The following is a 72,089-nucleotide window of genomic DNA, read 5'->3' as shown; positions in this document are numbered from 1 at the left end:
TCGCTACTTTCTGTGATTGCTTTGCCCTTTTCTTTGGACAACGCAAGGCGGGCTGCTTGCCTTTGTCTCTTCTCCCGCTCTTTGCGTTGTTTCTTCTTCTCGCATTTCGTGAGTTTTTTACCCTTCTTCTTTGCCAAGCGTTTCGTGTTTTCTTCGTGCTTCCTCTTATTCTCTTCTCTAATTTTCCTCTCTTCTTCAACCTTCTTCTTTTTCTCTTCTTCCTCCTCTTCTCCTAATTCTCTTTCGAACTCTTCTACAAACTGCTTGGAGGCCAACAAAAAGCATTGTTCCTCTTCTAGCCTCCTTTCTTCTTTAATCCTTGCGAGCTCATTATTACTGTGCATCTTTTCATCTTGCAGTCTTTTTCTTCTATTCCCTTCTGCCATGACGAGTTTTGCGCGCTCCATTTTCTCCATTTTCTCCTCCTCTTCTTTTCTCCTTCTTTATTTTTCTTCTAATGCGGTAATCAATCTTTGAGGGTCAATAGTAGACCCTTGTGGCGCATTCTCCTTGCGACGCCGCATCAGGGGGGTACCTTCTCCTTCTTCATCCTCATCGGTCACAACCACTTGCGTTGTTTCAGGTTGCGTCGGGTCCATTAATTGCGTTATTTCCCCCTTGTTCTCCCTTATGGAGGTTGATTCTGGGCTCGCAGCCCTCTTCTTCTTTTCTTCTTCTTTTCTCAGGCGCCTTTCCTCACGTCGGTACTCTCTTCTTTCTTCCTTCTCTTTCCTCTTCCTTTCCTTCTTGGCTTCCTCATCTTCATCATCATCATTTTCTTTCTTCTTTTTCTCCTTGTGATGATGAGAAGACTCACCCTCTCCAGCCTTTCTCCCCTTTCTTTTCTTCTTCTTTTTCTCCTCAACTACCTCTGGTTACGTCTCCACTCAAACCTCATCCATCGTAACTTCAGCCACCGTAATCTCCTCTTCTGCAACTCTGGAGGGTCCGTCATAGGTTTTTCATTGGTAGTCACCTCAGGAGTCTCTAAGGTCAGAGTGCCTCTTCCTGCCTCCTCTTCATTCACTACTTCCTCCGCCACTAACACTACTTCAGTCACTGCCACCGTCACCTCCTCCATAGATAGTGGTTGGTTCACAACCCTTGCCTCGGGTAATCCTCTTCCTTGCTCTAGATTGCTCATAATGTTACCAAACACCTCTATGTCATCACGTCTCTTCTTCTCACTTTCTGTTGAGACGGCTGGAGTTGGGAGTGGGGTGCTTTTAGTGCTTTGCCCCCTCTTGAACTGAGGAGGCCGGATGGCTAAGGGGTTTCTCCGGGGTCTACTGGCGATTCTGGGGACAGTATGTGGTCGGGTGGTAAATTGGCGACAGGCAGCGAGGAATGCTGCCTCTCGCATGGCGATTTGGTCAGAGGAAGGGGTTGAAGGTGAAGCAGAGTGTTGGAAAGCTTGGTCGGCCATAGGTGATAAGGTGAAAAGAACTGGAAAAGTCGCTAGGGTTGCTGGGAAGAAGAAAGCTCTGTATGTAGTGGGCGCTAGGGTTTTCAGTTTTCAAATGAGGTAAAGAGTTCACAAACGGTGAAGGTCCTATTTATAGGTTGGGCCTTAGTGGGCCCAACGCGATTTTCGCAGTGACAGGTCTCGAGACACTCAAAAGACCCATCGCTCGAACTTCCTTCATTTATGAAATTTCAGAAAAACATCCTTTCGTCTGCAGATTCATCATTTCTTTGGGATACGAAATGATTGGACTTCTCAGTTTTGCAAAAAGAATTTTCTTTAATGTTTTATTCGAATGGACGCAAGGTAAAGATTAACGCAATGGGTCTACCAATGCCAATGCATCTTCGTAGAAGAAGGGCAACAACGCATGCATCCCCACATCACACCCCTTAACTAAACACATTTCTGGAGGATCGGGTGCATGGTATTGCTACCAGCGCAACACTACCTCGACACGCATTTTGCTAAGGATGGGCAAAGGACACACACGCGTGCAACACACCCTTCAGCTCAACGCAATTGAGTTGGATGAACGCAAAGCGTATCTTGTTGGTTCAAGATGCGTCCATTATCACCTTGCATACTAGATGTTGATTGTTTTATTTATTAAATATTTTATTTATTTTTTTTTTCACCAACGCAAGTGCTATTACTTACGGTAATCAATTTCTTCTCATTTCTCAATCATTCACCAATTAAGGAATAACGCATTAAATATAGAAAAGTAAAAGGAATTAAAAATAGTACAGAAATCAATGCAAGAAAATTTAATGAGTCTTAAATTCATAAAATCATGGAACAAATTAATCGAAGCAATAAATGACAGAAATCAGAAATTCATAAAGACAGGAATTAAAGAAAGCATTTAAATATAGATGTGAGATATGGACCAGAAGATGCGTTTCCTTAAATGAGTGCAATCCACACCTCTGCAGGCGGTCCAGCTTGCTTACCCGATGTCCTAAGGACATTGCTCCATTCCATTAGATCCTGGGGCTTCAGAGTTGCCGGGCAACGTTCCTAGGGTTCTATTTCTCAGCTCAGATGCCAGCTGGCCCACTTGGATCTCCAAGTTTTGAATTGAAGACCCCTGCATCTGCATCACTGCGTCATTTTTATCCATATATTGTTTGAGCTGGGCCTCCAATGAGCTTCCAGAGGTGTTTGAAGATGATGGTTGCTGATTATGCGATTGACTTGGTTGCCCCTGATTTGAGTTACTGTCATTCTGATGGTTGCTTGGCCCCCCTTGGTTAGGATTCCCTCCCCAATCGAAGTTGGGATGGCTTCTCCAACCCGGATTGTAGGTGTTGCTAAAGGGGTTGTTTTGGATGGCGCCTACTTGTTGGATGTTCGATGGGCACATTTCTGCTACATGAGCCCCTCCACAATTAACGTAACTTATTGCGATCACTTGAGCCGGTGTAGCGGGTTGCGCTGATTGTTGGGGGATGGCTCCTTGATTGATTGCCATCGATTGGAGGATTGAGGTCACTGCGGCCATCTGTGCAGCCAAAGTCATCATTATCTCCGCAGGGACAATGGCAGTGTCATTCTTTCTTCTTTCAGCGCCTCTGCCTCCATAACCATCATCTCCAGTCATCCATGTTTCGCGGTATGTGGTCAAGGATAACTTTGGCATCTGTATAGCTCTTGTCCATAAAACCTCATGCTGCGAAGGCATCAACAACAGCCTGTGTCGATCTGTTTAGGCCGTTATAAAAGGTCTCCATCAAAACGCAATCGGGTATCCCGATATGCGGGCAGTTTTTCACCAATCTTCTAAATCACACCCAAGCGGTGCTCAGGGTCACATTATTCATTTGCTCGAAGTTCAGCACGTCCTTTCGTCGCCTTGCGTGGACGGCCGATGGGAAGAACTTCTTCATGAATCGCTCAACCAGCTGATCCCATGATCTAATCTCGTTTGGCTCCATTGAGTGAGCCCAACTCTTGGCTTCGTCCCTCAAGGTGTAAGGGAACAAATAAAGTCTAATACCCTCAGAGGTGACGCCAGGTAGCGAGAAATTACCGCACATTTTGACAAAACTGGTCAAGTGGGCATGCAGGTCTTCACCTTGCAGACCCCCAAATTGCCCTGCATTTTAGATCATTTGTAGCATGACCGGCTTTATTTCGAACCTTGCGTTCTCCTCAACTGTTGGCCTCGAAATCCCAGGCAAAAAATTATACAGGTTGGGTGCCGCGTAGTTCCTCAGGGAAATATTACGATCAGCGGCAAGGAAGAATGGGTCTTGCGCTGGCCGCACCGTTTGATTTCCTGCGGCAGCCACATTATCATTGTTATCTGCCATATTCGTTGCTTAATTTCGCTTTGCTCTATTATGACGTGCTCATGCGCGAAAGGTACGCTTGATCTCAGGGTCAGCTTCAAATTCTAGTTCGGTACCAGTACTCATAAACTATCAAGCTGCTATCCGTGTTAACAACCAGTACAATGAGATTTGTCCTGCAAAATACCACAAACATACTCAAACAATAAACCGTTAACCAGTCCCCAGCAACGACGCCATAAACTTGTTGGCATAAAATATACAATGATTCAAGCAAGGTTCAAGTCCATGCCCCCATTACCAGTTCCCCGGCAACGGCGCCATAAACTTGTTGGGGCATAAGGTATACAATACAATGATGCTATACAACACATAGATGAATGATGGTTTATGTGATACTACTTCTAGATATGCGTTAATAATAAATGTTCTTGTAGTATGTTGTGCGTTGTCACAAGTTTCCTTGCGTTAGAACCAAGTATAATTCCATCTCGGTGTGATCCGAGGTCGAACAGACAGACTGTTTGAAGTTATTGCGTTATATTTGTGATATATGCGACCAGGGGTTTTTCAATTTATATAAGTTGTGTGTACATGTATTTGAAAGTGCGAGAAAATAAAGGTAAGCGGTAAAAATGCGATAATAAATTAAATTGCGGTAAAAGTAAAGTGCGATAAAATAAACCTAAGCTATGATGATACAAGATACAGGTTTCATGATACAAGATACTGAGGTTGAGATTGATTGTGAAGATTATACAAAGATCGTGTTATGCGGTGGCAAGTCTTATGTGTGAAGCAGAAAGAGAAAAGGTAATTAGTACAAACATCGCAAGTTCCTTAATTGCGTTAAAGGCATAAATACGGTTTCGCTTTTCCTTTAGCTTACACCGCTCGTTGATCAACTGTGTTCCCACATCTCTGTGGTGAAACAGAGACAAACGTAATGAACGCAAGGTTGCTTCCATCTCTGGAAGTACTACTCGCTTTAGTTAATGCATTCTTCTAACCTTCTCTCGACAGATCAGAATGACATCTTCACTTCTGCTCTCACAGGTGAAGATGTCGTCTAGCATGTCTAGCATGCCCTTTAGCATCTGATACATGATTGTGAATGAAGAGATTAAGACAATGAAATACAATTGATGAAATAGAGTTAGAAACAAATACAAATAAGTGCCAACGTCTTGGCACAGATCTGAATGGAAAATTGCTTGCCAACATCGATGGAGTGAATGGATGGATGAGCTTCCCTCTCAGGCTTGCTCAATCGGTAGATGGGATCTAATCACCGAGCTTCTCGACGGGGATTTGGCAGAATTGCACTAAGACTCACCTCTCGGCTTTGTCTCTTCTCTTCCCGTATCTTCTTCGATTACCTCTCTCTCAATAGCCTCGTATCAATTACCCCGTATCAAGTATATCTGCTCAGTGAATTCTGTGAGGGTATTTATAGGCGAAAAGCTTTGACTCTCTGACTTGTGGTCCCCACTGTATTGTTATGGAAATTCCGAGAATGATGGAATAATTATTCCTTCTATTATACAATTAGACCGTCAAATATGCACAACGGTTAGTTGTAAACGTGTCGCAATCCTCTGCCTTTGTGTTGCTCATTTGCATCTTTCGATCATGTACCCGCATGCGGTGTTGTTTTTATTACTGCATGCGGTTGAAGTTCAGCTCTGGATCGACCGTCACATTGTGCCGTCATTGCGTTGATCATCTATTCAGTATTGATTTGACGGATGCAATGCGACAAAGATGCGTTGTTCAGTTTTTCTCTAAGCCTTGATCGCAAACGGTGACTTGGTTTCTTGCAAAACAGACTTAAAATATCTTTTTCTACCATCTTAATGAACTTAGTGGGTGTAATTGCGATAATTTATAATTATTGTATTTCTTAGCTAATTTTCATACAATCAAAGCATATTTTCTCTCTTTTGGCTGCAATATCCGAATAAGGCAGCAGAAATAACTTGTATTTCTACAAGTTATCAAACACACATCACTGCAAACTCATACCATAATACATAATAATTTTATGCATCACCGACCCTAAACACATAAGGGCTAGAGATCCCAACCTCATCCTAACGTGTCTAGGATGTTATGTGAGCCCTAATTGTCCAAGGTTGAGTTTGAGGACACGACCTAGACCGACCCTTGCCAAATGTCTAAGGGGCAAGTTCTATGTATACCCTGACCCAAGAGATCATTTTAGACTCAAAATATAGCAAAAGGATGACATTCTTCCTCGGTTAAGGCCGAGGCCATACCAAATGTGTTAGGTTATCCAATTATCTTGAAGCAGCTTGATGACCATTCTATTTAAGCAATGATTTTTTACTAGCAACCTATTTCATTTTGCGATAACTCCAAATTAGCATTTGGAAAACATACACAAACTCGCTCAAGGTATTTGATGAAAAACTCACACATTGATGATATTGTTTATGGCAAAAAATGAATCGGTCAACAAGTCACATACACACGTATCCAAGACACCACCATTAATTAATAAGGTTCGATGCCTGAGTACTTTACTAACTGTTTTGCATGAACAGAAGTTTTACAACAAAGTTATATATAGTAATGAATGGATGTTTCATGAATCATGCCACATAGATTAAATTTATATGAGTTATAAATACTTAGTTGTGCATAGCAATGTGAATGGGTTTTGGTTGTTTCTTTTATAAGTGTTATAAGGGAAATTAGAACTAAAATCAATAAGAAAGACATGCATGCAAACTTAGGCTTGAATCATGGTTTTAAAAATGTTTTAAAACTTGGTGGAGATAAACCTAAGATCACGGTTCTAATGAGATTAACAACCTAATATTTAATCTTTTAATCAGTTTAATAGAAGTTTAATGGGACTAATTGAACTTGTTTAATTTCAAAGACAATAGTTGTTTTTTAGCAAACTTAAACTGACTTAGATAAAATTAGTAGCCAGATGGTCTAAGTTAATGAACCCCTAGGTAGAATGTTCAGTGGGAAGTACTTGGGGTATATGATACTTCATTTAAACCTCTTCACGTTTCTCCCTTTATGTTCACACCGTGAGATCTATCCTCGGCCTCGTGGCACCTTAGGAGTGTCCCCCTAAAGGATGGTATTTGGGTAGGTCAATACCAAAGTGAATGGAGAGAATGTTCATAGTAATTGGGAGCGGGACGTGCGACAGCATATTCCACAGTTTCTCTCATTAGGTTGGATAACGTTTCTGTGCATCACCTCGAGGCACCTTGGGAGTGTCCCCCTATAGAATGGCAGTTTTGCATGACTCTTTATCTGATCTCCTGTATAGAATGGGCGGGACTCTGGGGCCGAAAATGAAGGGTTACACTTATGCGGAATTGTTAAAGGTTAACAGTTCTGGAATGAAAAATGGTGACTGTTAAGGTTAGCTACAAGAGTTGCTTCTGCCTAGTGGTTGAGAGTGTCTCATCCTAGTGAAGAGGCATTTGATCACCCCAACGGTGACATTTTTCCTACCTCGTTGGGGCATCATTGCGAAATAGATGTCGTTTCATTTAGGGTACATGGAAATTATTTTGCTAAAACTAAAATTGGTGTTAAAAGTAGTATTGTATAGACTCATTAAGTTTGTTTATTTTTCAGCAACATAAATATGGCTACAACCACATTAGCTCTTTTAAGTGCTGACAAATTGACTGGTGAGAACTACGCTAGTTGGGAACACACGATCATAACAATTTTAATCATCGATGACCTGAGGTTCATCCTTACGGAGAAGTGTTCTCCTATTCAACTTCAGAACGCCACTTGAAATGTTCGAGAGGCCTATAAGATTAGACACGGGCGAACGAGAAGGCTCGAGCTTCCATCTTGGCCAGTCTTAATGATGTTTTGGCCAAGAAGCATGAGCCTATGGTCTCAGCGCATGAGATCATGGAGTCCCTCTGGGGAATGTTTGAACAACCGTTTGGACAGCTCAAGCACGAAGCTCTCAAATGCCTCTTCAACTCAAAAATGGAGGAAAGCACCTCTGTTCGTGAACAGTTGCTGAATATAATGGTCCACTTCAATGTGGCAGAGATGAATGGGTCACGCATTGATGAGGGCAACCAGGTTAGCATTATTCTACACTCATTGCCAGATAGCTTCCTACACTTTGCCAGTAATGCGATACTAAACAAAGTAGACTATACCCTTACAACTCTCCTCAATGAGTTGTAGACATTCCAATCCTTGCTGAAAAGTAAGGAGAAAAAGGTCGGTGAGGCAAATGTTGCCTCGTCATCAAAGAAGTACAATAAGAGTTCGACCTCTGGAACTAAGTCTGCACCTTCTACTTCTAAAACTTTCAAGCGGAAGAAGAAGAAGGGTGGTACGGGGAAGAAGAAGGCACCTGCTAATCCACAGCCTGTCGCCCAGTGGGGTAGGCGACCAACACTAGATGACAAGGGAAAGTGTTTCCATTGTAACCAGGATGGGCACTGGAAGCGAAACTATCCTTACTGGATCAAGGAGAAGAATAAGGCTAAGGCCAAGGCAAAACAAGGTAAATATCATTTACTAGTTTTGGAAACCTGTTTAGTGGAGAATGATGATTCTTCCTGGATTATTGACTTTAGGGTCACTAATCATGTTTGTTCTTCTTTTCAGGGGATTAGATTTTAGCAGCAGCTTGAGGCTGGAGAGATGACAATGCGAGTAGGCACCGGGCATGTTGTCTCTGTTGTGGCAGTGGGCAGGCTCCAGTTGACTTTATAGAAGAAGTTTATTATTTTGAATGATGTTTATGTAGTTCCCGAGTTAAAGTGGAACTTGATTTCTGTAAGGTGTCTGATTCAGTGTAAATATACTCTAAATTTTGATTTGAATAAAGTGTTTATCATAAAGATGGAGTTGAAACTTATTCATCAAAACTGGAAAACAACTTGTATGTGCTAAGGTCATTAGCAACGAGTTCCCTCCATAACATAGAGATGTTTAAAACTGTCGTAACTCAAAATAAACGATAAAAGGTTTCTCCTAAGGAAAATGCCCAACTTTGGCACCTTCGATTAGGGCACATCAATCTCAATAGGATTGAGAGGTTGATGAAGAATGGACTTCTAAATGAGTTAGAGGAAAATTCTTTACCAATGTGCGAATCTTGCCGTAAAGGCAGTATGACTAAAAGACCTTTTACTTGAAAAGGTTATCGAGCCAAAGAGCCTCTAGAGTTAGTGCATTCTGACCTTTGTGGTTCGATGAATGTGCGAGTGAAGGGAGGCTATGAGTATTTCATCACTTTTACTAATGATTACTCTCGATATGGGTATGATTATTTGATGCAATAGAAGTCTAAATCCTTTGAAAATTTCAGACAGTTCAAGGCTGAAGTTGAAAATGCATTGGATAGATGGATTAAAACACTTTGATCGGATTGATGTGGAGAGTTTTTAGATTCGGAGTTCCAGAACTATATGATAGAACATGGAATCATTTCCCAACTCTCAGCATCAGGTACACATCAGCAGAATGGTGTAGCGGAGAGGAGAAACAAAACCTTATTGAACATGGTTTGGTCAATGATGAGTTATGCTTCCTTACCAAACTTGTTTTGAGATTTGCAATGGAGACTGCAGTGTATATCCTCAACTGTGTTTCTTTCAAGAGTGTTGCAAGAACACCTTTAGAATTGTGGAACGGGAGTAAAGTTAGTTTGCGTCACTTTCGCATATAGGGTTGCCCAGCACATGTGCTTGAGGCTAATCCAAAGAAATTGGAATCACGTTCGAGGTTATGCCTCTTTGTAGGCTAGCCCAAAGGTACACAAGGGGGTTACTTTTATGATCTTATGGAAAATAGAGTGTTTGTGTCAACAAACGCTACCTTCTTGGAGGAGGATCATATGAGGGAGCACAGTCCACGTAGTAAGATCGTGTTACATGAACTTTCCAACGAAACTACTGAAACTTCAACAAGATTTGTTGAAGAGCCTGCTCTATCAGTAAGAGTTGTTGATGGTAGTTCATCTGGTAGATCAGTTCCACCTCAAGAGTTGAGGGAACTCGACGTAGTGGGAGGGTTGCGAACCCACCTATTCGCTATATGGGTTTCACAGAAATCCTAGTTATGGTAGCCGATGGCGAGGTTGAGGATTCTTGTCTTATTAGAAGTCAATGGAGGATGTTGACTAGGATGAATGGGTTAAAGCCATGGATCTCAAGATGGAGTCAATGTACTTCAACTCAGTATGGGATCTTGTCAATCAACCTGATGGGGTAAAACCTATAGGTTGCAAATGGATTCAATGTGCTAATGGGAAAGTGCAAATCTTCAAGGATAGACTTGTGGCAAAGGGTTATACCCAGGTGGAGGGAGTTGATTATGAGGAGACTTTCTCACCTATTGCCATGTTAAAGTCTACCTGCATCCTCCTGTTCACTACTGCATATTATGACTATGAGATATGGCAAATGAACATCAAGACTGCCTTTCTGAATGGTAATCTTGAGGATACCATTTATATGGTGCAGCCCGAGGGATTCATTGCCCAAGGTCAAGAGGAAAAGGTTTGCAAATTGAATCAGTCCATTTATGGGCTGAAACAGGCATCTCGATCTAACCTGTATCCTTTTACTCCAGGTGTAAAACCTAGAAACATACACTTGACTAGAAACATACACTTGACAGCCCTAGGTTTCAGCTTGCCTTGGCTTTGATGCACATGCCCTACACTCCCAAATATCTTTAAGTGTTCCAACTTGGGAGGCTTTCATGTCCACCTTTCTTCTAGTGTTTTTAGCTCAATAGACTGATGTGGATATCTATTTAGGGTATAGACTGTATAGGACACTTCCTCTTCCCAGTATTTCTTAGGCAAGAGTGCATTTGAAGTTGGCACCTCACTCTTTCAAGCACTGTTCTATTGAGTCTCTTAGCAACTCCATTTTTTTTAGGTGTATACCTCATATTTTATGCCTCACAATTCCATTTTCCCTACAAAACAAGTTAAACTATTCTTCACAAAACTCTAACCATTATCAGTTCTTAAGTGTTTAATCTTTTTTGAGGTTTGTTTTTCAATCAAGATTTTCCACTCTTTGAATTTCCTAAACACTTCATCTTTAGTTTTTAGAAAATAAACCCAACTTCTCCTTGAAAATTCATCAGCAAAAGAGAGGAAATACCTTACTCCACTAAATGAAGGAGAGTCTGCTGGACCCTATTGACATAGAAATTGATGCTTCTATTTTAAGCACACGCACTACGATATATAATGCATGATACAAGTCCATGTCCCCATTACCAGTTCCCCGGCAACGATGCCATAAACTTGTTGACATAATTTTTTTTAGTCTTTAAGCATGTGGACAAATATGAATATGAATGAATAAAATTTATCTTCTTATGTCATACAATGCTTAAGATACGGTGATTCTAAATAGGCATATGGATGGTGATAAATGATGTGTCATACAAGCTCATGTTACCATAAACTCAATGACTTGGAATGGAAATGGAATGTGCATTTGGGATATGCTTATTCAGACACACTTTATTTATGCGATACTACTTCTAGATATGCGTTATTTATGAGAATCTTGTAGTATACTATGCGTTGTCACAAGTTTCCTTGCGTTGGAACCAAGTATAATTCCACCGCAAGTTTCTCAATGTGATCCGAGGTCAAACACAAGGATTGTTTTACGTTAATTACGTTATATTCGTGATATATGCGACCGGGGGTTTTTCAATTTAATAAAAGTTGTGGTTTGTACATGCGATAAAGTAAATTGTGCAATAAAGTAAAGATAAGAGATAAAAATGCGATAATAAAGTAAATTGTGATAAAGGTAAAGTGCGATAAAATAAACCTAAGCTATGATGATACAAGATACAGGTTACATGATACAAGATACTGAGGTTGAGACTGACTGTGAAGAATATACAAAGAATCATGTTATGCAGTGGCAAGGCTTATGTGCGAAGCAAAAATAGAAAGGATAATGAATATAAACATCTCAAGTTCCTTAATTGCGTTAAAGATATAAGTATGGTTTCGATTTCCCTTGGCATATACCTCTCGGTGATCGGCCGCGTTTCCCACATCTCTGTGGTGAAATAGGGACGAACATAGTGAACGCAAGGTTGCTTCCATCTCTGGAAGTACTTCTTGCTTTAGTTAACGTATTCTTCTAACTTTCTCTTGACAGATCAGAATGGCATTTTCACTTCTGCTCTCACAGGTGAAGATGCCTTCTAGCATGCTTTAGCTAAACATCTTTATTTCTTTAGCACAGATTAAGTTACTTGTTTAATTCATATTAATCACCAAGAGATTAAGAAAACATCATGGAGAATGGGATTAATGGAGTAACGGGAATAGACAGAAATGTAGAAATGAGAATGATCATGACAATTAATTATAAAATCAAGCGTCTGATACATGGTTGTGAATGATTTAGACTAAGAAGATGAAGTGCAATTGATGAATAAGAGTTAGAAACAGCCAATGTCTTGACACCGATCTGGATGAAGAGATTGCTTGCCAGCGTAGATGGAGTAAACGGAAGGATGAGCTTCCCTCTCAGGCTTGCTCAACTGGTAGAGTTGATCTAAGTACAGAGCTTCACGGTGGGGATTTGGAATGATTCTGCCCTGATACTCACCTTTCGGCCTTGTCTCTTTTCTTCCCGGATCTTCTCTGATCAGCACTCAGATCAGCCTCGTATCAATTATCCCCCGTGTTAAGTATATTTTCCATGAATTCTTTGAGGGTATTTATAGATGAAAGCTTTGACTCTCTGTTGTGTGGTCCCCACTTTATTGTTATGAAAATTCCGAAAATGGTGGAATAAATATTCCTTCTATTATGCAATAAGTCCGTTGAAAATGCACAATGGTTAGTTGTACATGTGTCAAAATCCTCCGCGATTGCATTACTCATTTTCATCTTTTGACCATGTGCCCACATGCGGTGTTGTTTTTATTACTGCATGCGGTTAAAGTTCAGCTTTGAATCGATTGTCGTATGCTCTGTCATTGCGTTGATCGTTATTCATTCTTGAATGATGGGCGCAATGCGACGTAGATGCGTTAATCTTTTTCTCTTGAGCCATGTACGCATATGGTGACTAGATTTCCTGCAAAACAGACTTGAAATATTCTTTTCTATCATCACAATGGTGTTAGTGGGTGTATTGACGATAATTTATAATCATTGTATTTCTTAGCAGATTTCCATACAATTGACGCAACTTTCCTCTCTTTTAACCGCAATATCTAAATAAAGCAGTATAAATAACTTGTATTTCTACAAGTTATCAGACCCTAAAGGTCAGAGTGCACGTATTCAAGTATCTTCTTAGTAGTGTGCTGCCCCTTTTGAAAACTTTGTCTGGTTGCCTTTCCAAGGATACAGTGTTCACAATATTCTAGATTATTTCCAACCTATTTAGGAAGTATTCCTTGCTTTGAGAGAATTTTCAACCCCTTTACACTGATGTAGGATAATCTCTTATGCCAGAGTTCATCTTCTATACGTTCTCCATCTGAAGCCAATCGGGCTGATTGTGTCATCTGAACATCTTTGATGACATACAAGCCATTTACCTTATTAGCAGCCACTAGGACTACCTTTGAGTCTTCAATTATCTCAATCGTGCCTCCAACTCCTCTATATTCACATCCAATAGAGTCAAACATCCCCAAGAATAGGAGATTTCTCTTCAAGGTAGGAACATGCCTCACATTCATGATTAACTTCACTGTACCATCTTGCAACTTTAAGGAGACAGAGCCAATGCCAACAGCCTTACAGGTATTATTATTCCCCATGTAAATCCGTCCTCCATCCCACTCCTTATAGGTACAAAATCACCCTTTAGATGGTGTCATATGGACTGAACACCCATAATCTATAACCCAATCTTGGGTTTCCATAGAGTTCTGCTTACCATACTCATTAGTTGCTGCCAAAGCATTTGAATACACAAAGGAATTCTCCCCTACTGTTGCCTCTGTCTGTTTCCCTTCTTTGTTCTGTTGATTTAGTTTTCTCTTCAAAGAATAGCAGGCCTTCTTCATGTGTTCCAATTTATGGCAAAAATGACACCTGATTTTGGATTTATCACCCCCATTATGCTTGCCCTTCCCATCATTCTTTGTTTTCCCTTTTGAAAACAATCCTTCTCATCCTTGTTGATCTTTCTTACTCATTTGTAGTTCAAGCTCTCTAACTCTAACTGTTGAAATAATAGCTTCTGTAGTAATTCTTTCTCTACCATACTTCATTGTTGTTTTAACATCCTTAAATGAATCTGGTAGTGAATTTAATAGGATAAAAGCCTCATTCTCTTTTCCAATATTGTCTCCCATATACATGAATTCAGATGACGGCCTCTTGAATTCATTCAAATTTTCTGTGAGGGATTTTGCAGCATACATTCTGTATGTAAAGAATCTTTCCCTCAAGAAAGAATTATTAGGAAGATCTTTATTGAGATAGATTTCATTTAATTTATTCCAAATATCAAAAGCAGTTTGCTGATCAACAATTTACCTCAAAACACTATCAGTAATGTTTAAAACAATAGTTCCATAGACATTTGCCTCCATTGTTTCTTTTCCTACATTTGTAAGTGTTTCTGGAACCTTTGTTGGGTCTGTGATGGCCAAAAGTGGCTTTTACTGTCCCAATAGTGCGTTGATCTTAGCTTTCCACAATTCAAAATATGTTTTTCGATCAAATTTTCCAATTTAGCTGCAGCCATTCTTGAATTTCAAGATTGGCTTTGTCTAAATCTTTCTTTACAAGAATTCAAATATTGGACTAGAATTTGGTTGTTTCTTGGCTCTGATACCACTTGTTGGACCAAGATGAATTAATTCAATCTAATTTTGCAAGCCCAATATGATCTATTATGACAGCCCAACACCAAACTTGAAGAACCAACCCAAGACGGATGAGATGGTGGGTTTAGGAAAGATCTGATATTGCTTGATGAAGTTAGCTATCAATGCCACATATGAGCTAAAACTGATATCTCTTCTCAGTTTTGTCAATCAGTCTGAGTGAAAGCAGAGTGATCAGATGAGGGTTTCGAGGGGGGTCTTTCTTCCTCTCTAGAGCTTCTGTTTCTTCAGGATTTCGATCAAGAGATGTGGAGTCTGAGCCTGCATGAGGCCAAGAACTAATAGAGGATGCAAAGAAGAACACACAGAGAGGTAAAGAAGAAGAAAGAACACAGAGGATTAAAGTGGTTCGGTCAGAAGCCTACATCCACTGTCAAAGGGAGGGTATCACTTTCTTATTAATTTCTTTGAAGTTTTTACAGACCTGAACTCTCTCCCGCTTACACTGATTGTTTCTCTCTTTTTCTATGCAGAGATTCTTTTACAAGGAGATGAGCTCATGATGAGCTAGTGGTTACAACATCTAACCACAAAACTAACAGATAAGTACTCAGTGTTACTTTTATTTTCTTATTTTTCTATTCATATATATACACTAAAATAAAACAAACTTTTGGATCAAAATTGGTATTTTAACTAAAAGTTAATAACCAATGTGTCGTTTTTGTGCAGTTCTCTTGCCTTTAGGTGAAAATCTCATGAATGAAAACCTGAATGAACAAACACAAGCCAGTGGCTTTTTTTTTTTTTTTTTTCAAAACACAGTCAGTAACTTTCTAGAAGCTCACAGTAATTCAACATTGGAAATTTTACTTCTCTTCAAAAGAAAAAAAATAATTGAAAATTTTACAAACTTAGCAGAACAACTTTTAAACGTTAACTTTTTATATATATTTTTTCTTCAAATGTTTTTCTCGAGAAGTATTAGAAAAAAAAAAAAAAAAAAAAAAAAAAAAAATCTTTCACATATATTTTTCTTTCACAATAATTCAACGTTGAAAATTTACAAACTTACGTAGCAAAGAACACGTTAACTTTTTTTCACATATTTTTTTTCTTCAAACATATATATATATATATATATATATATATTTTTTTTTTCTTTCAGAGTAAACTTTTTTTTCTCAAATTATTTTATATCAATGGTTTAAAAAATCCAGCCAAATTCTGAAAACTAAAAAAAATAGCTTTCAAAAAATTGATTTTGCTTTTAAAATTTGGCTAAAAATTCAACAATTATACATGATAAAGATGCAGATCACTATAAGAAAGGTAAACGTTATATACTTAATTTTAAAAAATGAAAATAAAAAAACCAAATGGTTACGAAATTGAGCCTTAATTTTTAGCCAAATTTTAAAAAGAGAAACATGTCTTTAAAATAAAGATAAAATTAGATAGAAAGTAATTGTAAAAATAGTTAAATTTCATTTTTATAAAAAAATATATAAAACTAAAATAAAGTCATCAAACTTATTTTGATATTTTTAAAAAAATCATGATTATCAAACATAATTTTTCTTTCCAATTTTAGAAAAAGAAAATAAAAAAACAATTAACCACATGTATTTTATTTTTTAAAGAGAGACAAAAACTAATAACGGTAACCAAACATTTATGATTTTTCTTTTGTAAAAACTGAAAACAAAAAATCGATTTTTAAAAATTAAAAACCAAATTATGAAAATTCAAATTTTGTAAAGATGAATAAGCGGGCTTATAAAAAAAAGACGCTATAAATATTATCTGACTGAGCCAAAATAGTTAATAAACAGGACCTTAGTTTTATAATTTTTATTTTCGAAAATTAAATTTATAAACATCACTTCTATTTATTTATTTCTATGTTTTTTTTTTCTTTATGTATACATTATATTTTAGAAGTGTTTGCTTAATGTTTATTTCTTTATTTGCCTAATGTTTATTTCTTTATTTAGTACAATAGATAAAGTTGGGGATTTGAACGTCTTTCTTAGAAGAAGATGGTATATGTTGCATAATGTTTTTTTCTTTATTTGCCTAATGTTTATTTCTTTATCTAGTACAAAAGATAAAGTTCGAGATTTGATTGTCCTTTCTAGAAGAAAATGGTATGTGTTAATTATTGTGGAACTATACTCTCTTTGACATGTAGTTAATATACACTTGAATTATTTTTTTAAAAAAAATTATAATTTCTCATTAAATTTTCAATTTTTATCAAAATAATACTTGGTTGTATCCCATGATATGTTAATCTTTATGCATCTAACTATCATCACACACCGAAAAAAGCAAACTAAAATACTTAAAAAGAAGATAGAAGAATCAAATTAGGATTAAACAATTTGATGAAATATATAAAGATAAATTCTATCACATATGCACAAAATTGTTTTCCTTTCATCTATTAACTTAGGTTTTTCAAAAGTGAAAATAAGCAAACACCGTTTATTTTTCACAGGCAATATCTTAAGATTATCTTCAGTTTAGCTTAGACACCTTCAATTTTTCTTCTGCTTTATACGGAAGAATATTTTTAACCACACTATGGTTGGTGTGGAGGCGTTTTCAGAATGCTTCCAATAGAATATGCCAAAGAAAAGGGAGAAAATCGAGACCGAATAGAGAACAAGATAAATGAGAGGTGTGAAAAAGTTGAGAGAGGGCAAAAACAAAAATATAAATTTTCTTCAAAGTCATATTGTCACATTATCTCCTTAGTCAATTTTATATTTAGATTTTATAGATTTATTAATTGAGTTAATAGGTTAAATAACATATAATACATACTCCCTTAAAGCACCAGCTAACATAAGAAGTCTATATATAGACTTTGCCAACTTCATTCAACATTGTGTCTTGTCAACTTGCTTCAACACTGTGCCCTCTGATCTCTCCCTATTATTCAGATGATGAATATCATTTTTATTTGGGTTCCTCTCCTTTTTCTCTTAACTTCACTACTTCTCAAAACAAAAAATCTTCTTCACAACAACAATAACAAGGTTAATGGTCCTTCTCCAAGCCCTCCAAAGCTTCCTTTGTTGGGTCATTTACACCTCATTGGCTCTCACCCTCATCACTCTTTATGGAACCTTTCAAGAACTCACGGCCCCATCATGCTCCTCAAACTCGGCTCTGTCCCAACCGTCGTCATCTCTTCCGCAGCAGCCGCAAGAGAGCTGTTCAAACACCACGATCTTGCTTCTTGCAGCCGCCCTCGCTTAACAGGCAGTGGAAGATTTTCGTACAACTTCCAAGATCTGAATTTATCCCCATATGGTGAGCGTTGGAGGGAGCTTCGAAAGATTTTCATGCTCGAGCTCTTCAGCACAAAACGAGTGCAATCATTTCAACATATTAGAGAAGAGGAGGTGGGTTTCTTCATAAACTCAATCTCTCAACAATCCTCAAATTCTTCAAATTATCCAATTGATTTGAGTGAGAGAAGTTATTCTCTTACTGCAAATATAACCTTCAGAATTTCTTTCGGTAAAAGCTTTAGTGGGGGAGAATTGGATAATGAGAATTTTCAACATATCATCCGCAGAGCAATGGTAGCAATAGGAACCTTCGCGGCTACTGATTTTTTTCCTGGTGTGGGATGGATTATTGATCGGTTTAATGGTGTTCATGGGACGTTGGAGAAGAGCTTTGCTGAAATGGATGCCATTTTTCAACAGGTAGTCGATGATCGCATCAACTTCAAGGCGACTTCTGGAAATGATGAAAATATTGTTGATGTTTTGTTGAGAATGGAGAGAGACAGCTCCGAACTTGATGGAGTCAAATTTACCCTAGATTGTGTAAAGGCACTTATCATGGTATAATCTAAACTCCTTTACTATTATTATTTGCAAAGAAAAAAGTTTAGGTGCTACCTCTCTATACTTATCTTTGTTGAGCTTAGGCAGTGGTCCAATAAAACATTGTCGTATGGGAAATATTTTTTAGGGTAAAGGAGAAGAAAGTATGGGATTAAGTACAACATCCAAACCCATGGAAAGTGGAATTTTTTCTTAAAAATTAGAGGGAAAAAAAAAAAAAAAAAAGACTAAGACCCTTTTTTAAAATTTTTTATTTCTTAAGATTATGTTTGAAACACTCTTTCCACATTTAAATTCATTGCTTTGTTTTCTATTTTCTATAGTTATTTTAAAAATCAAGCCAATTTATAAAAGTAAAAAAATAGTTTTTGTTTTTAAAATTTATTTTTGTTTTTAGAATTTAATTAAGCATTCAACTATTTCACTTTCACTTAAGACAAATGAAAATCATTGTAAAAAAAATATAGACTCAATTTTTAAAAATTAAAAATAAAAAGAATTAAATGACTACCAAACCGAGTAAACTTTTCTGTTTTGTGTCTAGAAAATTAGAAATAATAACTTAGTAAGCAACCCATTGATTCCAATTTAATGAGATCTTAAGTTGATTGGAATGGTTACCTAGGCACATGTAGTTTCTAAAAAATTAGAAAATAAGAAAAATAAAAGCATCAAACAAGGACATTTACTAAATTGATTTCTGGGAGCAATACTTGGCTATACATATCTCTATGCATTCTACAGTCATTATAAACCCAAAAAAAAATTAAAATATTTAAAGAAATAAATAAAAATTTCTACCTGACAAACTATATGATAGATGGGACAATTTTGTAGGATACATAAAAATGGGCTAGTCTGATTTCCATCTTTTATTTTGCATGAGCTTAAGTTTTCTTTTTCCTCTATTTGGGGTGTGTACTTGCTTTTAAGGATATATTTCTAGCTGGAGTGGAAACAGGAGAAACCACCATAGTTTGGGCGATGACAGAGCTTATTAGAAATCCAAAAGTGATGAAGAAGCTACAAGATGAGATCAGAAGCAACATCAAAGAAGATCAAGTGAAGGAGAGCGACCTTGAAAAGCTAAAATATCTAAGAATAGTGATGAAAGAAGTTCTAAGGCTTCATCCGCCTGTCCCACTTCTCCTACCAAGAGAAAGCATGTCTCATTTTCAGCTCAATGGTTATGATATTCATCCCAAAACCCATATTCATGTGAATGTATGGGCAATTGGACGAGACCCAGAATCTTGGACAAACCCACTAGAGTTTTTTCCAGAGAGATTTATGGAAAGCAATATTGATTATAAAGGACAAAATTTTGAGTTAATACCGTTTGGAGCTGGTCGAAGGATTTGTCCAGGAATGAATATGGCGATTATTACTATGGAGCTCGTGTTAGCAAATATGATATTGTGCTTTAATTGGAAATTGCCAAACGGAATGAAGGAAGAAGATGTGGACATGGATGAAGGTATTGGTCTTTCAGCTTCCAAGAAATTGCCTCTTCGACTTGTTCCAATCCCTTACTTCAGCTAGGATTATTGGTTTAGAAGGTAAAATACTACTTTGATACTTTTATTTTTGGTTTATTTTAGTCTGTGTACTTTTAAATCATTTAGTTTGATCATTGTACTTTTAATTTTTGTTCATTTTGGTTGTTATATACTTTTTTAAAAAAAAAATTCAAATATAGGAACATGACCAACTTATTTATAAATATAGCAAAATATGACTGTCAATCAGTGATAAAACATTTATCAATATCAATCACTGATACTGATAGATCGATCAGTGTCTATCATTGGTAGAAAATGATATTTTGCTATATTTAAAAATATTTTCACCAGTTTTGTCATCTAAAACAATTATTGATTCAATACGCACTGATCAAGTTATAGTAATTCAAACGATACTGATCAAATTAACTTCTTTGCCTAGCTATCTTAGGATTGTGTCAAATTTAGCTAGGGATTGGAAATCAAGTTTTACTTTATAAATGTTAATAAACAAAGCAATAAAAGAGTTTTGAAAAATGGTTCTAGGGTGTTAAATCCATTAATTACTTCATTAAGTCTAGTTTAGCTAATTCATGGAATTATGTATAAACAATATGTTTAAGTCTATAAACTTAAATCAAGATTATTTTCAATCAAAAATAACCAATTCTCATTCAACTTAAATGATAACTAATTTCTTGATATCAAATTAAGAAATAGGGCATTAAGCAAATGTCATAATCAACTTTCATTATTAATCTAACTATTTTCACGAGAGATTAATAATGATTCAATGATACAGTTCCAGTTAAACATTCAATCCATCAAATTAAACATTCAACTTAATATTTATGGAAGACCGATCAATAAAAATAAAGCACAATACTAGTGAAAATCATAAAATTCAACCATATCCATAAAATCACTAAATACTTAACCTAAATTCATGAGTAATTTCATAAGTACCCTAAAACTAAACAATTTAGCTAGTCATAACTCTCATCAACATATTTTCATACAAGATTGCAAGCATAACCAGTAAAGAAAGAAGGGGAACAAAAAAAAAACTACTATTAAAGCCTCCTGTCGTCTCTTAATTATTTCTCCAAGCTCGCCTCGATCTTCCTCTTGAAAACTCGAACAACCTCCAAAATCAATCCCTCATGCACTCTATTCTTTTGGCCGAAAAAATTCACTTTAGGACTTTGAAATTTTGTGATGAAGACCACTAAATAATCATAGAATATATAGATAATTTTTTTCCCAAATTTTTCTACTCAAATAAGGAAATCTGGCGCTGCGGCACTCTCTCTTTTTGTCGTATAACCATTTTAGAATAATCCTGAATTTATGTTTTACCAAAATTTCTCATGGTGTGTTTGGTATTTGATAAAAGTAGAGAGTTGAGTTGAGTTGGTAATTATTATTTAAATTATCTGGGGAGTTAAATTGTCTGTGTTTGTTTGCAGAGTTAAGTTGAGTTGGTAATTATTGTCTGTGTTTGTTGTGCAGAATTGAGTTGAGTTGAGTTGGAGGATCTGATGCAGTTTTTTTGTAAATGAGATTAGTTCTATTTTTTTCTGTTTATTTTTGTATTTCATTATTTTATTTTTTATTTTTATGTTTTGCTATTGTTGATTAATTTTCAAATATACACGCATTTTCTCAAATCATTTATGACATAAACTGGACAATCTCATTTTTTTTCTCAATTTGTAGAACATAATATATTATTTTTCGAATATTCTTTTCAAAAACTGTAATAATTCTAATTCTCTTCAATCGATAAAACATACCAACAAAATATATTTCATATTGCTACTCAATTAATTGGTATATTGTATATTGTATGTATATATATTGAAGGTAATTATCCCAATTACTAATTGGTATATTATATGTATATATATTGAATCTTGCTAACTTAACTTTATTATTTCACATATCATACAGTTTATTTTTATATAATATGGATAGTATATTTGGCGGATCCAAACGGCAAAGATGAGGGAAGAGAGAAAGAAATGAAAATATAATCCAAGGGTTTTGACGATAAAAAAAAAAAAAAAAAAAAAAAAAAAAAAAAAAAAAAAAAAAATCTGGATCCAAATGGCAAAGATGAGGTAAGAGAGAAAGAAATGAAAATATATTGACTTTTAAGGTTAGTTATGAGGGATAAAAAATGAGAGTTTTGAGTGGGTAAAAAATGGGTTTTAATAACCCATAGGTTTGACGATAAAAAAAAAAAAGAAAATATGGATCCAAACGACAAAGATGAGGGAAGAGAGAAAGAAAGGAAAATATATTAATTTTTAGGATTAGTTTTGAGGGGATAAAAAAGGGGAGTTTTGAGGGACCTTTAATATTAATATTGTTGTTTTCAAAACTTATTAGATAAATATTGTTGTTTTGAAACTTATTAGAGAAATATTGTTGTTTTGGGAGTTCAAGGCTAGAAGTCGAGGGTTGAGGATTCGACTAATGTAGAGGTCGAACGTTGAGAACTCGACAGACAAAGAAAAACTTGGAAACAAGGGTTGTCGAGGGTTGAAGTTTCGACATACATAAGTCAAAACTTCAACCCTTGATTAGGAAAAGGAAATCTTGCTAGTTTTACATAAGTCGAAACTTCAACCCTCGACAAGGAAGATAAGTGGGTGAAGCAGATTGTAAGAGAGAGCAAGATTGTAAGAAAGAGCGAGATTGTGAGATTGAAAGCGAGAATGTATGAGAGAGCGAGATTACAAGCCATATTGTAGGAGAGAGCGAGATTGAGAGAGTGAGATTGTAGGATGGGACAATCTCCAACGTCTATGGAATGTATGAGTCTCGCTCTCTCCTACAATCTCGCTCTCTCTCACAATCTCGCTCTCTCTGAACATCTCGCTCTCAATCTCGCTCTCTCTTACAATCTCGTTCTCAATCTATCTCACTCAATCTCGCTCTCCCTTACAATTCAAAATTTTGTTATTGTTGTTATTTTTTCATTATGATTACTAGTTTTTTTTCTCATTGATCATGTATATATATATACATATATATATTTCTATGGAAAGTAAATAAATTTATTGTATATTCAATTTTTTTTATTATAAAGTTGTACATTATTCTTTTAATTAAGTTGTACATTGTTCTTCTAATTAAGTTGTACATTGTTCTTTTAATTAAGTTGTACATTATTCTTCTAATTAAGTTGTACATTATTCTTCTAATTAAGTTGTACATTATTCTTCTAATTGAGAAACAAATATTTTTTAGTTGAGAAATAAATATTTTTTTTTTTCAGATCATGGCTTTAAACCCAAGACTTGTTGATCCCGATATTTTGTACGACCAGTCTATTCATCGATCATCTATTATATGGCGAGATCGTACTGCTAGAGAAATATCTTGCATGCGTCGAGAGGCAGTTCTCCAGCGCACTATCCCACTCCACCCTCGAATACTACCGCTATTGTGCACATCTGGATTCTATGGGGTTGCCAGATTAGGATTTATTCAGTTGGACTGGCATCTGATCACAACCTTGGTCGATAGATGGAGGCCCGAGACACATACATTCCATATGTCTGTTGGAGAGTGCACTATCATTCTATAAGACATAGAAGTGTTGTTGGGTTTACCTGTTGACGGTAAGTCGGTCACCGGAGTGATGTACGATGACTGGTTATAAGTTTGTCAACTGTACCTCGGTGTGACCCCACTTGCCGACAAGATTAAAGGATCGAGGTTAAGTTTAATATGGTTAGAAACACAATTTCGTAAGCTCACAGATTGTGGAAGTCTGTTTTCAGATAAATCAAGTCATTTTGTTCACTTGATGTTCCTGCCACTGTTAGCTAACCTCCATAATGCGGGGCGGTATTCGTGGGGTGGAGCATGCTTGGCATGGTTGTATAGACAACTATACAAAGCAACAAGACCTGATGTTCGAGAGATAGCTGGGCATCTCATACTTTTGCAACTATGGGCTCGGGAGCGATTTCCAACAATGGCTCCACAGCTACAACATGTTAATGACGCTCAGTTAGTTGAACGAGCCTACGGTTCTCGGTATGTTGTTTTAATTCAATTTAATTTTTATATCACTGATCTAGTTAATTTAAATTCTAAATTATCAATTTAAAAATTTAGGTGGAGAGAAAAAATTTTTGTGACTAGGACAGGCACACATGTAGTCAGCTAGTATAGATACATGTTTGATCTGCTTCAACCTAAACAGGTACATTACACTAAACCTAATTGATTATTTTATACACATTTTTATTGTATTTGTCTTTAATATTCTCTAATATAATATTTTTTGTTTCAGGTTATTTGGGAGCCGTACAAAATTATTGTGCATACTTTGCCTAATTTTTGTACGAATGGTCGAAACATATGCCGAACGATGAGTCCTTTCATATGTTTTCACATTGGTGAGTGGCATCTTCCTGACAGGGTGATGAGACAATTCGGTTTTCAGCATAATGTCTCATCGCCTTGTAATATTGAACCCATACTGCATGATATTGACCTAAGGACTGGAGATTGGTCCGAAAAAGTTGCACATTTGGTAGTGGGATGGCACTATCGTGCAAGGTTTATTGCAGTAGCAGTTTCTCTTGAATAGTTTGACACAGATGTCACTCCAAAATATATTCATTGGTATAATAATATCACAAGGCACTACGTCACTCGTCCGGGAGCAGTTGTGGGTCATCTGGTAAATGAATATTATCTAATTATTTTTAATTTAAATATTGTCTAATTTTTTTATATTTACAGAGATCGAACAACCATAGACTACGTGAGGTTGCGAATGATCCAAACCAGGTTCTTGCTATATGTAGTGACAACCAAAGCTATATGGAGGAAATTCATTATACGGTATACCTATTATTCCTCCACCAGCTCCTAGACGTAGAGGACCTGTTCGGGAAGAGGATGAGTTTGATGAGGTTGCAAATAATGTGGAAGAGTTTTCCCCTATGATGCAGACACAGAGTCAAACTGATTAGTTCGATGATGATGATGCCAGCATTTGGTTCAGGACATTATGACTCAGAGGCTGGTCATTCGTCTTCATACGTGCATGGACATGGTCGGGGTCGTGGAGAGCATAATAAATATTTATATTATGAAGCGCCTGCAGAGGTACCAAAGCAACATCAAGAAGAACCCGAGCAACCTCAAGTTCGAAGTCGACGACGACAACCAGCTCGAAATCGACGACGTCTGCCTTGTGGGACATATTGATTTTTGTAATTATTTTTATATATATGAGATATTTAATTTACATTTTATTTTTATGAGATATTATTTTTTTAATTTATTCTTTTTATATATTATGAATAGCAATTATTTTGATATATAAGCTTTTAAATGTCACTGACATAAATAATAATATCAGATAGTCTAAATCTAAAAAGTTCGATAAAAAAAACTTCAATATTCAAATTTAAATATTTTAGATAATAATTTTGGGACATAATAAATCAAAACAACACTCAAAGCCTTAATAATTTATATCAATAATACAGTCTATAAATAAGACTGTATTATTGATATAAAGAACAGAAATTTTAATCACAGTAGCGAGGTCAATAGTTTAAAAGATTTTATAATAATGATCTTGGATTCCTTTTGTACATTTGGTACCAAGATTTTGATGGAGTTTTTTTCTTTTTTTTTTTAAATTATAAATAATAATAAAATATTTTTAGAATTTTTTTTTATAAAACGGAAAATTTAAAAAAAAAAAAAGGAAGAAAGAAAGAAGGTGGAATGTGTAATAATTAAAAAAAGAAAAAAAGGGAAATTTGTACGGATATCTCGCTCTCGCTCTCAAAATCTCGCTCTCTCTCAAACTCTCGCTCTCTCAAATCTCGTTCTCTCTCAAAATCTTGCTCTCTCAAATCTCGCTCTCTCTCTTACTCTTTATGTAGGAACTTCTTTGAAATCCAATACTCTTTATGTAGTCATTAAACCTTCTATACCAGCATCTAGGGGATTGTTTTAGACCATATATTGACTTATTTAGGAGACAGTATAGGTCTTCCTTTCCTTTTTCCTCAAACCCTTTGGGTTAAACCATATAGATAACCTCATCTATGTTTTCATGTAGGAAGGCAGTTTTAACATCTAGTTGATCTAGTTCTAGATTGTACTGAGCAACTAGAGATAAAAGTAGTCTAACAGAGGTTTGTTTCACTACTGGTGAAAAAAATTCAGTATAGTCTATTCCTTTCTTCTAAGTAAACCCTTTAGCCACTAACCTTGCCTTGTACCTAGGCTTTTCTTCTTTGGTAAAACCCTCTTTTAGTTTATATATCCATTTAGAGGCTATAGGTTTATACCCTTTAGGAAGAGGAGCTAGGGTCCAGGTATTATTGACAATGAGTGACTCCATCTCTTCACACATAGCTTGAATCCAAGACCTAGCATTAGGACAGTTCACTGCCTCTTCAAAAGTGGCTGGTTCTTGGTCATTAGGAGCTATTGTGGCATTTAAAACTAGGTTCATATAGTTAGTTTCAATATATCTAGCTGGAGAAACTATCACTCTTCTTTATCTATCCCTAGCCAAGGAATACTGACTTAAATCAGATACAACTTCAGTATTCCATATATTCTCATTTGAGACATCCTCTTCTTCTTCTTCTAATTCTATAGGAGGGTTTTGGTTAGTGGAAGAAACTTTAGGTGACTCCACCTCAATCCTAGTAGTATTAGGACTATTAAGAACTTCATAAGATGTCTTTTCTTTTTGCATAAACATTTCTTTTTCTCTGAAAGTGACATCTCTGCTTATAACAAACTTTTTCTCAATAGGATTCCACATCTTAAATCCTTTTACTCCCTCCGAAAACTCTACAAACATACACTTTACTGCCCTAGATTTTAATTTCCCCTGATTTTGATGAATATAACCAACACATCTAAATACCCTTAGGTTTTCTAGGTTAGGTGGATTTGGGGTCCATTTTTCTTCAAGAGTCAAAAAGTTTGAGGAATGTGGACACCTATTTAAGGTGTACACTGTGTAGCTTGCAGCCTCAGTGCAATATTTTTCACTCAGAATTGCATCTGATAGGAGACATCTAACTCTTTCCATGATTGTTCTATTTAGTCTTTCAGCTATTCCATTTTGTTGAGGAGTGAATCTAACAGTCCTATGCCTAGTAATTCCTGTTTTTTTACAGAATTTGTTAAACTCTTCACTATGAAATTCTAGTCCATTGTCAGTTCTTAGGTATTTAATTTGTTTAGAAGTTTGTTTCTTTATCATGAGTTTCCATTCCTTAAGCCTATCAAACACTTGGTCTTTAGTTTTAAGGAAGTAAACCCAAATTTTTCTAGAGAAGTCATCAATAAAAGAAAGTAAATACTCTGAGCCACTTAGGCTAGGTGTAGAAGCTGGACCCCATAGGTCAGAGTGTATATAGTCTAGAATAGCTTTTGTGGTATGTTATGCTTTAGTGAAACTTTGCCTTGTGGCTTTCCCTAAAACACAGTGTTCACAAAAGGTTAGATTTTCTAAGAGACCTTTAGGGAGAATCCCTTGATTGGATAGGACTTCTAAGCCCTTAGCACTAATGTGAGATAGCCTTTTGTGCCATACATCAGCCTCTATGATCTTATTTGTGGTGGCAACATATGCCCTTGTCATCATTTCAACTCCTTTGACCACAAATAAGTCATTTATCTTTTCCTCAACTAATATCACTTTAGAATCCTTTAGCACCTCAAGAGTTCCTCCTTTACCCCTGTACTTACACCCAATAGCATCTAGCATACCTAAGGATATTAGATTTCTCTTAAGTAATGGAACATATCTCACATTCCTAAGAAGTTTGATGGTTTCATCCTTAAGTTTCATGGAAATAGAGCCAATGCCTTCTATTTTACAGCCTTGGTTGTTTCCCATATACACCATTTCTCTTTCTATTTTTTTAAAGGTGTTAAACCAAGGCTTCATTGAGGTCATGTGAAAGGTGCACCCGGAATCTATAACCCAATCATATTTTCCTAGAGGGTTTACATGATTGGATTTGTCTAAAGTTGAGGCTAAAGCATCTGAGTAGATGAAGGATCCTTCTACAACAGATGCTTCGGGCTATTTGCCTTTAGAATCCTTTTCTTTCTCTTGATTCTTTCTCTTTAAGATAAAATAGTCCTTAATTAGATGTCCCTTTTTCTTACAGTACTTGCATTTTATTTTCTGTTTTAATTTATTTTCTTCTGAGTTGTAAGGTTTTCTGTCTTTTAAATGGTTTTGTTTGAAGTTTCCTTTTATAAATAGACCTTCACCACTAGGTTTATTCTTTCTATCAATTTGTAACTCAAGCTCTCTAGTTCTTAGGGCTAAGATTATAGTGTCTGTGCTTATACTATCCCTTCCATACTTTAGAGCATTTTTTATTTCTTTATACGGTTCAGGCAAGGAGTTTAGAAGCACACAGGCCTCATTTTCATCACCGAGTTTTTTTCCTAGAGTTTTAAATTCAGCAACTATTTTCTTGAACTCATCTAAGTTATCAGTTAATGTTTTAGATGAATCCATTTTAAATGTGAAGAATTTCTCCCTAAGATACATTTTGCTAGGAAGATCTTTAGTAGCATATAACTCTTCTAGCTTAGTCCATATCCTATATGCAGTTTCTTGATCTAAAACTTGCTAAGAACACTGTCACTAAGATTTAGAACGAACGTACCATAGGCTACTAGCTCCCAGTCTTCCTTTTCTTGAGCTATCACAGTGGTAGGGAGTGTTGATGGGTCAATGAGGGCTCTGTGGGCTTTCTGCTGGCCGAGAATCACCTTGATATTGGCCTTCCACAATCCGAAGTCTCCTTTTCCATCGAATTTCTCCACCTCAAACCTTGTTACTAACATTTTGGATGGAAAAATATGTGTTTTGATTCTTCAAGAATTGAGATCTTGTAAGTCTTTTGCTCTGATACCACTTTCTTGGGCCTGCTTCTGTATATTTGATGAATTCAGCCCAGATGATGAAATACTTGTGAGGCATTTCTTTGTTGATCCAAACATGAGCCCAGTTCTTTTGCCCCAAAATTACTTTGGTTTGGTAGAAAACTTGGCTATTAAACGCCCACAATTTTCCAGCTAATGCTTTACACGTGGTTTGAACCACTACTCTTTGTCTGGTGGAAAAATGAAAGAAAAACTTTTTTCTGATGGGTGATTAATGTAGAATTAATTTTCTTTCTCTCTCTTTTGCTCTCTTGTTCTCTCGTTCTCTGCCTTTTGAATACTTTACACTTTCTTCTAACCCTAATGTCTTCTTGTTTGATCTGTGTGAATACTTTGAGTAAACGATGGAAGAATCATGCAATCGTGTAGACGATGGAAGAAGAAAATGGAGAACAACCATGCAATAGTGTAGACGATGGAAGAAGAAAATGGTGAACGACCATTCAATTGTGTAGACGATGAGAAGAAAGGGAAGAAGATGCACAACAATATACGTGGTTCAGCTTATTGAAGCCTACGTCCACTGGAAGGGGAGAGTTTTATTAAGAGCTAAGTTACAGATTCTTTCTTTTACAAATTTTCAAGTTCTTCTTGAAGCTATGTATGTTGTATCTACAAAATTTGTAAATGATGAGTATTTATACTAATTTCTGATATAAGTAGCTACAATAACTAACTGTAAAAGTTAAAGAAATGTGAAATAGTTCTTGAATGTTGAATGTTGAGCTTATATTCTTCACCTATGTACCTAAAGCACAATTCCCTAGTAGATTAGCAAGGCCTAAAGGAGAAGATACTGACGTAGAGCTTGTTGAGATGTTAAAAAAGGTACAAAATAGCATTCCTTTGCTTAATGTTATTAAGCAAATACCTAGGTATGCTGAATTTTTTAAAGACTTATGTACTAAGAAAAGAAAAGAGAAGGAAGAGGAGAGAGTAACCGTTAGCAAGAATGTCTTTGCTTCGTTAAAGAAAGATATGCCTAAAAAATGTAGAGATCCGGGAATGTTTACCTTGCCATGTAAAATAGGAGAAAGAATCATTGTTATGCCTTACTATGTTTATGAACACCTAAAATTGAATGACCTACAAAAAACTCATGTTTACATACAATTAGCCGATAGGTCATACATACAACCTTTAGGCATAGTTGAGGATGTCTTGTTAAGAGTAGGTGAGTTGATTTTTCCCGTTGTTTTTTATATCTTGAAAATGGATGAACCTTACACACGTCTTCTTCAACTATCTTACTAGGAAGACCCTTCATGAAAATCACAAAAACTATAATTGATGTAGATAAAGAGTCTTTGTCGGTAGAATTTGATGGAGAAGTAAAATCATTCAACATTCATGATGCCATGAAATTTTCAATGGAGTACTTGTCACTTTGCTCTATTAATTTGCATGATGAGATAGATGATGTTGTTGATTCCATGTTGTATGAAAATTTTAATTGTTTGACAATTCCTTCTATAGATTATGACTTTGATTGGACTTCTCAAAATTCTTCTCATGTTTCTCTGAACTTCAATGAAAAAGTTAATTCTTCTCTTGAAATTTTAAAAAATAATCAATATTCTTTAAAAGATATTGATTTCAAGGATTCAAATAAGTTTCGCATGAATAAAGATTCTTCTAAAGAGACAATTGATGATTCTTTGAATATTGTTTGTTTGAAAGAAAAACCTTCAACTCATAATTCTAATTCTAAATTTGTTTGTAATAACAAAAACAAAAATAAGGCTTCTAACTTTCACTCTGCTTTTAAAGTGCGGTAAAAAGGAATTGAGTCCAAATTCTTGAGTAGTTGTTTCAAGAATCCCAAGAAGAAAGGCCCTAAAAAGACCGAGAATTTTGATGTTCCTTAAAATAGGAAAAATTTTCAAGGTGAACGGGCATAGGCTTAAAATCTACAACGAAGGGCATGTAAACCAAGATCAATTGGACTTGTGTTTGACTAATCCCTCATATATATGATCCCCCTCTTCACCAACGTCGAGCAAGCGACACTAAAAATGTGCAAAACAGGATGAATTTTCTCTTCTTTTTTTTTCATTTTCAATTTTTTTTCTTTTCTTTTTCTTTTCCTTTATTATTGTTGCATTTCTTAACATACTTATGATAGTATAATTGATTTTTCTTTTTCTTTGTAGGTAAACTCAAGAAGAAGGAAAACTCAAAGAAAAATAAAAACAAAGAATTTTCTCAAGAAAAATAATAAGCAACCATAAAAACCAAGGAAGTTTCTCTCTACATCCCTTACTTTTTGTTCTTAAACTTATATGCATAATTGAAACATTGAGAATAATGTTCAATTTTTAAGTTGGGGTGGGAAACATTGCATATTTTTTACATTTTTTATTAATTTTTTAATAGAAAAATGACCCTTTCTAATGATGATATAAATGCATGTCTGGAACCCTTGAGCATCTAAGCTCGGGTTAGAGTTAGATTTTGTCATTTTGATATTTTGATATCTTGATATCTTGACTATATGTTTGTGGCTCTATGATGATGGCTTTGTTGAGATTGTGAATAATGATTTCTTGTTAATGCTCCAAAATAATATTTTGTTATAAATGAATAAATACATGATTAAATGAATGCATGAAAATACAAAATAAAAGAATCACATTCAATTTATTTATATTCTCATTTAATTTTTACACAATCATTTCTGTCTTATCAATGAAATTTTGATGACACATCCTTTTTAGTAAAAATACAAGAAAAATTTTGGACATTTTAAAACTTTCTAACAAAATTTTGAAACCATTTTTCAAAAGAAAAATTCTTTTCCTTTTAATTTCATAAAAAAATGGAATGTTTTGTTCTTATATTTGTTTAGAACCTTGGGTTTTTAAAAATGTCATTTCTACTTGATTTTCTTTGTCACCTCGATAGGACAACTTTTAGTCTTAAGAACAACCAACTTGTTTTAGAAGCAAGTCTAGACAAAGAGGAATAAAAATGGCCTAAAGTTAACAAAAATAAAAAAGTTACTAGTATAATAAAAAAATTAAGCAAGCTTGCAAAATAATATAACTTTCACTTACACGTGTGTGTACATGGATAGAGGTGAAAAGAGCTACCTTCATTATGGCTAGTTAGGGCCCAGGAGAAAAGAGTGATAGGTTCCCGACAGTGTGAGTATGAAAGCTATCCTTCTAGGTAAAAGACATGCCAATTAAAATTTGTGTGCATGAATTTATAAAGGCACCTTTGTCTTAGAATTGCTTCTCTTTTTTGCAAGTTAGGTATATCTTAGACCGATAACCAAGCTAGTGTATGGCGAAGAAGAATTGAGAGTTAGATATCACTTTTCCACTAGCCTTCACTACAACAAACATACATTTAATAACTTTTTATAAAGTGCCATTTGATAAAATAGCTATGAAAAGTGGAAGAAAAGTAGGAATAGAAAATGAAAAAAAAAGGCGCATTCGAAATCTGTACGGAAAATGTGTTGGAAATCCCTTTTGCCCTTTTGATCGACTTTGTCTTTTTGCCCTCGTTCGAAATCTTATATTCGACTTCGACTTCTCCTCGCATAGACTCTCTCCTCGATCGACTTCGACTTCTCCTTGCTCAGACTCTTCTCGATCAATTTCAAGTTCTCCTCGCTTAGACTCTCCTTGATCAACTTCAATCAAGTTCTCCTCGCTCAGTCTCTCCTCGATCGAGTTCTCCTCGCTTAGACATCGAGTTTCCTTTCTCAGACTCTCCTCGATTGAGTTCTCCTCGCTCAGACTCTTCTCGATCGACTTCGATCAAGTTCTCCTCACTTAGACTCTCCTCGATCAACTTCCATCGAGTTCTTCTCGCTCAAACTCTCTTTGATCGACATCCAGTTCTCCTCGCTCAGACTCTCCTCGATCGACTTCTTGACTTTTTGCACTCGACTTCGACTACTCCTCGCAAACTCTCCTTAACATCGAAATCTCCATCTTATTCAACTTCTCCTCTTCAATTTCTCCTTCTTTGGAGCTCTCCAAACAAAAGAATGTGAGCTCTCATTTCTTATCGGCATTATCAAAGGTGAACTTTAATTACTTCTTCTTTTTTGGGGTATTTTGTGTTCTTTCTTTTCTTTTGAATGTTGTGAGATAGTTCTTGAGGATTCTATATATGTGAGATAACTCTTTAGAATTTCCTACTATTAACACCTTTTTGAGTGAGAGTTTTGATTTTAGTTTTGTTCTTGATCATATGACTTTAACTCTTTCATGATTTAAACATTAATTAATGGTATGTTGGAATCTTCATTAATTTATCGATTACATGTATTTTTGTTAATTTGAGTTTTGTGTCACCTAAGATGATGTTAAGTGTGTTTGTAACTCGGATTTGTAAATGTAAAATAAAGTCATTTCTTGCTTGTTAGTGACTTCCCAGACTTACTTGTATGTTGTATTGCGTGGGTTTTATTAATGTCATTTATGAATCTCGTTGTCCATAATTATGTTCATATACATATTTTCTTTTTTGACTTTTCCCATCTCATATACTATGTTTAGCATATTGTATTTCTTTTTAATGAAAGTTAAATGTTTTTGTAGTCTCAAATTTCTAAAATATTCCACATTTGTAACTCTTATTTATGAACTTTGATTTAATTGTAATATCAGGATTTCTGTTCTCTCTTTTATAGCATTGGTTGTACATTTGACATCATGATAAATAAATTTTTCATTCCTAGTTTTGGATTTTAGGTGGGGAGCAGATATATATCACTTGAGTTATTGTGGTTATTGTTATTGTTATATTTTGCTTCCATTGTTCCCCTTCTGAATGTTTTTTGAATGTCTTGTGATTGTAAAACTAGTATATATGTGAAAGTTTGATTTGGAAGGTTGTGGCTATATTAAGTTTTGTTTTTTTTTTCCTCATTTTGATTTCTATCTGTCTTTTTCACTAATTTCCTTTCTCTATACTCATTTCTTTGTATGTCTCTTTTCATATTTATTTTCTAGAAGTATGCCATCAAAAAGTTCATTGAAAAATTAGACATCAGAGCAAAGTAGCTGTTGATTTCACATTCTCACTTTTTTCAGAGACACAACATATTTGAGAGTTGTAAGGTAAACACCTTTCACATACTCTTCTCTTTTATTAATTTGGAAATTTTTATCCTCCTTTGTTTCCTTTATGTCTAATTTCATTCTATTTTAGTTAAATGAGTTGATCTCATAGAGAGGGGGGATTACAAACCCAAAGGGCAGAGGCATTATTGCTGCATATAGAGTGAATTTTATGTAACACTGATAGCTCTAAAAAAAAGCTATTATTCTAGCTTAATTCGAGCTCGTTATTGAGTTTTATATGTGTATTTTTTCTATTTTGTAGGTATCAAGCAACCAAGAGGTAGAATGGCTGATTTGGAGCCGATTGGATTAATTTGAAGCAATTTGGAGTTGATTTGAGCATCCAGGCTTCAAAAGAGTTGAAAATACAAAATTGCCATCGAGTACCATCGAGTATTCTATATTTTTATTAATAGCATCAACTATAATCGATCATTGAGTAATCAAGTATCGAGTAATTACCAAAAAGGCCATCGAGTAAAATGTTATCTCGAGTAATCGAGCATCGAGCATTGAGTAAAGGATCATCGTACATCGAGTATCAAGTTTTAGACAGAATGCTCAGTGTTGCAACATTTTCCCTGACGCTCGTGGCCTTTTTTGTTGAGTGTTGCAACGCTATTTCTTGCATTGCAACACTGTGAAGATTTCTATAAATATCTCCCTTCGTCTTTAGGTCAAGTAATACTGAATTTTGGAGGTCGAACTGATGGAGGCCGAAGTTAAACGTCAATCTTCTTCTGTTCCCTTCAGATTTTAGTCTCTTTAGGTTAGTTTTTCTTTTTTGTTTGGATTGTAATCAACAGATTGGATGTGTATCCTGAATTTGTCTATGAATTAAGAGGTAACTCCTATCTAATTTCTTTTGAGCAAGAGCCCTATGTTTAATTTCTTGAAGGTTTTGTAATTAATTTAACTGAATTGTTTTGAACTCTTTGGGATGATTTGATTGAATCTTAATAGAACTTTTATAAATTGATTGACAAATTAGTTTATTGAAATTCTTGTTTGCAAAATTGCCATAGCCTATGCATATATTGATTGGTTTAATTTCGCATATTAGGATCACGTGTAAGGTCTAGACTTTTTCTGACCAAATGCATGTATGCCCTAATATAATCTTTTCCAAATAAATCATGCTATAAGATATGGCTTTTCTGGCTTGTAGTATGTCTCAACAATTGAACTCTTTTGTAATGCAATTCAATTTTAACTTGTATGTCGCTAAAAATGAAGAGTTGTAAATTAAATTAGGGCTAATTTGGTTTGACATCGAATTTGGCTAATTTGGCTATTAAATTTTCTAATAGATTGAGGGGTTTACAGATTCAAAGTAATTAATTGATGCCTAATGAAAGAAATTGCATAGGAAACTCTCTCTTGCTCTAGAAATTAGATAGATTCCTATTCTAGATTACATTTATTCTTTTATTTTAATTTCACATGTTTTATCTCTTCCACACCAAAACCCCCATTCATAAATCATGCTTCCCTGTGGATCGACTTGGACTTACCACTATTACTACATTAAAATAGTAATAGGAGTAGTTTGGTATTTACAAATTTTCTTTTGTTTCGGTTTGGAGTTGAATTAACGACATCGATTCGATCCGAACAAAAATGGCACCATTGTTGGGGAAGCCATTGACATTTCATAAGTTAAATTTCTAGTTAGAATATTCTTTTTCTTTTAATTTATTTTCCTTTTTTGTGTGAGTATTTTAAGCATGGACATATATCATCAACAAGGATGAGGGCAATCGAGTGGAGCATTTCGACTTATTGACGAGGTTTGTGACCTACGAGGTCAACTTGTTGAGTTAACTTCTTTGGTTAGTCAGTTGGTTGCAGATAACCCGCAGTAGGTGCAAGCATGTAGGACTGATCACCCTGAGCAAGCATGTATTAGTTTGCAGTGGAGCCCTATACCACGAGACTACTCTATGGGAGGGTATCCTAGTTATATGGATGACGATTTTCATTGGCCAAGATGGTAGGAGTCCTATGGCTATGAAAACCTAGGATGGGACCAGTTCCACTATGATTTACACCCTGCCATATCTGACATGACGATGCATACTCACACCGTCGACTCAGGTATGTCATTAAAAGATGTGATTAGACAACTAGTTATTAACAATGTTATTTTTTAGCAGGAGATCCACGACCTCCAGGAGAGTTTTAGTTTTCAAACTGAGATTGGAGTTGATTTTGGAGTTTGAGAGACTTAGTCACTCAATCTTCTGATTCAGTTGAGAGAGGATGCGAACCCCTGCTACACATATTTTATGACACTACCGAGGCGCGCAGCAATGAGATAATTTGTGTCGACTAGAGGATGAGTTTGAGGATAGTATGCCATGTTTAGAACCAGTTTGTGAGGACTATGGAGAATCTGAGTCTAAACCCATCGATTTTCAGGTAATGGAGTTAGAGGTTGAAAAACCCCGCCCTATTCTACCATCTGGTATATAGTATATTTTTTAGTTTTTGTTCTTCTTGTTCTCAAGAGTCAATTGAGTCAGGGTCTTTATTTTCTATAGAGTCAGTCCTTGAGTCTTTTGATTTTTCTTTTTCCTTTTTTTCAAACAAAATTAAAAATCCAAAATTCAACATATCTGGTTCTCTTCAAAAGATTAAGAGCCTTATAGCCTTACCAGGCCATATCAACTAATCCATGAAGGGACCAGATAAATATGAGAATGTCTTTGTGCCTTGACAGGAGACAGGTCATGTCAAGCAATCGATGCTAAAAATTTGTCCTTCCTAAAGGGAGCCAGGTGAAAATTTTATTGCTTTCTTTATTTTTTTTCTAGATTAGCTTTCTTTTTGTTTTTGTTTTGTAGGGAGACCAAGAGGAGAGGAACATCTTAGGCGAGCCTACTACCACCACCATCTCGTGTGCAACAATATTTTCAGGGGAGGTTTTCTGTTCCCTTGAACTTTTTCTTTATTGAGCTTATGAAGAATACATTGGGGATAATGTATTATTTTAAGTTGCGGATGGGGTACTCGTTGGGTAGTTTTTACTAGCTTGAGGTCCTTGAGCATTGTGCTCGGACAATGCTTGTGTGCCTTAATTTCCTTGCTTGCTATTTGCTCTGTTGTTATCATGATGGTCTATGACGCACTCTTCTTGTAATGAAATTTGCATGAAAGAATGTTAGGAAAACATGATCATGATTTTAGCCCAATTTAAAAAACATTTTTTATCTCTCGTGCATCTTTAAGTCATTGTTTTGTGAAATTAAAGCCTTGCATGCTTAGAACTGGGTTATCTGGTTTGTATTTCTGTTGTCACCTCGAAAGGTCCACCTTTGACTTAGGAGTAACCATACTTGTTGTAGAGAAAAACTAGATAAAGTGGATAAAATATGCCCTATTATGAAAAAAAAAAAAAAAAAAAAAAAAAAAAAGAGAGAAAAAATTAAAGAAAGGAAAATTAGTTGCAATTCTAAAAAAAAAATTAAAAAAGGAGGCATTTATCGACATGCCTGCAAGAGAAAAAAAAAAGAAAAAAGAAAAATAGTATGTTGTGTGTGTGCATAGATAGAGGTGAAAAGAGCTACCTCCGTCGTGTCTAGTTAGGGCCTGTGAGAAAAGAATGATAGGTTCCCGACGGTGGAGTGTGAAAGCTGGCCTCTAGTAAAATAAATGCCCTTTATGTTTTGTGTATATGAGTTTAGGCACCATTGTCTATGTAAGTGTGATATGCCCGAGGTCGATAACCAAACCAGTTTAGTGGGAAAACTGGGCCGAGGACCTTATAAAAATTTTCTAGATTGTGCAAGCTTAACTAGCAAAACTCTAGGCTCACTCATGCATGAATAGATTGAGAATCATTCTTAAACTTGTGCTTCATTGATTGATCATAATTGATTTTCGTTCTTGATTTCAAATTTTGTTCAGTTTGACTATTGAGACTGAAGTAACAACCTTGCAAATTCAACTAGCATGTCTTTAATTATTTTATATTCTATTTGATTGTTTATTCCTATCTTGCTCGGGACGAGCAAGAATTAAGTTTGGGGTGTTTGATAGATCTCCAAAAGAGCTATTATTCCTAGCATAATTTGGGTTCGTTATTGGGTTTTATGTGTTTATTTTTCCTATTTTGTACGTATCGAGCAACCAAGAGGTAGAATGGGTGATTTGGAGCGGATTGGAGTTAATTTGAAGCAATTTGGAGTTGATTTGAGCATTTGGGCTTCAAAATATTTGAAACTGCCAAATTACCATCAAGTACCATCGAGTATTTTATATTTTTATTAATGGCATCGAGTAATTACCAAAAATGCAATTGAGTAAAATACTATCAAGTAATCAAGCATCGAGCATCGAGTAAAGGATCATCGTGCATCAAGTATCGAGTTTTAGACAGAATGCTCAACATTGTAACATTTTCCCTAACGCTCGTGGCCTTTTCTGTCGAGCGTTGCAACGTTGTTTCTAGCGTTGCAACACTGTGAAGATTTCTATAAATACCTCCCTTCGTCTTTAGGTCAAATAATGCTGAATTTTGGAGGTCAAACTGATGGAGGCCAAGTTAAACTTCAATCTTCTTCCTTTCCCTTAAGATTTTAGTCTCTTTAGGTTAGTTTTTCTTTTCATTTTAAGTTGTAATCGATGGATTGGATGTGTATCTCGGATTTTTTATGAATTAAAAGGTAACTCCTATCTAATTTCTTTTGAGCAAGAGCCCTTATGTTTTCTTGAAGGTTTTCTAATTAATTTAACTGAATTGTTGTGAACTCTTTAGGATGATTTGATTGAATCTTAATGGAATTTTTATAAATTGATTTGACAAATTAAATTATTGAAATTCTTGTTTGTAAAATCGTCATAGCCTATACATATATTGATTGATTTAGTTGCGTATATTAAGATCGCATGTGTAAAGTCTAGACTTTTTCTGACCAAATGTATATATGCACTAATATAATCTTTTCCAAATAAATCATACTATAAGATATGACTTTTCTGGCTTGTAGTATGTCTCAACAATTGAATCCTTTCGTAATGAAATTCAATTTTAACGTGTACGTCACTAAAAAGGAAGAGTTGTAAATTGAATTAGGGCTAATTTTGTTTAACATCGAATTTGGCTAATTTGGTTATTAGATTTTCTAATAGGTTAAGGGGTTGACAAATTCAGTGTAATTAATTGATGCCTAATGAAAGAAATTGCATAGGAAATTCTCTCTTTCTCTAGAAATTAGATAGATTCCTATTCTAGATTACATTTATCCTTTTATTTTAATTTCGCATGTTTTATTTCTTCCACACCAAAATCTCCCATTCATCGCTCTAGTTAAGAAATTAACTTAACAAAACAAATCGTGTTTACCTTCGAATCGACTCGGACTTACCACTGTTAATATGTTAAAGTAGTAATAGGAGTAGTTCGATATTTACAAATTTTCTTTTGTTTCAGTTTGGTTAACGACAGTGATTCGATCCAAACAAACACAGACATATCCATTTTTCCATTAATGGCCACAAAAGTACTACTCAAAGTTATAATTGTTATGATAATTTAGAAGGAAAGAAAAGAAGAAAAAGGTTAGAACTTTTTAGTTGGCCATTAATCTTTATGGAATTAGGGGTTGTATCTCAAAAGTTTGCACATGGAGTTTAAATCTGTTGCCTTGTTTTGCCACAGTTATGTATGAGTTTGGTTCGAATGTTCATTGGGAAATTTTGTGTTATGGGTGTGAGGGAATAAATGCCCATTGCCTTACCTTTTTCTTTTAAATTTATGGGGTTTTCTAATTTTAGCCTTCAAAGCCTTTATTGTATAGTGGTTTTGTTTTGGGATTTGTGAATAAAGAATCTTACTGTTGCTCCCAAAACACTCCTATTATTGATTTGGGATTTCGGATTGATTCAAGTTTGAATGAGTTGAATTCATATGGATTAACATGCTACAACACAAATCAAATAAAAAAAAAAAAAAAAAAAAAAAAAAAAAAAATCAAATATTATATAACACTATTTGTCCAATATTATTTTATAATAATAGTTTACCAAGTGTTGGATGACAATTTTGTAATGATGTTATGATTGAATATATTGACCTTAATTATGTTTAGTTTTTGTTAATAATATTGTTGCTTGATGAAAAGAATTTTTAGATCATCACAAGGAATAAAATTGTATATATAAGTTATCTTGATTTTAAAAAAATCTAGATAATTAAAAGAATAAAAAATCGTCAGGACATGTTTTCATTGTGATCATTTGACTTTCACACAATTGTTCAGACAATAAAGTTCTTGAAAATATTTTCTCTTTATACTGTTTATGGAATATCTAACTTGAGAGAAATAGAAGGGGTCTAAAAGGTGAAATGGGCTCTTAAGAAGATGTTTGAACCTTGGCTAAAGATCATTGCATCCTTTTGGATTTTTGTGGCTCAAGAGTATAGTAATTTCAAAATAATTTGTTAATTATCCTTTCTCTGATTCTTTTGAATGACATACTTCTTAAATATGTAGTTTGGTAGCGTTTTGAAGATCCAAGTCAAGTTTTGAAAAGCCTATATATACTATTTCCACCTATTGGTTTCTTGATTTTTTTTACGTAAATTTTAGGAGTGTTCTATAGGCAAGCACGTCTATAGACAATGAGAAGTGTTCACCATCCCGTGCAACACTTGTCAGACAAGGAATTTGATTACATTATCTAGGTCCACCTTTGTCTTTTATAATCAATATATTTGGATTCTGTCACAATCTATAAACGTTTAATTCTTTGTTATTTCACCATCCTATTTTAGGATGCAATGCCTATTGATTTCATCAGGTTAGCTCATTGAAAATTGATATTATCTTTTCTCAAGTAGTGCTTGGTGACCAAGTCATTGGTGATTGAACTGATCATCCAAAGAGATCACCAACACCTTGAAATGTTCAGCAAAGATTGAGTGCATCTAAATCGTTATAAAAGTAACTAACTATTAGTTCTGAGTTAATCTTTTGATGCATACTTAACAAAATTAACTTTGTCCAATAGTTCTAGTAATGAATATATGGAAGGAGCATGGAATTTTATACAAGAAGTGAAGAAAAGAAAGTCAAATGCCAACAAAGTTTTGTGCCCATGTAAAGAATGTAGAAATATGAGATATTGTGATTTTCTATTTATATATGAGCACTTGGTCATTAAGGGAATTGACCCTACATCTAATATTTTGTATCATCATGGAGAAGTATATGAATGTGATGAAGTCCATAATGAAGTTGATTATAGTTTTTTGTTTGAAGCAACAAACTTCTATGAGAGCACATATATGGCAGAAGAGGACAACATTAATGACCATTCTACATCAAGGAAGGAAAAAAAATTCTCAAAAGGTTCAAAAGGAAAATACTCCATTGTATGCAAGTTGTACAAAGTATACGAAAATGTCAACAATTGTAGCATTGTATAAATTGATGTTGGTCAGATACAAGATTCACCAGCCTTTTAGGGCTTTTGCATGACATGCTCCCAATGGACTATGTTATTCAAGATCTGTTTATGAAGTTAGAAAATTACTCAAGGAAATTAATCAATGGACAATGTTATTCTAAGATCTATTTATAAAGTTAGAAAATTATTCAAGGAATTTGATTTAGGCTACCAAGAAATTCATATATGTGTTAAGGATTGCTGCCTACTTAGAAATGAGAATGAAAAGTTAGAAAGTTGTCCTCATTGTGCGACTTCAAGATGGAAGATTGATGAACGAACAAACCAAATCAAACAAGGTGTTCCTACGAAGGTATTGAGATACTTTCCTATGATTCCACGACTTAAACAAATGTTTAAAATAAATGAAGTTAGTGAAAATTTACATTGGCATTGAAACCATAAAAGTATTGATGGAAAAATTCGACATCCAGTTGACTCTGTTGCATAGGAAACAATTGATAAAAAAAATGGCCTGAGTTTTCTATGGATCCACGCAATCTAAGATTAGGCCTTGCTACATATGGATTTAACCCATTATCCAATTTGATTAGTCGGTACAATTGTTGGCCAGTCATGCTTGTTACTTACAACTTTCCTCCTTGGTTATGCATGAAAAAGAAAATATAATGTTGACATTGTTGATTCCTAGCCCTAAACAACCAGGAAATGATGTTGATGTTTATTGACAACCTTTTGGGGAATATTTACAACGACTATGGAAAGGAGTACAAGTTTATGATATTATAAGTAACACACATTTCAATTTGAGATCAATTCTCATGTGGACTATAAATGATTTTCCAGCATATGGAAATCTTGCTAGATGCACCAGAAAAGGTAAATATGCATCCCAGCTTGTGGAGATAATACTCGTTCTTATTGGTTGAAACGTAGTATAAAAATTGTATATATGGGTCATAGATGATTCTTATCAATGGCTCATCCATATCGGAGAAAAAAGGCATGGAAGGGAAAATAGAAGAAGAGTTACCTCCCAAAATTGCAACAAGTAGTGCAATATATGCCCAACTTGAAGGTTTTGATAATTGTTAGGGGAAAGGTGAAAAGAGAAAGAGCAAGAGTTATAAAGAATCGTCAAATCAAAGGTGAAAGAAGCGATCAATTTTCTTCGATCAACCTATTGGAAGGTTAATGAACTCTAAATTTCTGGTGTATTTTATTGAGTTTCAAATTATTGAGGTTCAAACTAGACCATTAATGATTTAAAACTTTGATTGTATAGGAATTACCAATACGCCACAACTTGGATGTCATGCATGTGGAGAAGAATGTGTGTTAGAGTATTATAGGTACATTATTAGATATAAATGGAAAGACAAAAGATGGAATTAATGCAAGAAAATATTTACAACTTTTGAAAATTCGCCCTAACCTACATCCTCAAGAACGAGGAGGGAGAACTTACCTATCTCCTGCTCCACACACATTGTCGAAGTCTGAGAAGAAATTATTTATTCAAGGTTGTACAATCTGAAATTGCCTGAGGGATACAGTTTAATCATTTCAAAGTGTGTATCATTAGATGAATGCAAAGTGATGGGGTTGAAGTCTCATGATTACCCTTTATCGAATGAGTTATTTTGTGTAACAATATTACTTAGTTTGATTTAAGACTATTATTTAATGACATCTTATTTGGGTAGGATGCATATGAATGAACTCATGATCTTATATAAAGGACTAGCAAAAGATTCTAATCTACTTTGGAAAGTTCATACAAAACAATTTTCATCGTGGTTGAAATCCAAAGTAATACTAATTATTTAATAACAAATGAATATTTAAAACCATAATATACTTTCACTAATAAGTAGGTATATTTATTCGATTCATCTGTTTAAGGTTACTCTGACTTGTTAAAATGGCTTGCAAATGGGCCTAGAAAATTTTTTTTGTCTTACACTGGATACATCATAAATGGGCAACGATTTCACATAAAGAGTGTTGAAAAATCAACTCAAAATAGTGGTGTTGTTGTACATGCTAGAACATTATGTAGATCCAATGCAAAAGATCAATCTTAAGTTGTGAACCTAGTTCCTTATCATGGGGTGTTATAAGAAATCATCTTATTAGATTATTATGTCTACCAACTTTCAATCTTTCGATGCGATTGGGCAAATATTCGTAATGGAGTAAGAGTCGAGGAAGTATTCACTCTTGTTAATTTACATCAAAGCCAAAGCATACTTGTACGGGAGCCTTTCATCTTTGCCTCGCAAGCCAAACAGGTGTTTTATGTTAGAGAACATGACACCTCAAGTTGTATGTCTTATTAAAAGCACCACCAAGAGGATTTCATGATTTGGAGATATACAATAAGAATTATGATGGTATTGGTTAGTAATGAACAAATTCGTAGTGCAGAGATTGACGTTGACGAAAGTGATGAGCTTACTTATGCAAGACAAGATTGCGAGGGTGTTAGATTTGAGGAGTAGTTTGATGCATTGTCTAAATGCTTGTTTCTAATTGTTATACTTTATACTACTTATTTTGTAAAGGTGCTTTGATTACATGATCTAACCTTTGTTCTGTAAAGACTTTTTAACCACTTTGGCAAATATGATATATTGATATAAGTTATTTACTATCAATTAACTTTCTTCACAAATACTTCTTCATAACTTTGTATCAATATCGATGTATATGTCATTGGATAAGCCACCTCCACTATAGTGAGATCACGAATGATGGTAAATATTTATATTGTAAAAAGAGTTCATTATTTTTATTAGAATATGACCCTTATTGATTATTTATTAATAATGCTTTTAGGTTAAGATAAAGGGAAACATGTTACCACCTCAGACTATACAACACATACAAGATACCTTGGAACTAAAAGTCAAAGGAAAGAAAAAGGTCTCTACAAAGGAAGATTAATAATGATGAAATGTCACATGACCACCAACTAAATGAGGTCGGGGTCTAAAGGAAAATATCAAATGCGTCCAATCATGAATAATAATAGTTTGCCTCTTCCGAATGACCACCCTAAATATTTCTCACTCAATCCTAATGAGAAGACAACTAAATGTAATCTTATTTCAATTCCTACATTAGACTCACCGGTTGCTCAAACAAGATTAGCAATTTGTAGGCAAACAACAACTTCTAATGTAAACAAACTTGAAAATGAAGATCATATAGTCAATGAGCGCCTATCTGAAACAACGGCTCTGCCAAAAAGAACAATGGGCTCTACAAAGATGAAGACAATAGTCGTTGATAAACAATGTAGAGTGAACCTTGTTTTCGATGAATATGGACAAACCATTGGGGATGAATCGATAGGATTAGCTTCATTTCTTGGTCCACTAGTGAGAGAGATTGTACTGAGAATTGGAAGAAACTACCTACGAGGTTGAAAATAGTTTTATGAAAATCTATCCAAGTATAAAGTTACTTTGTTTCATTTATATAATTCAAATTGAACACACATATCATTATGATTTACTTCTAAATATTCATAACTTTAGTCAAGGTACAATGTAGATGAAAATTGGCAAAAAGAGTTTTTTCCCCAAAAGATTGGAAGATTATGGAGGGCTGAAAAATATCTAGTGAAACAAATTCGAGATGCCCCAACAAAGGATGCACTTTTGAAGCTATTACCCGATAATTTGTAATCTATAGATGACTGGATAGACTTTGTGAGTGAAAAGACTAGTGCAAACTTCATGGTATGAAAATTTTTACTTCGGAACGTGTACATTTATATTTTCCTATTATTACTTTGATAAAATTATTGAAAGTCTTCTATTTGAGTAGTTGAAAGGTGAAAAATACAAAGTCATGAAGCAAAACAGCTTCCACATACATATAGTAGGAAAGGGTATGCTCATTTGGCTAAAGAGATGGTAAACATCATTGTTACTATATTTCAATTATTCTTTCATATTGTATGTGAGTTCATTTTATTTTATCTTATTTTGTAGAAAAAAAGTAGTTTAGATATAACTTCAGTCACAAGGATTGCATTATAGACTAAAGCACACAAAAAGAAGGACGGACAACTGGTGAATGTATTGACTTTGTTTGAAAATGATATCTTTAAAATTTACTATGTTTATTTTCTTAAAAGGTTGTTAAGAATATACTTTGTTGGGATGATTAGCTTATGAAGTTTGTGAACTTGCATTGGAGAATGATTTGATTGAAGTGTATTATGTTTTGTGGTGGTGGAGGAGGAGGGGAAAAAGGGAGGGGGGAATAGGAGGGGGTTTGAAAAAGTATATGAGCATTGACTTTGTTGGGATATTATACTTATAGAGTATGTGAATTTTTTTTTGAAAGTGATATCTTTAAACAATATTATATTCTTTTTCTTAAAAGGTTGTTAAGAATATACTTTGTTGGTATGATTAGCTTGTAAAGTTTGTGAACTTCCATTGGAGAATGATTTGATTGAAGTGTATTATGTTTGGGGGGTGTTGAAAAAGATTATGAGCATTGACTTTTTTGGGATATTATGCTTATGGGATATATGAAATTTGTTTGAAAGTGATATCTTTAAACATCACTATGTTCTTTTTCTTAAAAGGTTGTTAAGAATATACTTTATTGGTATAATTAGCTTATGAAATTTGTGAACTTCAATGATTTTCATTAAAGTGTATTATGTTTTTTTGGGAGGGGGGAGAGTTGAAAAAGTTTATGAGCATTGACTTTACTGGGATATTATGCTTATAGAGTATGTGAAATTTGTTTGAAAGTGATATGTTTAAACATTACTTTGTTGGTAAATGATAGACAAAAATGTGGGATTTGTGTTATATAATTTTGCATATACTTGTTGCTAGGAGCTCATTGAACAAATTAAGGCTGATACAACAACTTCAACAACTAACGTGGTTGATGGTGATGGTGCTTTGAGTAAGGTTCTTTGTCCTGACAGCGGTCATGTAAGAGGATTTGGTTTTGGTGTGACTCATATGAAACTATCTCTCTTGTCTCAACAAGATAACAAGTACAAGGTTCTTGAAAAAGAAAATTTGAAGATGAATGAGGAAATGATAAAAATGAAAGCAATGAAAGATGAAATTATAAAAATGAAAATAATTATGTCATGTTTTATAAAGAAATAGGTAATCTTTTTTTTTTTTAAGTCACTTGCATTCTTTTCTTTTTTCTTTTAACTTTTTTGTTTCATATGAAATTATCATAGGTTGTACCAAGTGAGAAACTTTCAAATACTACTGCAAGTGTACCTAAGGCAACAAATATTCCTTCAAATTTTCTAATATCATCTCCATTGGTATATTTATTTGTAATGTGAAGAGAATTATTCTTGATTTCATTATTATCTTATTCTAATATCTCATATTCCCTTTTGATAGACTATCAATAAAAATAGTCAAATTAAGTGCAGGTTATTAGATTGGTATGGCTCAGGAGAGATTGTTGAAGAAGGACGATGGCCTTCTAAATAATCCAGTTGCTCTTGTTCATCACATTCCTATTGATCTACATGCAATTAGAGTATGGGTTGATGTATCAAAGAAATCTGACGCATATTTGTGGAGGCCTACATCTGAGATGACATGTATTGAAGAAGTTTTGGGCAGTCCAGTTGCATGATCATCTAATAAAGTGATCATTAGTATGTTATTTTTTAAGCTTATTTATCTACATTTATTAAAATATTTTCTTTATTTATTTAATATTCACTATTGTTGGTGTATATAAAATCATACATTGATATAGATTTTATAAATTTATGTAGGTGAATGAAATGATGCCTTACCAGAGGAAAAGAGAACCAACAATGACAACTCAACTATGTATTTTTTAACACTTTATATTTTGAACACTTGGTGAATTTTGAACACTTTGTATTTTGAGGGCTAACTTATATTGTTGGTGTGGTCACTAAATACTTTATCTAGCTTGTATCATTTAGACACAACTTTATTCTAGAAAATTATTGAATATTTTTATTTTGTAATGTTAGTAGATTATGAATAGAAGTTATTAGTATTTATTATGTAATGAAGTATATTATGTGCGTATATTTTAACTAAAATTGAGTACTTGAGCTAAAATTTATCAAAATCTAACTAATTAAAAAATTATTTTTGAAACACAGGTTACCTCTTTTATAGCCATGACTTAAAGCTATAGAAAGATTTATATAGCATAAACGAAATGCTAATAAAAGGTTATTATAATAATTATAATAACTGGAAAGGATTAAATAACATTACTATAGCATACAATCACAACTATAAATACTATATTATAGCGTTGGAAAAAGCTTATTATATGTTAAAAATAGCACATTATTTTAGCTATACAAACATATTATAGTTTTAATAAAAAACGATATCAAATGTTTTTATAGCATCATATATAAATTGTATCTTCATACTTTATAATAGCATCCATTGTAGCTTTAGAAAAATGCTATAAAGAGTCCCAAACTTTTAATAACATGGTTTGTCAGGACTTTCGAAAAAGGCTATAAAAAGTCTATTGTAGCTTTCTTCGTTAGCTATCATATATGTTATTTCTTGTGGTGCTTCGACTCTTAAATAAACTAAAGTTTTCCACTCCTTTCTTTTATGATTTTGCTAGGAAAAGAGTTTTCTTTTCAAAAATAAGTTTCAATTCTTTGTTAGTAAATTTTAACTTTCTAAATGCTTGTTTGTATCAATACTTCCTTGATTGTTGAGAAAAGAGTTAAGAATCAAATATTTGTGTAAGTCAAACAAGCATGTACGAACAATTTGAATGAACAAACAAATAAGTGACTCATATTTTGTTTGACTGAATGTATGTTACTAGTTTAACTTGCTCAGGACGATCAAAAGCTAAGTTGGGGATATTTTGATATGTCTTGAAAAGAACAATATTTTGTATATAAATCCCTCAATTTTATAAGTAAAATCCAATCCCGATACTTTTGGAGTCCTTAGAAGAAATTTGGAGCTAAAAGGAGTTAAAATGAGCAAATAATCAATTAAGAAGAAGAAATCATAGCAAATTACACTCTTTCCCCTCAGTTGAAACAAATATATGCACCTCAATCAAAATCGTAACGTCGCAATGCTCACGCTAAACCTACGCCCAAAACTTGCTTGACATTGAAAGATAGAATGCTAAGAAATAAGGCAGCATTGTAACAAATCCACGCAAAGGCGCGCCTTTGCGCAAATGAACGTCGAGCCAGCGTCACTCCAAAGTTGCAACATTGTGACCTGTAGCCACTAAAAACCAATATTTCCATAAATTCATGTAGAGAGAAACCATTTTTTGGTACTCTCCCGATACTATGTCATAGGTCCTCTCTCGACGGTGGCTTACCGTCAGAAGAACTGTATTTGAAAATTTAATCACATTTTCCGTGAAGATCTCCCGATCTGTTGCCGAATGATATACTATCCACCAATGGTTTGGTTGCGTAGGCAATTTTATTGGAAAGTTCTCTCTTTTTAAAAAAAAAATATATATATTTTTCAATTATGATCTTCATAACCTAATATTTTAACACAAAAAAAAGCAATGGCAACGGAGCTGGGGTGAGGCGGGGATGCATTCCCCATCCCCGTCTCCGTGGGGATTTTTAATCTCCGTCCCCGCCCCATTCCCCATTTTGGGGGTCAGGGATTCGAGTCCCCACGAAGAAAAATTCCCGCTTTTTAGATTATTATTTTATTATTTTTATTATTTAAAATTAACTAAAATTAGTATTTATATTGAAATTGTGAATTTTACATAATAAATTAATATTATTGTTAGATATATTTATTTCAATTAACAATTAAAAAAGTATTTTAATATTTTTTATTATATTAAAAAATTAAAAAAAAAACTAATTCAAACAGTAGATTCAATCTATTGTTTTAGTAGTTTATATATATATATATAATAATAATAATAATAGGGTTGTTTTTAAATATAGAAAAATGAACCAAAAATATTTATAAAATATAGTACAATTTTAGAACTATCAATAATAGATACTGATAGGCACATTTAAATATAGAAAAATGTGTCTATCAGTATCTATTATTGATAGTTCTAAAATTTTGCTATATTTTATAAATATTTTGGTTCATTTTTCTATATTTAAAAACAACTCTATTATTATGAAAAATTAATAATAATAATTAAAATTAGAAAAAAATCATAATTAAAAGTAGTTTTTATACTATTTCGGTTTTAATTTTAATGTTAATTATTATTATTATTATTATTATTATTATTATATGTTAGTAATTAAAAAAATCGGGACGGAGGTCGGGATCGGGTTCGGGGTCGAGGACGGACGGGGATCCCTTCCCCTTCCCGACCGATTTAAATCCCAAGTTTGATCCTCATACCCAGTTAAACTGGAGATTTCCCGTCTCGATCAGATTGGGGATCCAATCCTACAGGAAATTTTATCATTCCCGATTGCACCTATTCTTGTACAGCCTATTCGTTACTCAATGAATATTTGTTAGATAGCAATTTATTTTTAGAAAAAAAACAATTAAGTTAATCATTACTATTTTTCTTATGTTACAAAAAGAGAGATGTATGATATAACTATACAGGCATGGGGTTGTTTTACTGTCAAAAATCTTGAGTTTTCAAGATGCAAGGCATCATGCGGAGAGATTTTGCACTAGAATAATGGACCAATTCTCTTAAAAGGAAAAGGACACACCTCCTACCTAATGAATGGTTGCTATTTTTGCTACAAGACGTGATGCAATTTTATAGCCATTCCTCGTAATAAAAGTATGGGATATTTTACAAGAATACAAATCGCAATTTCTGTGGCTAGAATATTAGATAACAATCTTTCAAATATCTATCTTCAAAAAATTGTATGATATTATCCACTTTAAACACAAGTCTTCGTAATTTTACTTGTCCATAAATATGAACTATCTATAATTTAAATGATTGAAATAACTAATAGTATGTATTTGAATATGTGGGGACAAATTAATTTCTAGATGTTAGATGATGTTTGTATTTTCTTACCCATCTTGTAAATATGAAACAAAATTAAATAATACATATATGAAATCGTATTAATAATTGTTTAATGTTTTTAATAAATTTGAAAATTCTATGTTTAGATATGGGGTTTTTTAACCGTCTTTTGTTGGTAAAAATTATAACTAATTAACTGAATGGTAAGAAAACAAAGGGACGGAATTTATATTATTTAATATATAATTGAATTAATTAATCAATTCAAATAAAATAAATAAGTATTTTTACATTAAATATTAATTGCTTTTGGTAAGAGCTTTAGAGGGGGTGAACTAGATAATCAAAGCTTTCAACAGGTTATACGTAGAGCAGTTGCTGCCATTGGAAGTTTCTCAACCACCGATTTCTTTCCGAGTTTCGGCTGGATCGTTGATCGACTCAGTGGTGTTCATGGGAGATTGGAGAAGAGTTTTGCTGAGATGGATGCCTTTTTTGAACAGGTAGTTGATGATCGCATCAACTTCAAGCCGACTTCTCGGAATGAAGAAAACATTATTGATGTTTTGTTGAGAATGGAGAGAGATAATAACTCTCAATTTGATGCACTGATCCTTACCCAAGATTGCATTAAAGCACTAATCATGGTAATTAGCTGAACATTTTTTTTTTAATTTTTTGGCAAATAGCACTGCTAAAACCATTAACCAGTAAGATTTTTTTGTTTGATACTCATTTGATTGAAACTTCATTAGATTTTTTTATATATAGCTTCATCTTTCAATACATTTGAATTCGTAGTTAAAATAAAAAAGAAAGAGGAATAGGTGTAGTTTAGGTTTCAACCTACCCTCTTAGAGCTCTCATTTATTAGCCAACAGAAAAATAGCAATTCAATTAATAAAAGAGAAAAAAAATTACTTACCACGTGACAAATTTTAATAAGTCAAATTGGTGGTTGTACAAAGATGGGTGTAACCCAGCCAGTATCTAAGTATTTTTTTTAGTGTGCATCATCTATTTTTGTGCAGCTTGTCCAAGTGTTCAATCACAAATTACAATGTGACAAACTTTTTTTTTTTCAAAATAGGTATTTAAAATATTTTTTTACATTGTGAATGAAGAGTGTGTGGTGATAACTGATAGGTGTCGTTTGGGTTGCACCTAAGTATTTCTTCATCTAGAAAAAGAAAATCAATTATTTGTGAAAAAAAAATACTAGATAACATTTAAAAAAAAAAAAAAAGGAAAAAAAGATCTAAGGTAAAAGTAATGTTTTTAAGTTTAATTTTCAAAAGAAAAATACCTATTTGCATCCCAAGTAACACATATTTTTGTGCATCCCACAAAATTGTATAATCATAATTTGTCATGAGATAAATTCTTCTTAATTTTTTTTCGAAATATTTTAATTCATTTTTTATTATTTGATGAGAGTCTAAATGCATAAAGATCAGTGCATCAATAGTACTCTTTTCGAAAATAAAAAACCAAAAATCAAATTCTTATCAAACGGAATTCGGTTACACTTTTCCAACTTTGATTTTTTTTTTATTTTCCTTCATCTTAAGAATGTGTGTGCACTTTAGGATATCTTTTTGGCCGGAGTGGAAACAGGCGCAAACGCCATTGTTTGGGCAATGACAGAGTTGATTACAAACCCAAAGGTGATGAAGAAGCTACAAGACCATATTAGAAGTTGCATAAAGAAAGATCGAGTGCAAGAAATCGACCTTGAAAAGCTAACATATCTAAAAATGGTAGTGAAAGAGGTTCTAAGGTTGCATCCACCAGCCCCACTTCTACTTCCAAGAGAAACTATGTCTCATTTTAAGCTCAATGATTATGATATCGATCCCAAGGCTCATCTTCACGTCAATGTATGGGCCATCGGGCGAGACCCAGAGTGTTGGATTAACCCTGAAAAGTTCTTTCCAGAGAGGTTTATGGAAAGCAATATTGATTATAAGGGACTAAACTTTGAGTTATTACCTTTTGGAGCTGGTCGAAGAGTTTGTCCTGGGATGAATATGGGAATCTTTACGATAGAGTTGACATTGGCTAATTTATTACTGTGTTTTGATTGGAAATTGCCGGATGGAATGAAAGAAGAAGATGTAGATATGGAAGAAGATGTTGGTCTTACTGTTGCCAAGAAATCACTTCTTAAACTTGTTCCTGTCCCTTACTTGAACTAGCTAATTATAGTTTCTTGTTATCCAGTGGAATAAAAGTTGCTCAAATGGACCACCTCTTTTAGTTATATTGTAATTTAGAGTTCTAAAATGTTTATATAATAACCTAAATATCTTATATATAAATTAAAATTTATTTTAGGCAAAGTTTTTGGTTGTCCGTGGGATTTGGATTTACTTTATTGGGTTATATTGCACTTTTAACCCCTTGAGATTTGAGTTGGATTTCGATTTTACCCTTAGGTTTTAAAGTGATGCATTTCATCATTGAGTTTTATGTTTTGTTTCTATTAGCAGAAATTGATCAATCGAGAAAAAAAATTGCAACATCTATTTAAGTTTAACGTCAAATTTGATGCAATTGGAAATGTTGATGGCAAAATTTGGACAAAAAGACTCGTCTGGCCTTCATGTGTTACTGATGGTGAATCTATATTTTAAGAAATATGTCACCTACAAAATAATCAAAATAACACACTACTACGATGCTTGATACTTAAGTTGGTTTTCAACACAATGATCAGAAAAGACATTTTAGAGTAGAAGATGACTTTACCTGATATGGAATTGTCATTATCATCTAACCTTTTATCATTGTCTCTAGGCAAGCAATGGCTCAATTGCTCCAACCTCTTGTCTTTATCATCCATAAAAAGAAGAGGGGCCAGTTAACCTTAACCTCAGTGGCCAATTGGGAGGTTATTGTTGCCAAGATGATGTAGATATGGCAGACAATGTTAGGCTTAGAAACAATTATACGACTTTAATGAATCTTACAAACAATTCTAGTAACCAAACTTGGGCAAAGCTATATAATTTCATGGCACCAGACCCTCCGCAATCAGACAAAAACCACAAATTTACACAGGGACAATTTATACTACTTTAATGAATCCTACAAACAATAGATCAATTTGTCATGAATTACTAGAGGCATGTACTCAACACACAAATAACCAAAATCTAATTAAATCAAACCCTACTACAGAAAATTGAGTTATGTGACATTTTTGTAATGCAAGTAAAGAGTATACTTGACGTTATTTTTTTTTCCAAATTAAATATACGAATTTTCTATTTCTCATTTCCTGTATTACATGTGTTCCAATAAGACAATTTCATCAACTAAAATAAACAGTTGCATATTTGAGATTCACATATTAGCCCAATATATCCAACTAACAGTTACATTCTTCTATTACCTTTCATATTTACGAATGATTCTAAAATTTACAATAATACATACTCTATCAGCCCCACCCCAATATATGATAATTCTAAAATTACTAGACCAATTCACATTTGCAACATATTCCAAAAATCACAAGACTAAAATTATATCCCCCACCACACATTGCTTTCAAATATATAACCTATAATGATTATGAACAAAACATTTAAACAAAAAAGGTTTTAGGCATTCCCATGTAGCCACATACACAAAATTTATAGGAATAACTCTACATGCGTTCATCAGATATAACGACCTAAAAATTCAGCCCACTCCACTCATACTTCATCCAATTCAAGTTGTAAGTACAAGCTCCTCATATCAATCTATAACACATAAAAAGTTAAATATACATTTTTCACTATTTATGCGTTTTATGAAAAATAAAAATTGGTCATATTACACAATTTATAATGTTACAATACAAGTAGTTTAAAAACATAGTGTTGAGTTGTATGTCCTAAAATCCACAGTTTATAAATTTAAACATATTCTATTTGAAATAAAAAATGTTATTGAGGTTTCCACAGGGTTAATGCTAATAGGAAGGGCTTATCAACCCTAGGAGGAATGCCCAAGGCTGTGAGTGACAAAGTTAATGTTTTTCAAATGTTTTAGTAATAGATGCTTTATTTAAACGTTTAGACTCATGCTTGTCTATATGAATGTTTAAAATGATTTCCAAGCAAATTATGTTTCATGAAGCCGTTAACGCATGCTAGTTTAAAAGAAGTTTATGAGCTCTTAAGTATTTCAATATTTATATTTCAGGAAGCATGTGTTAGAAGTGATGCTTATTAGCAAAAATGTTAAAGTATATGATTTATGATGCTATGCATTCAAAGTATGATTTACTTCAAAGAATGAGTTTTATGATGAATGTTAGAACTCGATGCTGAAGGACAATGTGAAGGTATTTGGACAGTAGTACCTAAGGTATGGCGCTACTTAGTGACAACTACGTGCACGTAGGTAGATTCAACGTTAGTTGTGTTGAGAATACTCCACACTAACTAAGGTTTAATGCTGAGGAATTGAGCAAAAGGGTTCTCTCTCAACTTAAAATTATGTTAAACTATGTTTTATGCTATGCTATGATGAAAAGTTTAAGTTATGAGTTTGCTTGGCAATTTTCAAGTTTTAAATCATGTTGTTTATGATTTATTAGTCACTCAATGGGCTAGTAACTCACTCGTTTTAAATTTTTTCTTCCTCAAATAGTGGTCATCTCCCTAGAGGATAACTATACTGTTGCTCTACCACTTAAAGATTCAGTTGAAAGAGAAAGTCTAGGTGTCTATTGTGTAAATATATGTACACATGTGTCATCATATTAAGGACTAGTAATGAGTGTGGGACCCATTGAACCTTATTTCTGTATACATATAACGAATTTGCTATGTATGGAACCCTGAGGTTGTTTTCAATGTTTTAAGTTCCGCTAGCTCTTAAATGTTAATTATGTTATTTCAAGGCTTCTTAGGAAGGTTAAACAGGTTAGTTAGGCAGTCTGTGCTACAAAATGTTTGGTAATTGATGTCGTCACATTTTCTTCTAGATTAAGAGGGTAATCTGGATAAGGTATGACATAAGGAGTTAGACGTAACTACAAGGGTAAAACAGTAATTTTGGCCTAGTTGTACTTACGAGCAGTTTGTGAAAGGTCATTGTACTATTGATTGGTTATATCCAATAGACACATAAATATATCTATAGTGCGAAAAATGCAGTCGTCAATCTTTAATGGAGTGCCCGACAGTTAATGGATAGTGAAGAATTTAATTAAAGAGTTTAATTAATTATTCAAGTACTGTTGGAGCTTCAGGCTACAAGTCCATGAGGTCCCCTAAGTAGCTCAACAGGATTTTATGAGAAACAGCTTTTAGATTAATTTGAACTGTTCAAATTCATTGAGGAAATTAATTATATATGATATAATTAATTAAATTTTAATTATATATGATATAATTACTATAATGTATTTGATACATTATAATGTTGAGTATTTATTTGAGAGAAATTAAATATTTGAATATGATTCAAATATTAATTATGTGAATTGTATTCATATAATTAAATATAAATATGTATTAAATATCGTTGTTGAGAGAATTAAACTATAGGTTATATTATATTGGATACAATATTGAACTATAGATTATATGTTATAATTAAAGTAGTTATCATATATATATTAAGGTTTATTATTAAAATTAATTTTATTGATTTTAATTATTTTAAAAAAAATAGTTTTAGGGAGGGAGGGTAACTCCCTCCCCCTTTTCCTCTCCACAAAGTGAGGGGTGGGGAATGGCCTTCAATCTTCTTCTTCTTGAAAGAAATACAAATAAGAGTTATGTGTTTCTTTTCCTTCTTGATTCTTGATCTCCTCTCTCAATCTTTCTCCTTCTCAAAATCCAAAATAGCCAAAGCCACTCCTCCTGGGTTCTCATCCTAAGAATATCGTGGTAGCCATTATGGTGTTGTCCAATTATTCGAGGGAATTTCTATTGAAGAATCGTTCTTCAAAGGTAAGGGTTTCGAACCCTATTTATTTTTTCTGTTAATTGTTAAATGCATGTTGTATTATTTTTTGTTAAATGCATAAATTTTGTTATTTTATTGTAACATTTTTATTCCGTGAAATTTGAGAAAAATTGGGACGATCCGCTTTCGCTTATGGTCCTTTTACAATGTTTCTTCAATTGGTATCAGAGTGGCGTTTATGGCATAATTTTTCCAAAATTTTGAAATTGTTTTTACGGTTAATGGAGGGATTTAAACAATCTATCAAATTATTCATGTGATGATTGTTTTCTATAGTTGTTTTGAATTGTTGGATAATTTCAGGATTGGCACTGTTTTTATTGCTTTGTTTTTATTTTTGGCATGTAAAGGCCCATGTTTTAGGGCATAATTATGCAATAGAGTCTGTAATTATTAAGTCCTTGAGTTTTTCGTGAGTTTACCGATGCCGATCTGGAGAAAATGGGACCAAATTCGACAGAGAAACGATGGAGAACGCGGCTGTACAGTAAGGACTATACAGCAGCGCTACAACTCTACGATGAAGAACAGTGTTGTGTTCTTTTTACAGCGTTGCAACGCTCCGAGGTGGAAAGAACCAACCGATTTTGGTCCAGTTCGGTTCGTGACTCACTTGGTTCGCTTGTGGTTCGGTCTGTTTGAGCAGTTTGGGTTCGATATAAAGGTTGGATGGTTCGATTCAAGCGGTTTAAGGCCCGGTTTGCTTGTTTTTTAACCGGGTGATATTTATTCTTGTAATATTTAGATTTTTTGGTTAATTAAATTAATATAAGAGTTATATTAATTTAATTAACTTGTGTAATATCTAATCGTGGTCCAATAATTTTTTTTTTAATTATGCATTTGATGTATGATTTTTATTTATATTTATATGTCATATAGTATGCCATATAGTATAGAATCCCACTATAAATTATGCATTTAATTTCATGCATCATATTATAAATGTTATAATTTTAGATGTATGATTTGATTTTATAGCATGCTTGTTCTATTGAAGATAGGTTGATATGCATTAATGGTCATGCGATGATCATGTGTTGGTCTGATGAGTATGGTTATTCGTTAAGTGTGTAAGCGATGATCATGCACTCCTGTTACAATTTTTCTTGCTCTCTTGTCAAGTATAACGAGATCGCAAGTTTCTCAGGACGATCTGAGATCGAACACGGGGACTTGTAACTAAAAGAGGAATGTAAAGTTATGTGTTTGAAGCGGAGAATAAAAATAAAAAGAAAGAAGTTGACTAACTATGCGCTACTCCTACTCCTAGCTAAACAGACAATGAGCAATTAAAGTCTACTATAAGAATCGTTAGAGACGTAGCAGTTGTTAACGCATAATAAGGTGTATGGAGAAGTAGGATTAAGGAGGAAACATCGCCAAGTCCCTAAGTTTGGTTGCAAGGGTAATCCCAGCTCGCCACACTCATGCATCGCACACCTCTTGGTGGTCAGCTACATACATCATATCTCTATGACGCATGATTGATGTTGCATTAAGCATAAGGTTATTTCTATCTCTAGGAACTCTTTTTACTTTGCTTAGTGTGTTTCACAACTACTTACCCTTTCGAACAGTTGGTTATAGCTACTTGTTTCTATTAGCGACCATAGACGAGCATTGTGATAGCCTCGCACTAAGCAAACAGGATTGACTCGCTACACTCACGCATCGCACACCTCTCGGCGGTCAGCTACATATGTCATATCTTTATGATGCATGATTAAATGTACGATGTTTCTTATGATTCGCACTTAGCTCATGGCGGTGAAGAAAAGGCGATAAAATAGAATAAGATAATGGAAATGATATTGAAGGAATTAGAGAGATGCATTGATTATAAAATGTATTAATATCTTAACCCAAAATGTAATACAATACAGAGATGAGAAAAAGAAGTGGAAAAATAAGTGTAAATATGAATGATGCGTTGATGCGTTTATGATGCGTTAGTAATGCGTTGATGCGTTAGTGATGTGCAACAAGACGCATGACTCTCCTCTATTGACGTTCAAGTTTTCCTGAATCAGATCCAAGTATAAATCCAACTCAGGTTCCTAGTAAGTCCAGGGTCGAACTCAGGGATTCAGATTAAAGCTAACGCAGACCTTGCGTTGTAACTGTTGTAGAGATATCCTAAGTGTATGTAGAAAATGAGTTATTTACACTAAGCTGTTGTGTGTGTGTGCAAGAAGATACAAAAGGGTCGAGTAGAGAAAGATGGGTCGTGTGAAAATGGAGTTTAATACAAGTGATATGCATCGATCTAAGTTGGATGTACACAAACAAGAATATGAAGCGAATGAGATGACTTGTTTATCTCCGTTTATGCGTTAGACTCTATTCGACACTTCTCAATGTGAATATCATGTAATACCTATCTCTAGAATGTATGCATCAAACACAGGATACAATAAAACACCAGTGCGTCTATCTCTAGATTTACTAAGCGTTTCTAACTTGATGCTGGCTTACTGATAACTTGTAGAAATACAAGTTATTTATACTGTTTTATTTAGATATTGTGGCTAAAAGAAAGAAAAGTTGCGTCGATAGTATAGAAATTGGCTAAGAAATGCGAAAATTATAAAAAGTCGTCAATACACTAACACCATTGTGATAGTAGAAAAGAATGATTCAGTTTCTGTTTGCAGGAAATCAATCACCGCATGCGTTCATAGCTCAAAGATAAAGTGAACAACGCATCTACGTCGCATTGCGCCCATCAATCAAGAACGAAGAAATGATCAACGTAATGAGGGCGCATGCGACAATCAATCAAGGGCCCTAGCAATCAATGCAATTTGAACCGCATGCGGTAATAAAAAATAACACCGCATGCGGCGATCGATCGAAGATGTAAAGAGCAACTCATTTGCAGAGGATTCTGACAAGTGCACAGCTTTCAATTGTGCATTTCTGACGGGTTGATTGCGTAACAGAAGAAATTTCTCATTCCGCCATTTTAAGAACTACCATAATCATAAGGTGGGGACCACACATTCAAAGAGCAAAGCCTCACCTATAAATAGCTTCTGCAAATTCACTGAAAGATATACATGAGTACATAGAGACATGCATATACTGATTCTGAGAGAGAGACTGGTCTGAAGTGACTTATAGAGTAGATCTGGGTGAACCACAAGACAAGGCCGAGAGGTGAGTTTTCGAGCAGAGAATCCTTCCAATCCCCATAGCTGAAGCTCTGTGCGAAGGTCAATTCTACCAGGATAGCAAGCCTGAGAGGGAAGCTTTCTCCACTACTTCCACACGTCGGCAAGCACAACCTCTGTTCAGGATCTGTATCAAGCCGTTGACACTCTTTCTATATTTATTTCTAATCTCTATTTCATCATCTGTATTCATCTTCTCTAATTTTTCATTGACACCATGTATCAGACGCTTAATTTCAGTATTAAATGTTATGATAATTTCCATTGTCATCTCTCTTTCTCTTCCCGTACATCCATAATCTATTTTCTCCATGATGTGTTATTAATCCCATGGGTAAATAGCAAGAATTAAGCAAGAAAGTTAACTTGTGTTAAGGAAATAATTAAGATTAGCTAAAGCATGCTCGACGGCATCTTCACCTGTGAGAGTAGAAGTGAAGATGTTATTCCTGCCTATCGAGAGAAGGTTGGAAGAATGCGTTAACTAAAGCAAGAAGTATTTCCAGAGATGGAAACAACCTTGCGTTCATCACGTTCATCCCTGTTTCACCATAGAGATATGGGAACGCAGCCAATCACCGAGAGGTGTACGCCAAGGGAAAGCGGAACCTTAGTTGCATCTTTAACGCACTTGACAAACTTGCGATGTTTTTACTATTTACTCTTTCTCTTTCTACTTCATTCATAAAGACTTGTCATCGCATACATCGAATCTTTGTACAACTTCACAGTCAGTTCTCGACCTTCGTATTGTGTATCATGTATCTTGTATCGTGTATCATATTAGTTAGGATTTATTTTATTAACGAAATTTTATTTCCTCACAATTTATATTTCTGTATAAACCCAAATTCTTTATTCATTGTTAAACACTGGTCGCATATATCACAATAGTAGTGCATTAATGAAAACAATCCCTGTGTTCGACCTCGGATTATTCTGAGAAACTTGCGTTGGAATTATACTTGGTTTCAACGCAAGGAAACTTGTGACACGCACTACTCCATCGCATACTACGAGCATATCATTAACAATGCATATATTTAGACATAGTATCGCATAAAAATGTCTTTACCGCAAAAGAACTTAAGCGTAATCAGAGCATTCATTCATTCATTCATCAGCGCATCAGATAGACAACATTACATGTCGTGTCCTTACAACTTTATGGCAACACGAGCTTGTATCATTCATATTCATCATTGTCTATATGCATAAAGATAAAGGCATCCGTTTTTATGTCATCAAGTTTATGGTGCCGTTGCCGAGGATTGGTAATAGTTAGTGTTGAATACTTTTTTGATATTTTGCAGGACAGGTCTGTTTGTACTGTCTGTTTAACGCGAAGAACAGGCTGACGATTTATGAGTACTGGAACTGATCTAGAATTCGAAGTTGACCCAGAGATCGAGCGTACTTTTCGTGCAAGTGCACACCAGAACAAAGCAAGGCGAAGAAGAGTCAATATGGCAGACAATAACAATGAGGCACTCGAAGGAAATCAAGGGGAAAATCGGCCAGCACAAGACCCTATATTTCTTGTTGCTGACCACAACATCCCTATGAGGAATTATGCGGCGCCCAATCTCTACGACTTATTGCCTAGAATTTCACGACCAATGGTTGAGGAGAATGCACGTTTCAAAATAAAACCGGTCATGCTCCAAGTGATACAAAACACGGGGCAATTTGGAGGTCTACAAGGTCCACCAGCTTTGTGGAGATGTGCAGTACTTTCTCCATCCCTAGCGTCACCCCAAAAGGTATTAGACTTTACCTCTTCCCATATACACTGAGGGATGAGGCTAAGAGGTGGGCTCATTCGTTGAGCCAAACAAAATCACATCATGGGACCAGTTGGGGAAACGGTTCATGAAGAAGTTCTTCCCTCTCGCATTTAACGCAAGAAGACAAAAGGATGTGTTGAACTTCGAGCAAATGGATAACGAGACTCTGAGCACCGCTTGGGTACAGTTTAGAAGGTTGGTGAAAAATTGTTCGCATATCGGGATTCTCGATTGCGTTCTGTTGGAAACGTTTTCTAACAGCCTGAATAGATCAATGCAAGTCGTTGCTGATGCCTCCGCAGCAGGAGGATTTATGGATAAGACTTACACAGAAGCCAAGGTCATCCTTGATCGCATTTCGTGGAACACGGATGACTGGGTGGATGACGGGTACGGGGGTAGAGGTTCTAAGAGAAGAAGAAGTGATAATGCCATTGTACCAGCAGATACAATGACAACTTTGGCCGCACAAATGGTCGCAGTGACCTCTCTTTTCCAAACGATGGCACTTAATCAAGGTGCCCTCTCTCAAAGTTCAGCGCAACCCAATGCGTCGACACAAGTGGCCGCAATAAATTGCGTCCAATGTGGAGGGGGCCATGCTGTAGAAATGTGCCCATCAAACCCGCAAAAGTGTTTGCTATCTAGAACAACCCATACAGCAAAACTTATAATCCTGGTTGGCGGAATCACCCTAACTTCGGTTGGGGAGGAAATCACAACCAGGGGGGGGCAAGTAACCATCAGAACAGCAACTTTAGGAATCGAGGAAATCCTCCACCTTCTCATCAAAATCAGAATCAGGGTCATCAGAGACAACCGCAAAACCAACAATCCTCTTCAAACACCTCTAGAAATTCATCGTCATTGGAGTCCCTGCTGAAGCAGTATATTGAGAAAAATGATGTTGTCATGAAGTCGCAAACGTCTTCAATCAAGAACTTAGAGATCCAAGTAGGGCAACTGGCAGTCAAACTTCGTAATAGAACACCTGGAATGCTGCCAAGTAATTTCGAAGCCCCGGGATCTCACAGGAAGGAACAATGTCCTTGATGACATTGCGCAGGCAGCAGAGGTGTGGATTGCGGTAATCATGGAAAATCGTCTTTCAATCCATATTTCTAAATTCTATGTTTAATTGCTTTCTTAATTGATTCCTTTATTGCTTCATGAATTTCGTCATTTATTTTTTCCTTAAACTAGCTTTTATTGCATTATGAATTTACTTTTCATTTAATTCGATTGCGTCAATTTTAGTACTTTGTTCAATTCCCTTACTTTTCTGTATTAATTGCGTTATTCTTAATTTTCGTGAATGATTAATAAGAATAAAGTAAATACCGCAAAGTCCTAGTGACTTGCGTTGATGAAAAAAAATACTAATAATAATAATAATAAATAAATAAATATAATAATAATAAAACACACCGGTATGCATTAGGATGATGGGGGTATCTTGTGATAACAAGATACACTTTGCGTTCATCTTTTACAAATGCATTGCGTTGAGGGGCGTGTTGCGCTCGTATGTATTTTTCGCCCGTCCTTAGCGAAAACGCACTATGTTGAGGTAGTGTTGTGCCAGTAGTAATACCGTGTGCCCGTCCTCCAAAAATGCGTTGAGTTGAGGGGTGTGTTGCGCTGATACATGCGTTGTTGCCCGTCCTCTACAAATATGCATTTGCGTTAATGGAAGCATTGCGTTAATCTTAACCTTGCGCCCACCGAATAAAACACAAAAGATAAATTATTTTTGCAAATAGAGTAGTCCAATCATTTAGGCTTCCAAGGAAATGATGATTTCGCAGATGAAAGGACGTACTTCTCTGCTAATTCATAAATGTAAGGAGCGCGGCGGCAGGCTTTTTGAGTACCTCGAGGCCTGCCATCGTAGAATTTGCGTTGGGCCCATTAAGGCCCAACCTATAAATTTCGTCCTCCCCCTTCTTAGGTCGTCTATTTGAATCTTTTGCAAACAAAAACCCTAAGCGCAGCTCTACATACCCAGACTTTCGATTTTTCTTTCTAAAACCCTAAAGAACCTTCCCAGCTCTTTCACTCAGTACAACCATGGCCGATCAGTCTTCCCATTCATCCTTTTTACCCTCACCACCCTCACTAGCCTAAATCACTGCAAAAGAGGCGTCATTCCTTGCAGCAAGCCGCCGCCTCACCGTCCAACCAAAACCCATCCCTCGAGTCACCGAAAAACCTCGACGAAAGCCTTTAATAGCCAGACCACTCCAAATCAAAGAGGGGTAGAGCATGGAGAGTGCCCCACTCCTAACACTGTCTTCGGAAAGCGAGAAAAAGAGAAGAGACAACATAGAAGTGTTCGGGAGTATTTTGAGTAATATGGAGAAGGAAGAAAGGTTGCCCGAAGTTGGGGTTGTTAATCAGCCACTACCTTCAGAGGAAGAGATGGAGGAAGCTTCGAGAAGGAGCGCTCTGGCAGTTTCAGATCCTAAGGAAACTGTTCACACAGAGTCCTATGAGAGACCCACCAGAGTTGCTTTGGAGGAAGTGGTGGCAGAGAAGCCGCCTGAAATGGCTGAGGAGAAGATCAAGGAGAAGAAGGCAGAAGGAGATGAAGAAGCCCAATCAAGGAAGGAGAAGAAAGAAATAAAATCAAGTGAAAAGAGGGAATGCAGGCGAGAAAGGATGCACCTGAAGAAGAAGGAAGAAAAGAGAAAGAGGGCTGAGAGCCTAGAAGTCAACGGAGAATCAACCACCGCAAGGGTGGATGAGGGGATGTCAGCGCAACAAAGAGAATCAGCGCAACCTGAAAAGGAAACAACGCAAATAAGAACAATTGCGACTGATGATGGAGAGGATTCAAACATCACCCCCTCCCCCCCATGCGGCGTCGCAAGGAGAATGCGCCACAAGGGCCAACAGTCGACCCACCAATTTTGCAAAGTGCAGTAGAAGAGAAGGAGAGGAAGAAGAAGAGAGGAAGAAGAAAAACAAGAGAAGATGTTGCGGGCACAACAAATCATCGCAGAAGGCGATTTAAGAAGAAAATTACATAATGAAGAAGTGTGCTGCAACAACGCAATCTCAGCAGAAGAAGAGAAAATAAGGCTCGAGGAAGAACAGTGCATTTTGCTAGCCTCAGAGCAATTTAAAAGAGAAATGAGAGAATAAGAAAAGGAAGAAAAGAAGAAGAAGGAAGAGAAGGAGAAGAAGCACAGAGCAAATGTTCGGCGCATTCGAGAAAAGAAAAGCAAAGAAATTGTGGAGTGGGAGAAGGAAGAACAGCGCAAGAAAAGGGAAAGGAAACAAAAACAAAGATCTCGCCTTGCATTGACAAAAGAAAAGGGCAAAGCAATAGCAGAAAGCAGTGAGTCTGCATTAGCCAAAGGATGCCCATCAAAGAAGAAAGAGAATGATGACATGTTGATGGAAATGGGGTTCTTCTCTACGCCAACGCCACTACCGAACTTAATCACAAGTGTTGTACTGGAACATGGATGGGAAACATTCTGCCAGTGCCCATCCATTGTAATCCCAATGGTAGTGCGAGCTTTCTATAATGGACGACTTCATAGCACCAAAGATGCGGTGATCATGAAAGGAGAGGTAGTTCCTTTCAGCACAAAGGACATCAATGAGTTATATCAGATGAAGGACATCTCGAATGCGCTGAGTAATAAAATCATTGATGATCCCATAGAAGAATAGATAGAAGATGCGCTAAAGATATAAATGCAACCGAACACTCAGTGGTCGGTATCTATGAAAGGCATCAGAACCCTTGCGTCCAATAAACTGCTTCCGAAGGCGTGGCTTTGGGTGTATTTGGTGAAACGGCGACTCATCCCGACTTCTCATGATAAAACAGTTTCGAGGGATAGAGTCATGGCCGCATACTACATCGTACGTGGCATTCCAATAGATGTGGACCAGATGATCGCAAGGCAGATTCAAGGTTTTGTGGGGTGCATAAGAGGCCAATATTTCTTCCCTTGGATAGTTTCAAGTTTATGCCTCTCATTGGGTGTAGGTATTGAGGAAGAACCAATGCCAGAAGTCCATGGCCTCATCAACGTCAAGATTTTGAGAATGCTTATCAAAGATTCCCCCCACTACCCCGAGCTTCCACTGAAAAGGCCCATCATTGATTTAAATGCGCTGCAGCAACCAAAGCCCAAGAAACAACGCAAGGTTGACAAAGGCAAGGAAAAGTTCAAGAGCCATCAGCACAAGATCAAGAACCCTTGAACCCCTTACCTTTGGTGATTCGCCCTCCAAGCCCTTCTACAAAACCCCTTTCCCCACTCCCCGAACATTTTACTAACCTCCTCCTCGCTCCTGCTTCACCCAATCCATATCCAGTAGCACCATCCTCCCCTTCATCTTCACTGCAATTTTCCCCTGTACCACCGCATGTTAACGACCCACATGATTTTGGTGAAGGCACTTCTGCCCAACCCCAAAACATTGATGGTGAAACATCGCAGGCGCAGCCCACCATTGCCACCCTAGTTGCTGACCATGCTGATATGCGTTCTCTTCTTTCACATCAACACGATTTCTTTTGCCAGCGAATAACGGAGGTACACGAGCGACAAGTAGAGTTGCAACACAGAGTTGTGATGACAAGGCAGGTGCTGATTAACATTCAACGCAATATCTACACGATCCACTTGAACCAAAGACAAGTGGCAGAGTGCAACTATGAGTACTTCAACTTTTTGACAACCTATCTACATGGTCACATGGTGCCTCCGCACTTACAGTAACATCTGCACTTTGAAGAAGCTTCTCATGTTCCAAAATCCTCCTCCTGAACCTCCTCCTCAATAATTCTACTAATTTTTTGTTGCGATCATTCTTTCATTTTATTCATTTCATTATTTCTATGTATAGAAGTTATTTCTTGATTCTTTGTACATGCTGAAATTTTGTATTGCATTATTTGTAATTCTTTATATACTTGGTAAATTTTAATACAACTGAGTAACAATTTTTTCTGTATGTGTTAGCCTCTTATTTATCATCCTTTGTCAATTATTGCGATGTTCTTTATCTTTTATTTTGCGTTATTCATTGCGCTGCCATGATGAGTTATATGCATACCCTTAGAAACATTTCCCACACTTTGTACTTTCTAACTAATACTTAGATAATTCGTAGCAATAGCACTGCTTTACCTTTTATCCTTCAAGACTCTGCTCAAACCTTCTTTTCAAAAATTTTAACTAAGTGTTCGTCTATTCTGTCCAAAACAACGCAATGAGGACCTTACACATCTCTAAATTTGGGGGTGGGGAAGGTCTGAGCAGATGCGATCAAGTGGATGCAGTCATTAGAAAATGCTTTCATTGTCAAAAAGAAAATCATACAAACTCCAATGTCAGCGCAAGCACTAGAAGAAATTTGGGCTTCAAAGTCGGTTGAAAATAACATTATTGGATGTATTATGTCGATTGAAAAAAATGGATCTTCAATGTCAGTTGTAAACCGACATTGAAGGCCTCCCATTATTTATTTTATTTTATTTTTAAAAAAAATTATCAAAATTAAATTTTGATTTTCCTCTCGCGCGTGCCCTAACTTTCATCTCTCAACTCTCTCACTTTACCAAACATACTGCAACGCCATCAAAGCCATCGAAGCTCCCTCGTAGTGCCCTAAAATTTCCTCTCTCAGTAGCTGCTGGTCAGTCGTTTGCCTTCAAGTGGGGTTGTCTTCTTTGGGCGGTCATCGGAAATGAGCTCGTCATCCAAGCTTCTCCATCGCAGGTATATTTGAACAACATTTTCGTTTGCCTAAAAGGTGAGGTTGTCTTCCTCTGTCATTTGATTATGTTTATAAACACAGGTATATCCTCTGTCGTCGTCATCCAAGCTTCTCCATCGCAGGTATATCCTCTGTCAAATTTCTGCTCACAAACTAATTACATCCCATAATTTTCTGATTGCATTTCGTTTACCCTCTTGATTGCATTTCGCACCACCTGAAAATTACCATTCTTTTTTTTCAAAAAGAAATTTCATCAGTCTCATTTTCAGCTTTATTATTTTTGTTTTTTTTCTTGTTTGCATTCAGATCTTGTTAGATTTTGTTGAATTTGTTTGACTGTTTCTGAATGGATATGGATGTTGAATGGATTTTGTTGAATTTGTTTGACTGTTTTTGAATGGATATGAATGTTGGATTTTGCATTTCGTTTGCCCTCTTGATTGCATTGAAAATTTGTTTGACTGTTTTTGAATGGATATGAATGTTGGATATGAAAATTTGTTTGCTTCTCATGCTAGTTATCGTTGTTTTGTATTCATTGTTAGCTTTTCTTGAAGTATTTATAGAAAGAGTCTAACTTTAAGGACACGGTTTATTGATATTGACTCATACAAAACACAGTCTAAGGACACGATTTATTGTGATATTTGTTTGGATTCAATACTTGATTTTGAGTGAAGTTTTTCATTTGTTAGGTTCAAGTTTGACGTGTAAGGCTAAATTTTGATTCTTGGGGATTTGGAAGGAAGATAGGAAGATTGCATTGGACGTGTTTTAAGAAGGTTAATAAGTGGAGAAGGTGCTCCCAACACAAAAAGGACTTCATAACAACATTAATAACAAGGACAAGGTAATATTTATAAGATGCTTATCTTAAAAGTCTAGTTGTTCTAAATTTGTTGAAGTTGCATATCTTACAATCATAATTTTATGCTTTTAAATTTTCCCTTGTTATTCTTTTTTTTTTTTTTTTTGTAGATTAAGTTGCATATTTTACAATCATGGATAAGTCATGGATGAAAATGAATAGAATGTCAGCTGAGTATGGTTTAGGGGTCGAGGTGTTTATTAAAAATGGTCAACAACATTCAAATATACCGAATGTCATGAGTTGTCCATGTTTGAAGTGTGTTAATGCAAAGACTCTAGATGTGAACAAAATAAGAGAACACTTATTTTTTAATGGTATAGATCAAAGTTATCAGACATGGATTTTTCATGGTGAATCATTACCGATTAAGAGGAACAATGAAAATGTGTCTACTAGTGAAAGAGACGAAGCTGATGAGGATGATGTTGATGTTGATGACACAATTGGAATGTTTGAGGCTGCATACAATAACTATTTTAGTGGAAAATCCGATAATTTTGAAGAATTATTAGATGATGTGAAGAAACCATTGTACCCAAATTGTAAAACTTTTTCCAAAATATCTACATTGGTAAAGTTATATAATTTAAAAGCTAAATTTGGATGGAGCGATAAGAGTTTCACTGAGTTGTTGGAATTAATTTATGACATATTACCTAGTCCTAATGAAATTCCAACTTCTACTTATGAAGCAAAAAAGATGTTGGGTACTCTTGGAATGAAGTACGAGAAGATTCATGCATGTAAAAATGATTGTTGCTTGTTTAGAAAAGAACTCTCTAATGCAAATGTATGCCCCATTTATGGTACGTCAAGATGAAAGCTTCAAAAAAAATTAAACGAAAAGGCTAAGAATATCCCAGCAAAAGTCATGTGGTATTTCCCTCCAATTCCAAGATTTGAAAGAATGTTTCGAATATGTTTTACAGGATAAATTGGCTGAAGTTCATGAAGGTGAAGATGTTCTCACCAAAGCATTGGGTACGGAAGAACATTGGGGACGTGTTAGAGGAATGGGTGATTTTTTTTCCCATTCTCAATATTTCAAATTAGTAAAACCAAAGTCCTCTATGAGCCAAGAAACTGAAGGAGGCCCTAGTCAAAAAATTGTTCGACATGGTAAAATGTCAAGAGAAAGAACTAATAATAAACAATCTCATCAGTCTAAATCATCTGTTGGAAGTGTTGCACTAAGTGCATCTAAAGAAGATACTGAGAAGATGTCTAAAGAAGATTTGGAGGTAATTTATTTATTGTGACTTTTAAATTTTAATCATATTGTACGTGCTTAACCATGCATGACATAAGTTCTTTTAAATTTGTTAAGGGGACACCATGCCACTTGGCTATAGGAACTATAGATAATATTGTTGCAGTAGCCACAGCATTTGATGATGATGTGTCATGCTTAACCGTGAAAGTTCTAATTGACATTGTCATTGGAGAAGATTTGCCTATACCAATTCCTGTGAAGTGTAAAATAAAGTTCTTAAAGCAAGCAATGGGAAACTTCATAAAATGGCCTCGTGAACTTGTAGTTATGGGTGACGAGAAAAAAGTATGTTTCCTTTTCAGTTTATGAGTTTGGTTATTTATTATTTTTCCTACTTTGAATTTTTGTAACTTTGGTTATGGTATGATCATTCATCAATTAAGAGCTTCAGCCGGTCCTCCAAATATGCTAATGCTAATGGTACTATCAAATTATTGAACGGACATACCATGCATAACATGAACGATGTAGATATGATCCGTATCTCTTTGGACGAGCATATATTTGGAAGAGAAAATTTTAATTATTTAGGTCGTGATGATCTGCTCCAATATTGCAATATGGTTGAAATAGTCTACATGTGTATTTTGACATATATTGCATAAGTATTACTCATCTAAATTCACTCATGTATACTTTGTTTCATGTTGATAAATAATATATTTTACTTTGCTTAGGTATCTTTGGGATGAATGTGGTCGTGATATAACGAAGAAGTTTTTTATAATTGATCAAGCAAGAATATCGCCACACGTGAAGTCTCAAGATATCCGATCCAGAAATTTAGCCAATCAACTAGATTTGGCTAATTTAAACCAAATAGTCCTTATTCCATATAACACAGGGTAAGTAAATTGTGTTTATGTTGTGGCTAATTTGCATTATACACGTACTAATATTTCAAAATTGTTGCTTATTATAGTTATCATTGGATATTGATTGTAATCAATCTACAAGAAAACTGTGTTTATGTTTTGGATTCTCTTTGAAGCAAGGTTCAAGAGGATTTTCATGGAATTATAAATATGTAAGTGTAATTGAACTTTCTTAGCTCTTAATTGAAGTATTTATGTTTAACTAATGTTTTAAAACTATTTAATGAATTGAAAACATGGCAAGCTAAGCACGATCTCCAATATTATTGGTCTTCTCCAAAATGGAAACCTGTAAAAGTAAATTTAACAATTGTTTTCAACTTTATATGTTCATTCGACTTCTTTATAACAATTTAACAATTGTTTTCAACTTTATATGAAGTGTCCTCGTCAATTAGATTCTGTAGGATGCGAGTACTATGTGCAAAAGTATATACACGAAATAGTGCATAATCCTACTACTCCCATTACTAGCCTCGTACGTAAATTATTTATTTTTTATATAGTGCTAGCTTTAATTTAATAAATGGACGTAAACTTATGTTGGGTTTATCTTTTTTCTTTTTCTTTTTGTAGTTCAATACAAAAGAGAAATATACGCAAGGAGAGATCGACGTAATTCGTACCCAATGGGCAAGTTTTGTTAGCTGATTTGTGTAAGGATGTAATTCTTGTTTTTTGGTCTCAATAGAATGTAAATGCTAGTTATAAAAACGAGAGAAATATTTGAAAGTCCCACATGAACACATGATAAAAATCATAAGGACTGATTAATTACTTATTTATTTTTTGTCAATTTTGATTCTCTACAACTGAGGACTGGTTAAACCCCAGCATCATTCTAGAGGTTTTCGAAGCACAGTCAGCCAGGATGTCTATTGAATGTACCAAAGAACTTAGCAACTTTACCAATCAAGAAGAGAGTGAGTTTAGATGAAAAATGGAATTTAATCTATACATGACAGTGATGATTTGTTCTAATATGTTTTTTTTTTTTTTTTGTTTAGCCAGTTATGAGAAAGTTTATGTCTTTTTGTGTGGAATAAGGCGAAATGGTTTGTTCCTTATGTTTGGCACACTGTGTCATCTTCTTATATTTCCTTGTTCTATTGGTGTTTTGGTTATGAAGTTGTGCTTTGTCTTTGAACAATGATATTTTGCTTGCTTCTTCACCTAAATAGTGTCCTTATACTTTTTTATTTAGACCTCCTATTTATCTTTTACATTTTTATATTGAAGATACTTTTTTAGACTTGCAGATCTTCTCATCTTCACCAATTTTAGAAAAATGAAGCTTTTGGACGAAAAATGATGGACTAAATTGAATAACTTCGTTAAAATTTATAAAAATTTTAAAATACTTCAAATTCAAGCTGTTGATGCTATAGGTTTTGTTGATGCTGCTATTGATGCTGCAGGTTTTGTTGTACTACAAGTTTTGTTGATACTACAGGTTTTGTTGATGCTGCTGTTGATGCTGCAGATTTGTGTAAGGATGTAATTCTTGTTTTTTTGTCTCAATAGAATGTAAATGGTAGCTTAGAATAAATTTGTGGATAAATTCATAGGTGGAAAACAAATATTGATGAGTATATGTAATGGATTGAAAATATTGATTCTTGTTTGTGGATAAATTCATAGGTGGAAGACAAATATTGATGGACTCGCCATGCAATTTTTTATACTATTTAATATAAAACAATGACGGACATTTCCTGACCCAACACGAGACATATAATGTCCTTTTTAACTTATTTGACCAAAAAAATTGATTCGGCAACGGAATTTAAAAAAAAATGGATAGATTTGGGCTTCAATGTCGGTTAAGAATTAAAGAAAACAAGCTTTAATGTCAGTTGAGACCTTCAATGTCGGTTAAGAATTAAAGAAAACAAGCTTTTTAATGTCGGTTGAGACCTTCAATGTCGGTTGCAAGACATTCAATATTGAGACTTTCAATGTCGG

At 34.8% G+C, this 72,089-nt stretch overlaps 1 protein-coding gene and 4 pseudogenes across 9 annotated transcripts; all 5 read left to right on the top strand.

Moving 5' to 3' along the window:
• The first annotated feature begins 16,124 nt into the window (after positions 1-16,124).
• Positions 16,125-25,252, top strand: LOC120082254 (cytochrome P450 71B2-like). 8 transcript variants are annotated; one of them, XR_016530431.1, is made up of 6 exons: positions 16,125-17,999; positions 18,309-18,449; positions 19,386-20,011; positions 23,241-24,007; positions 24,089-24,176; positions 24,267-25,252. XR_016530431.1 is itself a non-coding variant. In XM_039037538.2 (3 exons), the coding sequence occupies exons 1-2, from the start codon at positions 17,535-17,537 to the stop codon at positions 19,992-19,994; spliced, it is 1,524 nt and encodes a 507-aa protein (XP_038893466.1). In that variant the 5' UTR covers positions 16,127-17,534; the 3' UTR covers positions 19,995-20,011; positions 21,467-21,664. The 8 variants fall into 8 exon arrangements, 4 of the variants coding, with proteins under 4 accessions (XP_038893466.1, XP_038893464.1, XP_038893467.1 ...); XR_016530430.1 differs by having other exon boundaries at positions 16,127-18,449; positions 24,267-24,659; positions 24,722-25,252; XR_016530432.1 differs by having other exon boundaries at positions 17,755-17,999; positions 18,176-18,449.
• Positions 25,253-41,327: 16,075 nt separating this feature from the next.
• LOC150035296 (uncharacterized) lies at positions 41,328-42,356 on the top strand (annotated as a pseudogene).
• A 34-nt stretch (positions 42,357-42,390) lies between these two features.
• Positions 42,391-43,931, top strand: LOC150035295 (uncharacterized; annotated as a pseudogene).
• Positions 43,932-44,871: 940 nt separating this feature from the next.
• Positions 44,872-47,181, top strand: LOC150035294 (uncharacterized; annotated as a pseudogene).
• Positions 47,182-50,723: 3,542 nt separating this feature from the next.
• LOC120082255 (cytochrome P450 71B26 pseudogene) lies at positions 50,724-52,663 on the top strand (annotated as a pseudogene). Its single transcript, XR_016530494.1, has 2 exons — positions 50,724-51,068; positions 52,011-52,663. The product of XR_016530494.1 is annotated as a cytochrome P450 71B26 pseudogene (transcript).
• The last annotated feature ends 19,426 nt before the right edge of the window (positions 52,664-72,089 follow it).

This window comes from Benincasa hispida, chromosome 7 (genome assembly GCF_027475165.1).
Source record: "Benincasa hispida cultivar pf3 chromosome 7, pf3_genome.v1.1, whole genome shotgun sequence".
Lineage (NCBI taxonomy): Eukaryota > Viridiplantae > Streptophyta > Magnoliopsida > Cucurbitales > Cucurbitaceae > Benincasa > Benincasa hispida.
Note: the sequence above shows the minus strand (reverse complement) of the source record. Positions and strands in the feature narration are given on the sequence as shown.

Coding starts and splice junctions, on each gene's coding strand:
- LOC120082254 (XM_039037538.2), top strand. CDS start 17,535: ATGATGAATATCATTTTTATTTGGGTTCCTCTCCTTTTTCTCTTAACT. Junction 18,450..19,385: donor GTGTAAAGGCACTTATCATG/GTATAATCTAAA, acceptor CTTGCTTTTAAG/GATATATTTCTAGCTGGAGT.